The sequence below is a fragment of the Hypomesus nipponensis genome, chromosome 9, assembly GCF_054491055.1.
Source record: "Hypomesus nipponensis isolate SF chromosome 9, ASM5449105v1, whole genome shotgun sequence".
Taxonomy (NCBI): Eukaryota; Metazoa; Chordata; class Actinopteri; order Osmeriformes; family Osmeridae; genus Hypomesus; species Hypomesus nipponensis.
This window is the reverse complement of record NC_140369.1, coordinates 12,815,397-12,887,485: the sequence shown is the minus strand read 5'-3', so window position 1 is coordinate 12,887,485 and position 72,089 is coordinate 12,815,397. Positions and strand designations below refer to the sequence as shown.

At 43.6% G+C, this 72,089-nt stretch overlaps 2 protein-coding genes across 2 annotated transcripts; one reads left to right on the top strand and one right to left on the bottom strand.

Annotated features, from left to right (window-relative positions):
• The first annotated feature begins 11,436 nt into the window (after positions 1-11,436).
• Positions 11,437-16,005, top strand: camkvb (CaM kinase-like vesicle-associated b). The gene is made up of 10 exons (XM_084705645.1): positions 11,437-11,531; positions 11,738-11,869; positions 13,003-13,077; positions 13,672-13,810; positions 14,234-14,354; positions 14,535-14,610; positions 14,852-14,988; positions 15,173-15,251; positions 15,377-15,464; positions 15,637-16,005. The coding sequence occupies exons 1-10, from the start codon at positions 11,437-11,439 to the stop codon at positions 16,003-16,005; spliced, it is 1,311 nt and encodes a 436-aa protein (XP_084561771.1).
• Positions 16,006-21,733: 5,728 nt separating this feature from the next.
• On the bottom strand, positions 21,734-71,122 carry LOC146272988 (semaphorin-3F-like). Its single transcript, XM_084704832.1, has 19 exons — positions 70,764-71,122; positions 68,686-68,838; positions 40,482-40,642; positions 40,034-40,096; positions 39,354-39,473; positions 37,751-37,840; positions 35,838-35,931; positions 34,255-34,374; positions 33,838-33,977; positions 32,355-32,469; positions 28,300-28,369; positions 28,044-28,188; positions 27,606-27,828; positions 26,436-26,524; positions 26,267-26,308; positions 25,484-25,641; positions 25,175-25,242; positions 24,785-24,918; positions 21,734-23,990 (listed from the first exon to the last, which is right to left on the bottom strand). The coding sequence occupies exons 2-19, from the start codon at positions 68,795-68,797 to the stop codon at positions 23,526-23,528; spliced, it is 2,409 nt and encodes an 802-aa protein (XP_084560958.1). The 5' UTR covers positions 68,798-68,838; positions 70,764-71,122; the 3' UTR covers positions 21,734-23,525.
• Positions 71,123-72,089: the final 967 nt, after the last annotated feature.

The window sequence follows — 72,089 nt, the reverse complement described above, 5'->3', positions numbered from 1 at the left end:
CATTTAATCTAGCCTCTGTATGAGGTGCAGGCTGTTCTGTACTGTCACTGCAAGTATTGCAGGTGAGGAACGGGAACATCAATTTTGATTAAATTTACATGATGGAGCCTGCAGACACACATGATTTGCATGACAGGTTAGGATTTGCTCTTAAGAAAGAGCCTCTCTTTAAATTAGCCAGGTCTGTGACAGAAGGCAGAGATGTGGGCTGAACTGACCCTGGACCAGTGGTTGAGTCTGCCCTTGTGTCCTCCTGGTGTGGAAGGACACCTTTAACTCAGCTCATTAGTCTTCCTAATCATCTCTTAGGTACAGTGGATACATTGCTATGGACTGTTTGAGCCGGATGTTGAAGGGATCTCATCTTCTCCCTAACTCACTCTGGGAACTTTGAAACCTAGGTTTGCATATAGGATTAGAGTACTGTGTATTTATCCCTCTCAGTAGACTTCCTCCTGTACTTGGTGAGATGTCTAGTTGTGTGGTCAAACACTGGGCAGATGAGATAACATACATGGCCTTTTGGAAGGAAGAGGTTTAGAGTAGGTATGACAGACTGAAATGGTATTTCTACATAGATATTATTCAGTGGGACGGAATTAGAGGCAACATACCGGTGTCTCCTGGCACAGAGAATAGGATTGCTCTCTACTGTAATATTTAAAGCAGTTGTTATTATTCTGCTTTTGTGCTGTAAGCTCCAATGTAAAAATGTGATAAAGCATGAATTATTTATTCCTTCTGTCTGAAAAGCAAACCCTCTGATTCTAAGAGAGGACAGCAAGAGTGAGCTATGCCTAATTTTAGCTCCATGAAGCACAACATACATCCCCCTCTCTAAACCAAATGATGGTGCTCTGTGCATTCAGTGGGAACTCTACTGTACTATAATGCCATTGAAGGACTTTGTAACCAAGGCAACACACAACAGGCACAGATAACGGTCAGATTATTGGTTGAAGTGTGAAGAGGAAGCTTTTCAAAGTAAATTTTAAACCAAAGGCTATATATTATTCCTGACTTGATTCATTCACAATAGCTTCACTTATGTTGCCTAAGTGAATACTGATTACGAAAAGTAAATCAGTCAATATAAACAGCAACAGTGATTTATTTTAACAGTGCAGCATTTAACCACGTACTGTAAGCCAAATGCTATTTTAGAATGTATGGTACCAGGTGCGTTTTGCTGTGTTATGGAATCTCAGTCAGTCTATATAATAATCGAGAACCGGAGATGATCACAGTGCTGAGAGGCAGTTGGGGGTGGATGCCTCCCTCCATTAACAGCAAGGATTCACACCTCAGTCATTCATCTCACCACCTCCCACCACACTGACCCCTGTCACATGTTCTGAATCCCCTTTCTCCATTTGCTCTGCCTGCTTCCTGCATGTGTTACATGAGTGCATCAGCACTGAGCACCATGAGGGCTGATTAAATGTATTACTGCTTAGACTGTAACAAACAGAGGAATGGACGATTATATTTAGATTCAGACTGTTACTATTGACTGGAGTGAGGCCCTTAGAGGTGGGCTTTGTCATCAGTGTGGGAGGAAGGAAGCATCGGCTCATCTTTGTGGTGGATAGTAGCTTCTGTAGAGCACCGAGTCTGCTCTCCCAGGCCCATTAACATACATTGCAAAGGGCATCTGTGTTGGCTCAGAACACTGACCCCACGGGTCTTCACAGCTGTGGCCTTAATTCTCTCAACTCACACATTGGTCCTTCTATCCTTTGATTTAGGTTTTAAATGAGTCTGACTCATTGTTGTTGTGCCGCTGTTATTGTGCCAGCACTGCCTTCAATAATCTTCACATAGTTATAAGCCAAAGTAGGAGATATGAAACGAAGGATTGGGCAGTGGTATGAGGAGGCTATTTGTCATTTGCTAGTTCTTCATGAATGTTATTGAAAGCATCATAGGATATGGGGAGGTCTGCTACTATTTTATGGAAGTCTACATGGTTCGGAATGACTTCTGTTTAATACAGCCCCCTCCCAAAATAATCCAGTAGCCTTGCACAGTCCTGTGGGTTCATGATATAATGATCTTGTCTTTGATCCCCTGTAGATTACCCCTTATCAGAAAACACATCTAATTTTCAAGATGAAGACATACTTAGCTTTCTCTATTTTAATGCTCAAAAGAAGAACTTTACAGTTTGACATTAAATAGTTTTTAGAGCATAGATTAACTCACTTTAGCAAGTCTCTCTTTGCTAAGAATTGCAGATTGGCTCACATGACTCAGTGGAACACAGGGCCATGCAGGGGCTGGCGGTCACCTTGCCTGTCCCCCTGGCTGTCCCCCTGGTGGTCCCCATGCCTTTCGCTTGTAGCAAGACAAAAGTGATCACACTGTGTGTGAGACACGCCTCAATGCCCAGAATGATGTCAGCAGTGTGCAGGAAATATGCTCAACATGGGGACAGAGTTTAGTTGGCTCTAAAGGGGAGCAGGTGGTCTGCAAAACACTGGTGGGCAGGTGCTGAAATCATTCCTCCATGACTTAGGGCCATATGCAGAGCAGCTGATGACCCCTCCCACTGTCTGCTCCTGCTCCATGTCTTAACAAATAAGATACGCCCCTGTTGCTTTGTCTTTAATAAATGCTCTGGTCAGTAAACAACTACTGTAAGCATGATTTATTACAATGCATGTTAAATGTTGCCCATGCTATACTTTGGCTTCATAGTTAACTATGCAGTCATTACTTTGACAGAGTTCCAGTTTTTGTCAATCAATGTAATTGAGGTGTGATGTTGGGGTCATACTTTTAAAAGCTTGCTGTCTTTGGTCTGTTTTATTGATCCTGTGGGTTGTCCCTTATAAAGAAATAAAAAAAACTTGAATGTCACACCATCAGCATTTTAACCTTCTGGCATGACTTGCACCTGCAATCATTTGGGTATAAAATGTTTAAAAGCCCCTGTCACTCCAATATATTTATATATTTGGCTTTCTTAGCACTTGGCAGTGGTTTTCCATGCTGTGCCTGGTTTAATTAAGGTGTCTCCAACAGTTTAGTGATGGATCATTTGCTCAAGGGCTATTTAGAGGAAATGGTCATTTGAGGAGACTGCTGGGCTGGCACTTATCTGCCCACCAATTTAATACAATGTTTATTCAGTATCAGGTATTTATTTCAATATCACTGGACTGCAAAGTGTTTTTGCCGGCTGTACATGCTAAGCAAAATTGCTGGCACTATAGTGGTCATGTGAGGATCTATTCTCCATGGGTGGTCAGGGTCACTTAGAAAATACATCAACATGAGACTTATCTCTAATACTGTAATACTGATTGAAACCAGTTCTTGAATTATTTTTTGTGTGTTGCAAAGAGTATTTGAAAATAAATCATAGAATTTGCTCTCTAACTACACACCAAAAGATTTGGATTCGTCTGTGTGTCTATTTGTCCTCCTAATTCAAATCGTCACACATTTAATGAGCTCTTCTGGTGTCTTGAATGTTGTAAAAAATAACTGATCTCCTCAACTAGATGAAAATCTTAATGCATACTTGCAAGACTTTTAAGATTAAGTTATGGAAACTGACCAAATCAGTCTTTGATTTCCTTTTGATGAAGGAAGACTAACAACCACTTCATTAAGACCATTTCCACTCAAAGCTTGCAAGATGTCTGGATGTTAATGCCCATCAGGGGGAATCACTGGTTAACAACAAGGCTTTCTTTCATCAGGGGTGGTAGTCTCAATTCCCAGATTTTTAAAATATTTTATTATCAATTTTTCATCCATATATGCATCTTAGACCTGGAGCTGATTCTGGACTGTGGACAGGTAAGAGTATAAGTTTGAGAGTCTCAGTGCAGTAAGTTAAACATTTCACTGCGGTAGTCTGTTTTGCTTACTCAGTACTTTCCCCACATCCCATAAGCTACTACAGAAGACTCTTGACAGATCTGGACAGAGTATCCAGCAGATCTAAGGAAAGGAAACACTCAATCTCTTACATTACATTTACATTTATGAATTTAGCAGATGCTTTTATCCAAAGCGACTTCCAAGAGAGAGGTTTACAAACTGATCACTGATCATAACAACGAGGTAGTCCCAAACATTGCAAGCAGCCAAAACATGAAGCATACATTCATTCTAGTCCTTTAGCAGATGCTCTTATCCAGAGCGACTTACAGTAAGTAAAGGGACATTCCCCCCGAGGGAAGTAGGGTGAAGTGCCTTGCCCAAGGACACAACGTCATTTGGCACAGCAGGGAATTGATCCAGCAACCTTCCGATTGCTAGCCCGACTCCCTCACCGCTCAGCCATCTGACTCCCATACATTGTGAAAAAACTAAACAAGTGCCAAAGGGAAGACCCATAAGAGCATGCAGTTATACAAGTCACATATTAAAACAACTTGAACTCCAAAAAGTGCAAAACTGTACCTGTAGAAGAACAATCAACAGTAAAATATTTTACAGCGAGTACAAGAGTTCAAGAGTTAATGTCGTTACAACTAACCTATAAGAGCAACAAGTCTCTTATTGAAGAGTCATTGTGATCCTGGAGGAAACTAACATCAGGTCAAGCCAAGCCCCATGGTGATGCTTGTATCGCTGGAATCTGGGTTGATAAAGTGTAATTAGAGTTCAGTGGCAGATTATACCTTTGTTTATTTCATAGAGATCAATGGCATTAAAATTAATATACTACAGTTCTATCTGTACACATTATAAACATGATCACATAAGCACATTAATTTGAACACATCACAGAAAGGGACCAGACTGTCCGATGACACTGTCCTGAAATTCATCACACATTCAGAAATGTATTCATCACTATTTCATAATTTTTTGTCCAACAGACTTCAGACAAAACCCCACAGATTCTCCTTAATTTAAACATCAGAATGTGGGCTCAGTCCCCTCAACCCCCTCTGTCAAAGGCATCTTCACACTCTCAACTTCCTATTTCCAGCTCAGTGGAGGAATGATGTGAGAGGCTCCTTTCTCCCTGGTGTAGTATAGAGTTGTTCTAACAGAATGTGAGGGGGAAATGAAAGGGTAAGCGAGGCAGCAGAGTGTGCTGTGCAGAGGAGAGAGACAGAAGAATGATGAGAGCGTTAGTCCAACTCTATTTACTCCAAATAGAGGCAGGATAATACACAAGATTGAGAGAGGACTAGGAAATAGGGCCAAAAGATTTTGTTTTGTTGGAGAGTTGAGAAGACAACATAAGTGTATGCGTGCAGTGATATACACACGAGAGCTACATTTGTCTCCTCACCAGAGAAATGATGTCAATGACAGACAAACGGATTATTGTGTAAGCACTTTTTCCAGTAATGAGACCTCAGCGAGTAAAAAAAAAACTTAACTTTTTCATACAAATAAAACTTAAAAACTGTAATAATAATAGGCATAGAAAAGAAAAAAAGGAAAATTTTTATATAAGCATTTTTTCTCACATTAGTACTTCACACAATCTTTCAAGGCTTCATAAATGTTCTTTCTCAAATTTACAGCTCTTAATTTGCCTTTCTTTTGCACTTTCAACACTGTAGTCAGCGCTCTGAAAGGACTTAAATTAGTGTAGGGTGGACATTAAAACTGAGTCTGCTATTATTTATCTTAGGCATGAGAAGAAAATATTTCATGTAATGTCGATTTTATGTCCAGCAATTAAAGTACGTGGAGCTGAAGCAGCATGAAGGAATAGAAAACTAATGTGATTCGATGTGCACATGGCTCTCGTTATAGTGGAGGGAGAAGAGGGCTTGGCCCAGCGGATGCTATCTTCCCTCATAAACGAGAGACATATTTATCACTGCCCAGAGGAGCTCTTTCCATCATGTACAGGATGTTAGTGAGAGGAAATCTGATTAAATGTGTGAGACTATCATGTTGTAAACCTGAACATAAAACTATTACAGTTGGTCTTGCTGTTCATGGCATTGTTGTGGTTAAGGGTAGCCTAAGTGTAAAATGTTGCTAGTATGTTGTGAGTGTGTGGATCTGTGTGTACACTGTCCCTCCAGGATTGTCTGGCAGGCAGAGTCAAACTGCAGCCACAGGAGAGCAATTTTTGGAGAGTGTCAGATGCAAGTCTGCTGGGCCTAAGTTAACCCAGTCATGCTCGTTAATCGCTCAGCTTCCCAGGGCTAGCCTTCACCATGAATAATTTGCTCTGATGTTGATCTCCTCTGGAAGAGAGCTATGTTTTCAAATAATTAGCTGTCCAAAATGGGCTCCTATCACCTCACATAGAAATCTACTAAATACACCCACACATTCTCACCTCTCATCTGATTTAACTGTACTCTAGGTATAACAGGCAACCTTGACAGACACATAGGTTCATGATTGCAGACAAGAGGGACATTTGTGAAGCTAAAATTAGCTTGCCGTTACCTAGTCCATGCAAATCTAAAAGGACACATATAGTACATCTCTTCACTCTTTGCCAGCATGCACGCCAGGTAGTGAACTCTCACACACACAGGAGACACACTCCCTCAGGAGGGATTGTCTGGGTCTGTTTATTCAACACAGGTTTACATTTGTAGTATGGATGACAGAATGCTCTCTACATCTAGCAGTTCTCATATCTACACGAGATGAGTCACTTTAGTCTGCAGTGTTCTCTAGAAGATAGCCTTTGTTACATACATTTGATACATACAGCATACACTATGTCCTTTGCAATAGAAGCATCTCCATGAAACATATATTGGAAGGCTTGTATTAATATTTCAGATACGTTTGATGAACAGATTTCTCATGGAAATTAACGGTCAACAGTGCTTTACATTCATTCAGTTTCCGTGACACAATTACTAAGGCCATGCCATGTTAAAAGCAAAAGCTGGTGCAAGGGATATTTTTTTCTTTTGTACTCCAGCAGCTTACAAACTGTAGAACACTGAGCTGTGGGTGCAAATCTAAGGTTATCTCCTACAATCGTCTTCCATATAAAGAGAAACAGTGAGATTAACACTGTTGACAGGGGACAACAAGCCCTAAAGGGAGGTTCCTTCCTATGTTGCACAAGGGTTGGTAGGAGAAGAGAAAATGTCCTGAGGGGTCTGGAAATAATATTGGGACGGTGAAGCCGATGGGATGCAGTCGCCCCTCACCCGCTAGATTGGGCAGGGGGAGGGTGAGAGAGAGCGTGCGCTCATCTCGGCTCTAGGGAAGTGAGTGATGATGTCGTTGTGGCGGAGCTGTAAAAGGAGGAAGCGTGCGAGCTGAGGTAGCAGTTCCACAGGCTGCAGTGCTCTCATGCTCCAGGGATCTGTCAACTACATCTGAGAGGCTGCAATAATTGATAGAGAACACCTCCTATGTTATCCTCTCATTATTTCTCAACGTGGCTCGTTTTTCCCGCAACGACAGCAGTTATCTGTGGCCTGTACAAAGCTCCTCTATGCATGTACATGTACCTCCTAGTGCTCTGTTCCTTCTCTTTTGGAATGAAACTAGACTGTGTGGAAGGTTAGCCCAAGGTTTATTCACTGTTTATGATTAGTCATCGAGAATGAATCTCAAGAGGGCGGATGATTGCTGTGATCAAAAGGACATACGATTAGTTAAGGAATTGAGAAGGATACTATCAGGTGTTGCTTAGACTAGTGTAAGTTGTTCCTGGTCCAAGCAATAATACCAGCAAGTCACTGCAAGTTCAATTGCATGAGACCACAATAGTGGATGAGTTAATGGGAGTGAGAAATCTGGACGGAATAGCAACAACTGATCTCAACAGACAGAGAGAAGATGCTAGGGAAACCAACCTCTTAATATTCCCCATCATGGACCTTGAATCAGCCATATAATTCATTCTGGTGCTTTGCATAACTGTCAAGCTTAGATGATTGTTGACATGCGCTGTCTGGTAACCAAATGGGGGATGTAATGAATTCATTGGAGTCGGAGTGCCTGTGGCTGGAGGAAGGAACAGACAGGAGGTACGGGCCCTGGGGTGTGAGACTGGAGAGGGATGGGAATTATGACACAGGGAGAGCCAACTTCTGGAGCTCAAAGTCTACTGCTGAGTAGTAATGATACGGAACAACACTCTTGTTCCCAGTTTGAGCACAAGAAACATAACGACACAGGCCCAGAGTGGCTCAGACTGGAAACCGTGAAAAATGAAGCCTACAGTATTACGTCACCTCTTTCCATTTCTCAGACGTCGTTTTTATCCTCCGTCTCGCAGATAGGTGATTGATGCCTGTTCTCCTCGCCCGCCTATTTCCAATCCAGCCTTGTTATCCCTCTCCTCATTACAGACTTCACTTTCCACTCTCCAGTTTACTTCCTCACAAATGTAACCAATTATTGCACTAAAAGGCTTTTAAACAGTGCACACAATTGTATCCCTTCACAATTCCAAACAAGACATTTCCTCTTTAAGTCATAGTTTGAAAGTCATTCTTTTGAGGTGCGATGATGACGTGCTGTGACAATAGTACAGAATAGAGTAAATAACTCACAGCGATAGCACTTCTCCTTCCTTTACTACTTTGCATCCGTACTTCTTAGCTTTCCAAAGGATTGATTTAACAATAACATCATACTGCAAAAAATATTGTAACCTGGAAATCATTGCCAAGTATCTGTACACAGCGATTCAGGGACATTGAATACCCTTCCCTACCCCTGTTTACAGTAAATACTTTAATGCATAGGTCTTGAATTCCTTTGGCCCTCATTTGCTTCTTGTCATCCATAAAAGTTCAGAATTGCATTAATATTTTTGCTGTCACACAACACGGCTCAACTTATTTACATATTGGAATGGATTGTGTCTTATAACCTTCAGGGCAGAACAGCAGAGTGCAGTCATTCGCTTGTTTATTGCCTTTACCAAATATGATTTAGATCTCACGCACTCAATGTTGTGATCACATATCCTTGGCTCCTGTGCTTAGACATTGAGAAGAGTGCTGAGTTGGAAATCTACTGGTAGAACGACTCTCCGCTCTGAACCTTCCCTCACATTAAGATGTTGTAGGGCAGATGAATGGATGGGTTGCAGGTAGGTTAAATATGTTGTCCTGATCTGTCAACACTTTACTGTTACTGTGGCAGAGGAGACAGCAGTAGAGCCTATATAACAGGCACTGGATGAGAGGGGGTCATGGGCCATCCAGTGGAAACCACAAAGTTGTCTGGAAATGTCATATTTATTTGTTTACTTCTTCACAAATAGTCGGAACATTTAAAAGAGGTTGCCAGGGGCAACCTTTGACTGTGTCTGTTTTCCTTCTGACAGCAGTGACATTAAGCCCATACTTATAGCAGCTATTAGGCCTGGTCCTGTCTTCCAGTCTAAGTAAACTACAGCCAACTCTTCAGTCTGTCTCCACACTGGCAATTTTCCTGCAATTATCACTTGTTACTTGTTAATTTGGGAGCAAATCAAGACAATTCATGCACTCAGCGCTCTTCAATGTGCTGCAGCCAGTTTACACTGGATGTTTGTCCTCTTTCATTCTCTTCTGTACACCATGTTAAAAAACCTCCATGGCTGCCAATCTTTATTCACAAAGTTTATCTCTTGTACTTCAAGTCAGGCTTGCTGATTTTAAGAATTTCCATACTCTCTCAAAGCATAAAGAGATCACAGAGGTTGCATTAATGGATGTAATAAATAGTACTCATAGCCTGTCATTCTATGACTTCTATCCCCCGGAGTGGGAGACAGGCAAAGACAAACATTTGTGATAAGAGCAACCTTCTCTCAATGGTCTGTCCTAACCCTTCATGGTTGTCTCCCTGGACCCATGTTGTCATTATCATTTTCTCAGCTGATAGAAGAGAGTATTAGAGTCCTGAGCCTACGTAAGAGGTAGCTGCTCAAATGATAAAAATGAAAAACCCTTTTTTGTATATAACTTGATCTGCCTTTTCCCTACATACAGTATGTATGTAGGGAACATACTATACAGCATGTCCTTCCCCCGTCACGTCTTGTAACCATTTCCTGAATGAAATTCTCTGTCAGAGCGTCTGTTCCTCGCACATTACTGAAATATTTTCACACAATTCTTACCAAGCTTGTCTGCCAGACGAGCACCACATGACCATCATCAGTGAGATTTCCTCTGCTGCAGGTTCTCTCCTCTGCTGCAGGTTCTCTCCTCTGCTGCAGGTTCTCTCCTCTGCTGCAGGTTCTCTCTGCAGAGTTGAACTGAGCTGTGTGTTTAACGTACGCAGAGAGCGGGCAAAGGCCATCCCCTTGCTCTGGCCACACAACACACCTTCAACAGAACATTTCAGATGTGTTCGCCTGCCTCTGTCATGCACATTGAAGTTCTACTCCGTTCACAAGACTGTGTGGAACAGATTGCAGTCATGCAGATTTCTTCGTCGGGGCTGATTTATATGTGAACATCTCACAGACTGTCAACCCAGATGAATGGACTCATGCGTTGTCACATGCCACATCAGTGGTGTGGAACTTTCTGTACAATATACCAATGCCAATGATAAGTAGTGCCAATAATAGTCAGCTGTCCTCCCCTGTGTCCTTAAAGAAATCAAGTTCCTCCTTTTCTGTGAAATCCTTACATTACATTATTGGTAGCACTACAATATGGTACCACTAGCTTCCCTCATCAAAGCTGCAGAGAAGACTAGACACACATATCGTGGTACAGTGACATGAGAAAAGTGACTGAATTTAAAATATATCAATAAAAAGCTGAAAGAAGGAATGCACTGCGATGCCCTGTTATGCACCATCTGCCCCTGCAACAACTGATTCACCACACGCTTTGTAAACCTAATGAGGAAAAAACAAACTACCCTCACAAACATAACATTACAGCAATTAGGATGGTCATAAAATCTCAATTCTCAGCAGTTAAGTTGTATAGGTTGTTGGCTAATTTCACTCAGTGCTGATAGAGAGTAGCTCTGCAATTAGGTGCATAAGTGTGATGCAGAGCTCATAAAGTACTTTCATTTGCCTTAGTGTGCTTAGTGGCTTGGGCCATAATCGCTCTCTCTCCTGTTTCATTGGAAATGCTTCACTTGTTGCTTTGGCAGCCTTACTGGGTGAGAGTTATTTGACAGTCCTACCCAACACTGCAGCACTCCTCACCACAGCTCCTCTGGTTCTACATCCCCCAGCCATCCTGTTTGACATTCGATCTGGTTTTAACAATAAGTCTAGTGGCTATGCTCATATAACGGAACTGGGCTGTTGGACTGTGTTGTTTGTTAATGCAGGATTATGAAAGGCTTGTTGCTCCAGTGATACTGTATCGTTACTGTTGATATTGTATTACTGGGTGTTGAAAATAGTAATAGACTTTTGTATCAGGTCCATTTCAGAGTTTAAAGGACATAACCATACATAATGTAGTCTGGTAAAGGTGACCTCAGTGAAGGAATGAATTATTTTGATGGACAGCTCTCTCTTTTTCTCTCTCTTTTTCCAGGGTAGGAGTGGCCATGCCATTTGGCTGTTTAACAATCGGAGAAAAGAAGGATTACAGTAATCCTTCTGAGGTGACAGATAAATATGACCTGGGACAGATTGTTAAATCGTAAGTATGCTGCTGGCTGAAGCTCAATGTAGTCTCTGCCCTCTGGGCCCTCCATCTTACACGCTCACCAAGCTTGGTGTGACAGTGCGATAAGGTTTCTCAAGATTAATCTCACCAAAAAATACAGTGACACTATTATCATGGCCATAAGGATAGAGGGTAATAATAACTTAACTCACTGTGTGCGCTTTTGCCCTTCTCTTCAGAGAGGAGTTCTGTGAAATCTTCAGAGCCAAGGATAAGAACACACTGAAAATGTACACTTGCAAAAAGTTCCTGAAAAAGGATGGCAGAAAAGTTCGGAAGGCTGCAAAAAATGAGATCCTCATTTTGAAGATGTGAGTCGGTTTTTATCCTCTGCCTTTCTGCAAACCTGTCCACAAAGCTCCAGTGTATTATTTGTAAGGGGTTGTAAAGGTAAAAAACGGCTTTGTTTTGACTAATTTATTCTCTAAGATATGGTGTGGCTACTGTAAATTTCCATAGAAAAAGAAGAGATTTTTAAAATTATTTTTATTAAAAGGTAAATGCAATGGTAATTTTGCTTGATGATCACACAAGTAGCGTTTTCTAGAATACCCGTTGATCTCCGACATTTTCCTTCTGGTGAGATTTTTACTGATCAGCCTGCAGAATCTTTTTTTATCATTACCTTTCTCTTCAGAAGAATCTCTATTAGCATAACATGTTCCCTTTTAAACAGTTTGTTACACACATTAGCACCACAAAGACAAAGTGATAAGGAAAATAAGAGTGCAATGGAAGATGTACCTGACATTTCTGTAGGGGAATTACATAGCATATGCCTTCCTTCAGATGCCCTTGGTAGGGTCTTGCAAATAGATTTATGGCAGCTAGTGAGCACAAGTATTGAAAGAGACCACCCATGACAGCTACAGAAGCAATCTAGAAAAATAGAATAGAATAATAATAGAGAAGTCTATCCTGTCCTTCAAGTTTATGCTCTATGGCACTGACTCACAGCCTACAGTACAGTAGGACTGGATAACATGCTTGAATAATTTGACTGCCGTCTTGGAGTGACTTGACTGCTTGAGGTTTCTTAACTGGTTCAGTCACTGGTCGTGGTCATGGTCAGATGCTGTATACAGTGCTGATGTGTGGTTGTCCAGGCACACACATGCACTCATCAAAATATATACCACTTACACTCCTTATCTTTACATGGCTGGTTTCTCTGTTAACCCTGCCTTTACTGAACTTTAGTTAAGGCATTCATACTGTATCTCAGGTTTTTATGACAAACTGACTAGGTTATGTTTATTGATACAGTTATTTTCCCTGGCCTCATTTCATGATGACTTGCTTGACCATTGAAGTGTAAATTATTTATGAGCATTAATGCAGCAGTGTACCGTATCTGTGTATCTGTTTGAATGATTGCAGCCCCCTTTGATTCACCTTGTAATTCCCTTGACTGCCTTATACCCCTGTGGTCTGCTCTCTCCAGGGTGAAGCACCCAAATATTCTCCAGCTGGTGGACGTGTATGAGACCAGAAAAGAGTACTTTCTCTTCCTTGAACTGTGAGTTCAGACCTCTGATTGTAGACGATTGCACTCCTCCTGTGTTTGCGGCTGCAAAGGCCTATGTTGATTATGCACTCATGGGGAATGAGCTGCCGTACTGTAGCCTGAGGCCCTGTAGATATGAGAACAGCTCTGAACTCCCCTTTTGCAACCTTCATTTGGTATTCAGATAGGATTCATGGCTGACTGTTCCATATTCTCATCCATGTGTGTTCTTGGGGATTTGATGCATTCCAACGGATACGTTAAATGAAGGAAACTCATCTCAATGATTGCATTGGTCTATAGGTTTTGATATCGGGTATATGAAAATGATCAGAGATCAGAGGACAGACTTAGGAAATCATTTCATTATAACGCTTAAGTGGATTTGTAATTTTGTTTCATTCAGAAAGTCTTACCTCTTGACAAGGTTTTGATTGCATAGGAACAAATGCAAAGAATCTTCTTAAATATAAAAATGTGTCAAGGTATGTTCAAGGTGACATGCATGTCAAATAGGCTTTTGGAAAGAAATTATTAAAAAGGAGTAAAAGTAGATTGTTCAGAGAGCACCAGCGCCATACATGATGTCTGGAATCCTCCCCGTAGTGCAACTGGCCGAGAGGTTTTTGATTGGATCCTGGACCAGGGCTACTACTCAGAGCGCGACACCAGCAATGTGGTTCGCCAGGTCTTGGAAGCTGTGGCCTACCTGCACTCGCTGCACATTGTCCATAGGAACCTGAAGGTAACACACAGAGCAAAATGGGTCAAGGGGATACTGCTGTGTACTGCAGCAGCTACAACTGTTGTGTACCATGCAGAGACCAAGATCATGTTTCCATATTATGATTTTCATTTTGATATCCTTAAGACATAAACTGTAGACATGGGGTTCTTTTGAGCACATTTATTACAATGCAATTAACATAGTGGCTGATTCAGATTGACACAGCACCAATTCACTTTGTTTGGGTTGTTTTTTGACATCATTTTCTGACATTTTTGGGGAAGGACGTCAGAAGGATTTGACTGCTTCAATATTTATCTCAGTTATAAAATAACAAAGTCTTCTTCATGTTTTGATTAAATACATAATTCAGTTGTATTATTAAATACATGCTAAATGTACAGCAAAAAAGGAGCAAACTGTTGTTGCACATCTTCCCAGCTGGAGAACCTAGTGTACTTCAACCGCCTGAAGCACTCTAAAATAGTGATCAGTGACTTCCATCTCGCCAAGCTGGAGAATGGACTGATCAAAGACCCCTGTGGGACACCAGAATACCTGGGTAAGGAACATACTGAAGGAGAGAGAGCACAGCACAAGATGATCCTATTAACTAGAGTATCTGTGAAAGCCTTTTGGGTGTGGTGTGTTTGAGTGTTCAGGCGAGCTTTTTCTGGAGGTCCACTATAGCACACAAGCACCTGCAGAGTGTTATGTCTTGGCTGTGTTTCTTTCCTTCCAGCTCCAGAGGTGGTTGGTAGACAGAGATATGGCAGAGCTGTAGACTGCTGGGCCATGGGAGTCATCATGTATATACTGTAAGTGCTTTTATACACTGCTACATGTACAATATCCAAGGATTTAGGTTTTTGGGTGCAGGTAAAAAAAATTCAACCTCACAACAGACTTATTGCATAACCCTGAATAATTTTGCAAACTACCTAAATGCAATTTTAAATACCAGCGAAATGCATGTTTCATGAACACAAATAACAAATGAAATTGGGAACCCCTTGCCTTTTTCATGTGTTGCACCCTCTTTTAACTTGCGACTCCCAGGTTGTCAGGCAACCCTCCATTCTACGATGAAACTGATGATGATGATTTTGAGAACCATGACAAGAACCTGTTCAGGAAAATCCTGGCGGGGGATTATGAGTTTGACTCTCCATACTGGGATGACATCTCAGACTCAGGTACTTTTAAGATTAAATGAATACACAAGAGATAACGTTACAATATGGTGACAGCTCCCCGGGTAAACATTTCAGATGAGAGTATCTCCCCTGCAGCAGTTTAGTTAAGTTTTCTTGAAACAATTCATTTACATTTTCGTGTGGAAATAGAATAATATGTTTTCCTTGTTATTTTGTTCTTCAGCTAAGAGTCTAGTAGCCCGTCTGATGGAGGTGGATCAGGACCTCAGGCTCACTGCTCAAGAGGCCATCAATCATGAATGGTTTGTTCAATCTGTCTCAATCATATTCCATAATGATCTTTTTCATCACTAATATTGTTGTCAGTTTGAGAAATGTCTCATAGTGACTTGAAGTATGATGACAAATCACACTTTTTTTGTCTCAGGATTTCCGGAAATGCAGCTTCAGATAAAAACATTAAGGACAATGTCTGTGCACAAATAGAGAAAAACTTTGCTAAAGCTAAATGGAAGGTAAGCCAATTTTATCTGTGACTAATCATTTTTAGTGATTGTGAATGTGAAATGAGATACACACAATAAATGGTGCAAATAACTACACGAGTGTGGAAGCTGTTAGTCGACCATGCCGAGTCAATCACAGGAAGAGAGTGTGTCCTCAGACTCTCAACACCTCCTTCCACAGAAAGCTGTTCGTGTCACCACCATCATGAAGAGACTGCGAGCACCTGAGCAGAGCGACTCCGGGGCAGCAAGCCCCGCTGCAGCCGCCAGCCCTGCAGACGCAGCCCCCGCTCCCCCGCAGGCTGACCCCACCGAGACTCCGGCTGCAGCCACAGTCCCAGAGGGTGAGTCAGCTGCTGTCCCAGAGGCCCCTGCAGGTGTGGAGACCAGCCAGGCAACAGCCGATGCTGCAGCCCAAGTGTGTGTCCCAGCCACTGAGCCCGAGCAGGCGATCCCTGCCCCGGAGGAAGCTGACCCCTCATTGAGGTGTAATGGAGAGGCTCCTCCTCCTCTCCCACCGGCAGCTGAGGCTGGAGACGAGCAGAGCTAAGTGCTGGTCCTCTGTCCCTCCTTGTGACATCCACTGACCCTTGCACACTGTATATTAGCTGCTAGCATGGTGACACTGACTCTGCTTCTCTTTCACTTGCAGCATCTGTATTGTCTCACAGGGCCTGTGTGCTATCTTTCCTGAGTGTTGAATTGTATTGGCTTTCCTTTACCATGTCTTATTCCAAACAATCCTCCCGCTTTAATATGGCTTTTCATGTCTTGATACTAGCACATCTTCTTCCATATGTTCTAGAGAACCCGATTTACTATAGGCCTATAATATAGCTTAAAGCTAAAATGTTCTCTCTGAACTACACCCTTTACTGATTAAAGGGGTAAGACATCATTGTGCCAAAAGAGCTTAGATCTTTTTTAATGAGCCAAGTTTGTGAACTTTTTCCACAGTCCTACTCATACAGTATTTATTTACCATGGCAGTCAATACAGTAATGAACAGCTTTGCCCTTGTACTGTAATGTTGACTATCTACAGTATTACAGTAAAAACACATTAATCTTTTCCTTCCTTTTCATCAAAGTATTCTAAGGAAGATTAATGTATTTTTAATAGTAGTATATGTTGTGCAATTGTAGGCAGTTGTAGGGTTTCTGCTGATGCTAGTTATGGTTACTGGGGTATGCAAGCCCGGTGCTTGCGATAGGCAGCTTCCCACTCTTTGCTCCTTTGCCAGCTTTCTGCTCAGGAAAGAACCTCATGGCTATCAGTGTAAAGATTCTGTAAATAGAGACCTTTGTAGAAGTAGCTGAAACAGCATGCATTCTAAGGTTTTGCTGTTTATTTTGCATTTGTAAGCACTTGGTTGACAACGATCTTATATTGGCCTTTTGACAGGAGACCTAAAGGTATTTTTCTCCGCCAACCGATGTCTGTTGTGCGTAGTCCGTGCTCCATTGGTGAGCTGTTTTGAAGGCTCATTTTGACTTCAAACAGCCTTCACAGTTCCATATACGTTTTGTCATTCATACTTTATATACATCAGAGTGCCACTAATGTAAATGTAAGTGATATGAAACTAGTCATGACCTTGTTACATATTAGTTACTATGCATCAAATATTTATTTTGTAGCTCATTCCTATATTGATGTGTTTCTCACTCATATTTTTGTGTTATCTTAAACCTGAATGAGTACAATACTTAGTTCCAGTATATATAGAGCCTTATCTAGGCATATACTTACACTCACCACATACATATATACATATAAATATATATATATATATATATATATATATATATATATATATGTATATATATATATATATATATATATATATATATATATATATATATATATATATATATATATATATATATATATATATATATATATATATATATATATATATATATATATATATATATATATATATGTATGTATATATATGTATGTATATATATATATATATGTATATATATATATATATATATATATATATATATATATATATATAGCCTTCATGTCACATGGGGTACACTTGGATTGCGTAATCATAACTATTGCGAAAATAGTAAGCCATTCATGAGACATTGCTGTTTTTAAAACATCTAGAACTCTCATATATATGTATGTTTTTTATTTATTTTATTTATATTTTTTTGTTTATAACCAGAGTGCGAATTATACAAAGACAATCGGAGGGGTCAACTTGTATCGACCCCCCCATCCTGTTGTTTTTATCTCTTTTGGTGGGGGGTCCAAGTCTTAATTAGGGGGGTCAAACTCCCCCAAGCCCCCCCGTAATTCGAACCCTGTTTATAACTGATTGCATTCTATCCTAATAATAATAATCTACAGAATAATAACAAATTGTCCTATCTCTGTCACTTTATTGTCCCCTTTCATTTCAAAGGGGACAATATTTCTCTGTAATAACTCTAAATTAAGCAATATTCAATTTGCTGCTGAAACTGTGATTTATATACTGGTGTCCTGTGCACAGTGGACGTTTCTGTAATTGAAAGCCTTTGACTGTAGTCCTTGACAACCAATAATCCTCTGTCTAAATGGTCACTTAACAAACACACTGTCAAAGACAGAGCTTGGATCATAATGATCACGCTTGTGACCTGAGTTCTTTTGTGCTGCCCTAAGTGCACCTTATGTGCAGAAGGTAGCTCCTCTCATGTCATGGTAAAATGTCTGTCTGTTGACAGTTCCTGTAAGTGATGCACACAATAATTGGATAAATGTGGTTTATAAGTGCCATCATTGTCATTTTGTTTTATTATACCTAATTAGTCTTGGTTTTAAGATATTTCTTATATGTTTATGTGGGGGTATTATTTGATGTAATAAAATGTTGATCAAATAGGTTGTTTTGGTGTCCATTAATATGTATGACACCCATTCGAAATCTGATGTTCTATTGATATTTAAAATACATCTTTAATTTGTTTAAATGTGTTGATTTTTTACAGAGAACAATATTTATGTGAATAGACCATTTTGCGTGATTCATTGTCTAACTAAAGACCGTAAATAAAAACTGTTAAACAATGTTTAAGCAATGCTTTTCTCAGTGCATAGTTAGAAGGATATGTCTGTTGGTTTTGCCATGCATCTGATATATTTCTAAATGTGGTCACCAGGACCCATGGTCACCTGTAGGTCCTGTCTAATTTGTATGCTCTGTACTCTACTCCTTGACTGAGATAATGACTTTGATGGTAATAAAAATCGACTCACCTGTTTACTCGTGTCTCAGTCCTTGTGAACATACTGTTTGCCATTGTGTGTCAGTGTTCCAGGGGTTTAGGCAAGTGTACCCTATTGCACGACACCAAACACAGGTTGGTATTTCTTTGAGGTCTGGAAGGGCAGGGAATCACAGGCAGAAGGTAGGGTGGTGCTGGCAGCGAGCGGACCGGCAGATGTTAGAGGTTCCAGGGAAACCGGAGTGGAAATACTACTAGTTGATGAGCTGATGGACTGCAGGTGTGGAGGCTGATCAGGGGGGGACCGGGACTGGACCGTTCCCGGGGACTACGCCCATACACAACACACAGAGAGACCAACAGGAAACACAAGGGAGTTGAGAGAGAACACAAGGAAAGGCACTGAGGACTCTGGGATGTGACGTATCACATACTGTCATCAAACACTGTCAACTCTACCTTTCCATGTAATGGGTGTTTTGGCCTAATTTACCCTCCTCTTAATGATAATGTGCGAAGGTGCCACAATAGAGCGACCAGGTCAACTGCAGAGGATATTACTGCCTGCTACATTGGTTGCTACACTGGACAATTTTGATATTCCATAAAAAAGGTTTTAGGGATGAGACTTGAGACTTTAAGTTTCCAGTCCCTTCCAACCACTGCAACCAGTAACACCAAGATTGTAGCCTGGTGTTTTAAAACGTCCTCACAAAAATTTGAGGCTTTGCATGCGCTGTAAAACTCGGCTATAATTTATTGTCCAGAAGCTACTGTACTTTACAAGTCCTTAGAGTGAGGTGGACCAGCATGATGGATTCAGTTCAATTCAAGTGTCCTCCCCTCATAATACAAACTCAAACTTCCCATTTACTTCATAAATTGACATTTCTGCTTCCCATGAAATTGGAGTCCATCAGTCATCATTAACATGACAAGCCCCTTCCCAGAGGGACAGGCATTATGAAGATGAATGACTGCCTGCAGTTTGATTCATTGCTTTGTGAAAGGTGCAAAGTAAAACAAAACATGTCACAAATCTCTTTTCAACACAACAATCAATCGAGCCACCTGCTGGGTGAAATGATTAAGTGCATTAAGCACAATATTACTGTTTACAGCATGTACATTTACATTTTATTTTACAGTCCTACATATTTGAGCTTTAAATTATGTATTTTGAAAGAGAAGCACAATACCAAGGGAAAAGGGGGGAGAATCATCTTAATTTAAAGAACACTGCATAGTCAGGGGACATCAAACTGCAACACTCACTATAACCAGCAAGCGGCAGTGTTGCCCTCTCTTTGCAAGACAGAGTTTGGTAGTTCACCTCTGTAGTCCATGCTTACTTCCCACTAATTTAACTTTTTTAACACAACAGAGGCATTTGCTTTCTGTTCCAGGTTTGAGGACAAATGATCATATTCATGTAGTAGAGTGGGTGAGACTGGGAAAATGGTCAATGACTGAAGGTTTACCAATGGATGCCTGAGAACAATGGACCATGATGGTTCAGCTTCTATTTGTCCTTGTCCCAACAATGATGTTTGTGTCCAGAGACTGCTGTGAGCTGTGAGAGATGTGGAGGAGATTGTAAATAGTCACAGAATGTCCTGTCTGGCCACAACTGACCAGGGACCTTGATCAGACTGACTGATAGTGAGGAGCTGTATGTCAGACAAATTCCTCTAGTGTTAAGTCACTCGAACAAGGTCATGTAGTGTAGATTTAAGTCTAGTTGTCTTTGGTCGGTCTTGTTGCAACGGATAATATAATACATGCATACTGTATTTCTGATGTGGCACGCAAAACAACATCCATTTGTTGGAATTGACAAAATGTCAAAATGTGTCCCGAAATCAAAACCCTGAAATATTTTGTAGTAACAGACTTAGCTTGATGACCTTTACTGAGTCATTTGGGAGAGGCAGTTGCCTGATTGTGATCTTACATATCAAATTAACTCTCCCACTAGCAGGAAATCTGACCGTGGTTGTCAGTGTCTTACTATTCAAGATTGATGTCAGACCCAGCCACCCAGCCACCCCCCCTCCCCCCTCCCCCCTCCTCCCCCTCCCTTGGCTGCCCCCACTGCTCCCTGGCAGATATCAGATAAGCTGGGGGACAGAGCTCTGTCTATGGGCCAGGGTGGGCAGTGACAATAGAGTCCTCTAATGCCCAGATACCTCTGCAGTGTCTTTCCCACTCAACTTCATCACAGCCACGAGCTGAGAAAAAGGTTCTTACCACAGCACTCATAGCGCCTGTTGTGACTTCTGACTGACTAACAAGGGTTCAACTAATGAATGATGTCTGATTCTGAACACGATTGTATTGCGTTTACCTCTGTAGGTTTGCACTAAAACAGATGGGCCATGCTTTCCCTGATCCTCTGAGGAAGAAAATGTATGATCCAGTCTTCTTGGAAGCTTCTAAGGCATAGAAGAAAGGTGTCAAGGGGACTCCTCTCTATGCCGTTTCTCTCTCTCTGTGGGTTAGTACCTGACCTAGATGTACTGGTGACCAGGCTTATGGCTAGAGATCATTCTTATGCTCTACTGTCTAGGCTTCTACAGGGTGTAGACATCCTCCAGGACCTGATTTAAGCCTGCTATGTAGACCTGACCACATCCAAACATGCACACACGGCCCAAGAGACCACCTCCTCCACTGAGGCACAACCTCTGCTTCATTAGATTCAGCATGAACATGGCATACAGTACAGAGGAAAAATGGGAAACAGTATTTTGATTGGTGAAATGGTCAGATGGAATTACAAAAAGCGTACTCCTAACAAAAAGCATTGCATTCTCTCTGAGACTTGCATGTAGATCAGTCTTTCAACAGCCCAGCTTGAACTGCTAAAGTACAGTTTATGAACCTAGTTTAATATAATTTGCCCGCCTTGAAACTGACATCATTCTTGAGCACACCTAAACAGAACTTAAGGACTGTGATTAGAAACAGTCTCAATCCACACAGCCATGAGACATAATGACACGACAATTCTTCTATAGAGACACACATTATGTTCTTATACACATATACTGTATGACACAATATTTTATTCACATGATCCAGAAGAGTCTGGACAAAACATAGACACAGCAAACCAAACATCACAATGAGAGGGAGCATTCCATTTTTATAAAATATAGAGCTTTAATTTATTAGTTAGCAACACAATGGAAAGGGAAGGAAAAGTAATTTACACAAGTCATTACAATAACGTCACCTCTGTGCATTTAGTTTTTTTTTTCAGGAAGGATTGATAACTGAATGCAAAAAATGACAAAATACAAAAAAACTCAAAAACTAAAGACACATCTTAAAAACACCAACAAATTGTACAACCTTTTTTCATTGAGCTGTGAAACCCTGTTGTAACCTGGTGAAGAGGAACAGGGGTTGTCTGGTTTATTCTGGGAATGAATACTGTCCCATAGTTAGGAGTGGAGGAGAGAGCAGCATCATCATCATCCTGTTAAGGAGTTGTGCTCATCCATTATGTTTCTCGGCTGTGTTTCAGACCTGGAGTTGACATTGACCATACAGTACACTTCAAGAACAGGAGAACTACACATAGCTTTTAAGTTTTAGAATTACAGAACAAATACATTTATCCATGCACACAATGAAAAGCCAGCTTCCCAAGATTTTGGTTAGTGTCACAACATTGTTACAATGCTCTGTTGTGTAAGGACAATTCTTTTTTCACGTTAATATCAAAGGATCAAAATGTGTGAATGCATATAAAAAAGAAATGGCTGCCTTTACTCAGAACAAACAATGCTGCCCGGTCAAATCATCATCTGGTCATCTCGATCTCAAACTGAACTACTCTTAAAGATGTGTTCTCTTCTGGCCAGTGTTTCCAATATCTTACCTTCCCAAGATCCAGTTCAGTTTTTGAAAGAGAAAATAATGCCCGTAAACATGTAAAACCATAACCCTTTTTGCACCTCACACTTAATCTCCTGAGATGCGAAGCTGAATATATTTAATTATGATGGTTAATTTATCATCATCCGCCATTCTTTTACTTAGGATTCCTTTTTCATTTTAATACCACACGTAACAACAGTGGCTACCGAAAGGGGATGTCAATTTTTGTTTTATGTGTTAGTTAAGCTCTGGAAATTAGGCCTTTGACAAAGTTCCACTGGCAGTGACAGAAAACAATGCTACTTTAGTTACTATCAAGGTCTTAAAAGAGCTGATAAACAAAGCAAGTGTATCAAACTACTGGTATTTGACATTTGGGTTCACATGGAGGAGGGGCATATAGTTAGAGTTTCCTGTGTTACAGTCCACATGCAGCCGTGGTGAGTTTGTCAATGTAAGTCCTGGAGAACCCAGAATGAGCCCTGACATTACATCACAGCAAACAAGAAACAAGAAATATACTAATCCCATCAGCCCCATTCCCCAGTCAATTCCGTCTTTACAATGACTTGTAGAGACTTGTATTTTGCATGCCAGTTAACACATTCCAAACATTTCATAATGATGGAAGGATGAGAATTATGCAATGACAGCAACAACAATAAAATTAATAACAATAATAACAATAATATTTGCCCCAAAGGTACCTATACACAAAGAGCATTTTCTATAAGTACAAAGAATCCACAGAATGATACTATATACAACCTACAATAAATACTGTGTATCATATATCTTGTTGGTAAAGGGAGGTGTGGGGTTTGTTTGGATGCCTCTTGCTTCTCTTCAGTTCATTTTTTCTCACGTGTTTTTGATTTTCTTTCATGATGTCACTCTCAAATTGAGTCTCTCCCCGTTTCATGGGGTGGGGTAGGTAGGGATTATAGGTAGTTCAAGGTCTACTCATGTCTCCACCTTCTCCCCCCTCCTCCTGCTCCTCTTCCTCGCCCCCCTCGCCATGGTGCCGACGGTTGCGTGGCTTTTTCTGCTCCTTCAGCTCCTTCAGGTCTTTGGCCTTGATGGCTCCCATCATGGGGTCTCCTTGCTGCCAGTAGTCCTGGCAGTACTGGTTGATGAGGCCCATCTCAGGCTGGCTCAGGATGGTCAGCAGGTCCTTGTACTGGCCAGAGCTGGGGGTCCAGGAGCTGGCCCCGAGGGGAGATGGGGCCAGGCCTCCACCTTCCACCAGCACGTTGTTGACGGCCCGACTGGACAGCACGACCAGCTGCAGCTTGACCAAGGTGTGCTTGAAGTTCTTCTCTGTGCCCGAGCACTGGTACACGCCTGAGTCGGAGGGCTGGAGGGAGCGCAGCAGCAGGCCCTGCTCTGTCCTCATCACACGCCCGTCAGAGCGCATCTGGGAGAAAGAGAGAGAGAGAACAAAAGAAGACATTACAATGACATTTGCATAATAACATGAGAAGGATCCATCGTTTGAGATTTCTGCCATTTCCTACTCTCTGTAACAGTATGGGCATCAGAGCCACCATAGCAACGTCCTGACTGCCTTTATAGTCCTACACTAACATGACTCATGCACATTCAGATGTCCTGCTGTTAGATGAGACAATCACTTCCACTGCAAAGAGTAATGTTTCCATTACTGTTCTCTGCTTGTCACTGCATCCCAGTCCAAGGCTCTGATTAGCTGTTGACAGCTTTTACACTCAGATTCAGATGTGCTAGGCAGCATGGCCAAGTCCACCATGCCTACGGGAACACGCACCATCCAATAGAATACCCAATAAAAGACAAGAGAAACTATAGTCTCACAATAAAACTTTAACTGTAGCCTAAGGCTGAAAAACTGTGACTGGGTTTCTCCACTGGGGTTTGGGACAGTGTAAGGATTACTACTAAATATATTCAGGTATACACACCAAACATTTGGGACCCCTTCACCTTAGTCTCGGAACAGATGTACAGTAATGTGGAGAACACAATATCCTGGGAGGAATCTGGAAATCTGATAAAGATCTCTCTCTCTCTCTACACCTTAAGAATCAATTCTCCACTGCATGTGATCTCTTGTTCACAGTTCATAGAATAAGCAGAGATTACGGAGCCAAGCTTTGGTAGCGTACATGTTAAAACTAGACATACAGTCTAGTAATTCTGGATCTGTGTCAGTTACGCTACAAGGCTGCTTACTTCTTTCCTGCGGTCACTGTTGTCCCTTTGCAGGTGCCATTTGATGAGCGCATGCGGGGAGCGGGCTTGGCACTCCAAGAAGGTGCTGCTGCCCTCCACCCCGTACTGTACCATCTCCAGAGTGTTCTTATTGGCTGAAGGAGACATAGGGAGAGACATCACCAAGGCAACCAAGCACTCACCACACGGTCCAAACACAGAAAGAGTAATGCTTCAATTCAAAGTTGTATTTTTAGCTAGTGGGAGGAGGTGTAATGTGACTAGTTGCACTAAAGTTTCCCTTAATTTTACTGCCAGTATGTAATCAGCACTATATGTTGAGTTATACTAGCTATGGTGTATTTGTATTAGGAATGTATAGTATTCACCACCACAATAAGTAAGTCTTACTGTTGGAGTTGAAGCCTCTGCACTGGCGGATGGGATTCCCGTACTTTACGTCTTGCCTCCGGCTTCTTCTAAAGGGGTCAGACCAGTATTCCCAAATAAGAAGAAAAAATATTATAAAGCAACTGCAAGCGCCATACAAAGCCATTCAACAATACATGAGGCCATTCAATAGCCAAATAAACCACACATCAATCAGTTAGAAATCGGTAAGTACCAATCAGCAAAATAGAAGCTTTTGTGTTATTTGAGAAGCCATGCAGCTATCTAACAGCCACGTTAGTTCCTTTCCTGGCACATGCTTGTGCTCACCTCTTCTGGGAGGCCGAGTAGCGGGAGCAGGACTTGCCGTCCCAGGCGCAGTAGGGGTCTCTGGCCAGGCAGCAGTCAGCACAGGCCTCGCCGTACACGTCACAGCGGTGCAGGGCCAGGTGAGTCACTCCCATCCCTGAAGAGACATACAGCTGTTGCTGGTGGGGGACAATATACATGTTAGAACAAACCACAGAAGAACACGTCTTTGTCCAACTATACTGTCAGTGTTTAATTAAATAGGAAAGACGACACTGGAATAAATATTTTAAAGTTGACCGAGATGCCAACAGAGCCAGAACAATGTAATGTGATGATCTAACAACAGAAAAGAGATGAGCACTGTGTTAGCGTAACAATAGTCTACTCAGGAGAATTGAGCACACATTGGGAGAGATGCAGAGTTTGTAACTGTTTCACTGCCATTGTTCAAGGTACTGACAATGTACCTTTCAATGTTATAAAAAGCTGTTTCGAATTCATCATCGTGGCACACTGTATAATGACAACCTTCTGTCAGAGTGATGTCATGTCACGTGATGTCATGTAGCCTAGGCCAAGTATTTTAATCACGGTAAAAGACAACATTTCACCGTGATGCCTTTTCCATACTTCTTGTTTCATTGTCTTTCCCAGACTAAATATAATTTCTAAAGGCAAATATTGGTTCCACAGCTGTACGCACATCTTACATGGTTTTACTAAATCATTTCCTTCAGTTGCTGTCTCTATTTCAGCACAGATATATAGGTACATTAGGTAATTTGCTACAGATATGCTTACTCTTTTTGATGAGATCTTCATTGTCGTAATAGGAGTAGGAACCTGCAATAAAGAAAACGTGATGAGTACAGTATGACACCAGGAGAGGGAGAGAGACATAAGGACAGGGAGAGTGAGAGAAAGAGAGAGGAAACAGCGCAAGACAGAGGGAAAGAAAATGAAATGTCACCTTGAACACCTCAACCTCCTCCAGGACCAGCTCTTCAGTCTGCAAATCATCTCTGGGAAGGACGATCACCTTCTGCACTGTCCCCCTGTCTGTGGACCAGAAAACACACCTCACAGTTACATACTGTACCTCCAACGATGAGACCTTTGGACTGCTAGTCAATCCACCAGCCCCTGTATTCCTACCAACATAAAGCCACTTAGTGTGACGGCTAATCAGCTGGTGAGGTCTACATTCAAACCTGGTGCTATGAGCTCACTTTTCAACATGACAATCTATTTTCACTTGCTTGAGCGTACACACTGTCACTACCTCAACAACACTATTTCTCAGCCCCTCTTTCTTAGCTGTGACCCATTCTCCCGAAGGCCGGAGGTATTTCTCCTGGTCACGCCTTGCCCAAAAGCATGTTTGATTTCTGAAAAGAGGCATTCCTGAGCGCAGGATACCTGAGATTTATTATGACTGTTTAAATGTGCCCCAACGTGGCGCTGAATGCCTGCTCCTGACAGCAGCTGAAAGGACAGACATTCCTCTGACTTCAGGCACCGTGGGGCGCTCTGCGGTCACCACAAGACCCCATTAGTCTCTGCTATACATGCTGCAGAACAACGTCTTACACAAAGGAGAGAATGGGCTTCATGTTAGGGCTGCATGCGCTGGGGGAGTGATGTCACTTGGGGCTTTTAGAAGGTTCAAAGGAATGAGACAAATAGAAAATGTGTCTTGCCCTGGTGGGTGAGATTAAGGTGATGGATTTCCTGACTGTAACACGGCTCCTAGCCCTCCTCTTCTCGTCATTCTCCCTGCCCTCAAGGTACAGAGCTCAAAGCTTTTAAACTAAGTGAAAGATGCAAAGACCAGTGGCCTTTGATTGGTTCAACTTTCATCTCTACAGAAAGGCTACAAATGCTTTTCTTCTGGCGATAAATGATTGAAAGAAAGACTTTGGGTGCGTTTGGTTGGACAGCAGTAGACAACAGGGGCACAACACTCCTTTGTATCTCCGTTGTACACCCAACTGAGCCTGACTAAAAGGCTTTGCAAGGAACATCATAAGACTGAAACAATGCAGAAGCTGTGGGTCTTCTATTAAGACCAAGAAATAGCTCTTTATCTGGACATTGATGGCACAGTCAATGTAAATTGACCAAGATATACTGAACTTACCAGTCCCCAGGAAAAGCACTTCATAATTGCCATCCGCAGCTGCCACCTGGTCCACAGTGATGGTGGTGAACTCATAGTCCACGTTGGTGCGGACCACTAGGGGGCGCTTGTGCACTGGGTACACAGCATTGTACATGGTGGGGTGGTTCCTCATGAAGTTGATGACCTCGTCTGGGTAGTCTTTAGTAGACTTCATGTTAGGGGTGAACGTGCCTCCAGGACACTAGTGGAAAATGATTGAGAATAATTAGCTCACTGACAAACAACCAATTGTGGGTCTACTCTATATTGTTGTGATACACGGTATGTATGTGGAGAGTTTTGTAAGTGCATTGTGGGACAAACAGCTGGTTTCTATCTGAGGAGTAAGTCACTAAAGTGTGTATTAAGGTTGGAGGGCTGTGGGTGTGTGTGAGGTCATCCGGGGGGTAGGCTCACCGTCCCAGGGCGAGGGTAGGGGATCTTTCCAGTGTAGGCCACCCACTGGTAGTTAGGGCCTTCCTTGTGGGCGAAGGGTCCGTTGAAGACCTGCCGGATGTCAGCCATGGAGTAGACACACACCGCAGAGCCCTTGAACACCGAGCTGTGCATTAGGAGAGACAGTTATGTTGTATGTGTCAAAAGGCAAATGATTCACAGTAATAGTCTTTGTTCCAGTGAAGGAACAAAAATAGAAAACTGGTTGGAGACTCACCCAGAGACAGAAAATACTCCATAGATGACAGGGTTCTTGGTGTCTTGTGTCGGTTGTATGTAAACATTTCCTGTAACACACACAAACAAAATCCAGTCAGTGCAAAGAGAGCAGGCTAAAGAAACAAGTTCTACAGCAGGCTCATGATGGCTAATATTGACAGAGCTCAAGTCAATCCTGCCAGACATATTCAGAGAGGCACCCCTCAGCTTTTAAAAGAAGTACTGACGCACTAAAACCATTTTCTTTCCTCTCATCCCTCGGTGAATATCAGCCTGTGCTTGTATAGACAGGATGAACAAGGCCATCACCATGACCTTCCTATAGTCATGTGTCCCTTTCGTATCTCAAACACCTGTGTCTGCATCTACAAAATTCCAGTCAGAGGTTGATGTGTCAAGTTCTGTGTTGCTTACAGTAGTGTGACCAGAGCTTCGCTATGCTATGGGAAAGTTCACCCGTCGGGCTCTTGGAAAGGATAAGTTTGTGCAGAGGACGAGAGGCTAAACAAAGTTCAATGGAGGAGACGAAGAGTCCTCCTGGTGACATCTAAGCATCCTGCCAGGGGAAACAGAAGGCTCTGCTTGTCTCTTTCTCAGTGTAACAGGAAACTGCATTCTACACAGGAAGGGCATTGTTGAATATTTCTTCATAGACAGTATAAAAAGCACAATAGTATAGCTTTGGTGACCAGACCTTTAGGCAATCCGTCACTTAAGTCTCTAATTAAATTCGATCCACAATCCACCCGTAGATATAAACTCAATACAATGTAGCGTCCTTCATAAGAACAGAAGGAGACACATGCACATATGTACGGCACAACTATGCTAAAATCCACATACAGTGGCTGTGTCACCTGAAAGCACACTCCAGGAGTGATCCTGTAGCCAGTGATTTAGTGTGGGACACGTTCCCCCGTCTGGTGGGTGTGGTTTAAGCAGTGGAGTTTGGGTGTGAGGGCACTATCTGAGGCACTATCCTCGTCCTGGTGGACCCTCAGGGAGGCCTGATTTACATGTGCTCATCCTCCTGGAGATGGAGCAGAGAGGCCCAGAGGAAGAAATATAGAGGAACTAATCCTACTAGGGGTGCTTAGTCACTGACCTACTCTGCTCTCCCCATGATTCTCTCAATGACCTCCATGCTACCCTTAGGAGTGCCATATCCAGCTCTCATAATAATGCAGGCACCTCCAGCAAACATTGAAGAATATATTCACAAAACAAGACCAGCTAAGTGTACTATACAGTATTTTTATTGAAGACACTTAAACAAAGATGTATTATGCAGTGAATATCATTATACCGAAGGAATGAGAGTGACTGCAGGGGTGAAGATTGTCTTTGCATTATGCCTGTTGAGTCAAGTCATAGGTGTGTATTCACACAGACCCTGGGTGACAATCTGTAGTTTGTGTCTGAAGTTTCAGGATAACGAGGGGGAGAGAAACCATATGGTTGTAATTCCATCTCACCCACACACACACACACACACACACACACATGCACACCTTAAGCCAGGGAAGCAAAGCGGTCATGGGTTATCACTGACAGCGGGAGTGAGAGAGAGAGTCAAAGGGGCTATCAGAGGTACCATGCAACAGATGTGCCGTACCATGACACACTGCTGTTGCACGTCAATATGACTGAACTATACACACTCCTACTCCTATCCCAGACAGAGGTAGACAGAAAAAGGAGAATCTGATATTCATAAAATAGGAAACAGCTACTTGAGCCGTAGTAAAAGATATTTTGACAGGGTAGAGAAGAGTTCGCTGCAGGGGGTCTCTGTGCTTGCATGTTAATAACAGCTGTAAAAGCACCAAGACTCAAAACTGCCCTTTCCATTTCCTACTTCAGTGAGGCAATAAAACACATTATAATAAAACCTAAAATATTTTAGTTTTTAAATTTTAGATTTTGCCCAATCTTGTGCTATGTTGTCTTTGAATGTGTCTCTGATTGTACAAAATGTAACATGTATGCTCCTTTTCTGTATTTTACAGAAAATATGAGTTTAGGCCTTTACATTCTAAAACAGGCAGAGTACAAGCAGGAGTCTGGAAAGGAGCCACAACATTGTCTGGTTCAATTGACTGTGTGTCATGTGGGTACAGGTTCTCAGGTACAGCCAACTTTCTTAGACTTTCCAACTGTAAAAACTCCCTCAGTCTCTGGTGATCCTAGCCACAGGCACTCACACTTAATACTGCCACAATAGAGCTCCAGCTGGCCTGGAAGGTTCATCAAAGTTCTCAATAATGACCCCGGGGTCCTTTTACTACCGCACTAATATAGAGAGGAAAAATGTCTGTTCTTTTTCTTTCTCCATCCAGGCGTGGCTGCACTTTCCCAACTAGTCTCTTCTTGCGGTAAAGCTTTTCCAAAATCTAAGGTCATCCAAACACTTAGGTGCTGTGTAAATGTACAGTGCCTCTTAACAGTACCAGGATGTATATTTTGGACCTCTTTGCTGATCATCGATTGTGATTTACATGTTGAATGCTTTTGACTTTTTAAAATCCTACAATTTTGTTAACAAAAATATAGTTTTATTTGTTGTTGACAAGTCTGTCTGTCTGTCTGTTCCTCTGTCTCAGTATAGACTCCATATTTGGCCTGTGTCTATGTGGTTCTATACATACTGTTACAGTGATTAGACCTGATTAGCCCATGCCTGTTCAAAGTTACTGTTTTAATAAAGCAATATCCTGAAACCTGCATGGCAAACAGAGCCAACTCTCCACACTCCTCTGAACCCACTGTGAACAGCACGCCTGTGTCAACACTGACCCAACTAATAAAGACAGAAACTCGTTTACAAACCCAGAGCAAGCACGCTCATGGTTTGGAACTCTTTAAATGTCCCATACTGTAGGTAATGTGCTTGACCTGTACATAGAGGGCACAGTCAGACAAAAAGATCTTGCAGTGTAGGTTTTTTTGTTGTTGCAAGGACACGATTATTGTACACACTAGCAGAATCAATCATCCTTAACCTATACTGTTCACTAAAGCATAATGAGAAGTGTGTGCTGTTAAAACTAAATACGTTTTTACAGCCTAACCTATAATGAGATGTAAGCTCGAACCTAGTTAGCCAAAGAAAAGGACAAAGGGACTTTACTGGGGAGGATAAGAGTTAAACAGAAAGCCTGATTGGTGAGGTGAAGTCTGAATAAAACGTCAGACAGACACTTCAGCCCTTAATCATTATCACACCAAGGCTGAGATAGACAGAGACAAAGGGCAGGAGAGAGAAAGAGAGAACAAAAGAAATGGAGAAAAGGAAAGAGAAAGCAAATGAGAGAGAGATTGGAACAACAAAGAGAAAGAGAGAGAGAGAGAAAGAGAGATAGAGAGAGAGAGAAAGAGAGATAGAGAGAGAAAGAGAGAGAGAGAGAGAGAGAGAGAGAGAGAGAGAGAGAGAGAGAGAGAGAGAGAGAGAGAGAGAGAGAGAGAGAGAGAGAGAGAGAGAGAGAGAGAGAGAGAGAGAGAGAGAGAGAGAGAGAGAGAGAAGACGCTTCCTCTTGAGATGGTAATGGACTTGACATTCCTGCTTGGTGACCTGATCCATCTGCCACGAGACTTGGCCCGTCCATCCAGTCTATCTGAGGGGGAGTGCTTCCCAGACACCTCGTCCTTCAGAGCCCAGAGAAAGGAGCCTTTTGTTTGAGCCATCTTGAGAGAAAATAACAACTACAGTACTGGAGTGTGTGCTATTCTCATTACAGCAGGCAGTATGGGCCACTGGAGAGTTGAGGAGGGGGAGTGAAATGGAGGAGGCTTCCATATGGGCAGAGGACTGGGCTGTGTGACATGCTGTCAGACTAGGTAGGGACAGGTGGTGGTCTGCTGCTCCCAAGCTGCCTATAGATCAGGACTGACTGTGGCGCATGCATGATTAGAGAGGACACGGCACCAGTGTAAACAGCAAAACCACAAGACCTGCTGCAGGCTTTCCGCTTTCTCACTCCTAATTGAAAACGGAGGGCTTGTGGATGACGGGTGAAACCACAGAGTGTTAGAGGGGGATTAAGGAGGACTTACGGAGCTCGTCGAAGTGCGTCTCCATCCCGTCCGCCCCCGGCACGGAGCAGATGAGCCGGGCCTTCAGGAAGGTGCTCCACTTGTTGACCAGACAGCAGTGACCACCATCGTCATTCTGAGGGGTGGGGGTGTGGGGGACAGAACACAGCCTCCGTCACACACACACTCACATCCTCCATCCACCAAAAACAAACACAGGTGGAGCCGCCCACACACACTGTACATATAAAAAAAAAGCAGGCGAGTTTGGAGAGCGTGGAGAGAGTGTGGAGGGCTGCCTGGTTGTGAGGGGATGAGATGGTAAACACTGTCTCCTCTTATTTAGAGTCTCTCCCATCTGTCATGGAGCTGGGCCAAATTCCAACCCAGTGAGGGAGAGCCAAGTCCAGTAGATGTGATTTAGCGGCTTCCTCCTTAAACACCACACATTCTCCTTAAAGCATGCCTCACTTTGATGGGGAAAACACATCGCTGGGTCATATAGTTTGAGAAATATTGCCGGTGAAAAACGTTTTTTTGACTAATGTATCATTTTAATGTCCTCAAAGTAGTTTTAGGCCGTTGTATGCTTTGCAATATTTTTGGTTGACATCCAATGAATCCTTATCTTGGATTTACTTCAGTTTTAGAGTGATTATCCAGGACTGTTGTACATGTCATGGTGATGCGGTGTGTTCAAGGCTAGAAAAGGGCTTTGTCATCCTCCAGATGTGTGTGAAAGTGAGAATGACAGTGGTGTCCCAGGAGGTCCATGAAGACAGAACCAAGAGCAGGATGAGTGTTTGTGTGCAGGGTCACTGCTTGACCCTCTCAAATAAACACAGCGGTGAACAGCTGAGGAAGCACAGACAAACACATGCTAGCACACACACACATACACACACACAGACACACACAGACAAACATATTCATGTATACACATACTCTCGCATCCACGGATTCACCCACACACAGGTTGACCATCTAAACATCAAGCTCTCTGAGAATGTAAGCCCAGCTCAGAAAGATGCTCCAAGTTTACACAAGAGCAACAAACCGTGTCCCTGTTTATGTGTGCTGCTCTGTCACATTTTCAATCTGGTGAGGGAGGGCAGGTAGAAGCTTTCATTACAGTAAGACAGTGAGGTTAAATCATCACACACTGTGGATACACTGCAAGTAGAGACCAGCTGCTTCACCCGGTCTAGTTTCAAGGAACTGTCCTTCAGGATGCTTTGAACTGAATAGCAGCAAGTTCCAGTCATCTGCATTTGAGGACAACCATCTTCAGGAGGTGAAAAGATCACAAGGTCATGGGTCGGAATAGCATCTCATGGACATAAAGGTTAAACACACATGCAGATTCCTGCACGTCCGTGCTAGGCAAACACCAGCTCCACAGCAAGAAAAAGGGTTCTGTTTTTCCTTCTCAAGGAAACTGTCACAAGCTCATGACACTTTACAACAGGATGTGCTCAGAGGTGAATCATGATTTTGTACTGACCAGACAGATGCGTCCGATGCGGGCCTGGGTCACAGGACTCTGGCCCATCTCAGAGGACTTCTCCCGGAAGAAGAAGTACAGTTTGTCGTCGTTCCTCTCAGCGCTGTCGGGGATGAGTTGCACGTGGATGAACGAAGGGTCTGAGTTGATGACAGAGGGACATGTTTAGGGATGGTTTATAGAGACAAACAAGTTTCAAACTCTGATGTCCCTGTTTTGAATGAAAGAAAAAGGCATATTTATTTATGTATCTGAAAATGATTATTCAAGACACCCGTTGACAATTTAATTTGACATGCATATATATCTCACATTCCATACAAGCGCTACACTTAATCACAGGGTGGATCATAGACAGACAACTGATCTTGTTCTCATCAGATGTCAGTCATTTGGGTGCCAACAAAAGGAATGTACCATTCAACCATCTGGAGTTGTACTGGTCTGTACGCATGGCCGTCTGTTTGCCCATGGTACGGAAGATGGCTGAGTCTGTTCCCATGAAGTCAATGTAGACCCCCGCGTAGAGTTCACCATCTGAAACACGAGCACACAAGGACAAAGCAACAGATCACCATGCTGAGCCAAATCACCACCAAAGATATTGGCGCCATCTAGAATTCCAGGCACATCTGGGATAAAGTACTATGAATCTTTGAACATAGATTTGTGTAGAATCCCTTTCTGAGCCGCTGGTACGACTCAGAAGCCAACTCCTCGGAGCGTCCCATCCCTGTGACCAGCAGCGGAGCATCACAGTACTCTTCTCTATCTCTGGGTTTCAGATGAATTAAGAACTCAGAACTAAGAAGACTCTCAATAAATATTCAAAAATATACATCTAAAATATTCTCAAATAGACCATAAGATTCAGAACAAGGACAATACTTGCCTCGTAGTATCGCGGACAGACACACACACCTTCGTTAAGCAGGGAGGCTGGGTGTGTGTCTTCCTGCTGTTATCAAGGCTAAATATGAGGGCAGGTGCACCCACATGCACTGTGCAGAGGGCTGAGCATTCTCTGTGGTGGGATTAAGGCAGGCAAGGGAAGACAAAACTTCCTACTATTACTTTTTAACAAAACTCCAAATGCCATATGCTGGTACACATACTGTACGATATGTGGTATACACAGGTCTAGGCTTGAAGGCGTGCTGTTTCTGACACAGAGAGGGGGTGCCATCTCCTGTATACTGTCTGATCAGAGGTGAAACTGGTCAAAGTGGTCGGCACTTCCTGCCAATGAGCGGCCACAGCTGAGCTTGTTGTGGGTGGGAGGCTCCCTCTCGTTGGGCCTGCTACTGGTCCCACCCTGGTCAGCTGGCACAGTGCTAATGTGGGAAGCAGTGATGGTGATTTACACCATCCCACCCCATAGAGACAGGATCGACTTACACTTGTGGCAACTGTGAGGTCTGGCCTGGCCAGCTGACCTTGAAGGGAGAGGAGGACACTGCTGGAAGACTTCTCATTAAAGGCTCTCAATCCTACTTCAAACCTTTCCAGAAAACAAAGCTTAACACGATATCCATTGCTGCCCAGGACAATCCATTATACGTTTTCTCATTTACAAATAAGACAGGAGTCATATATTTATTCATTTAAATCACGGAGGACTCATGGAAACTGAGTCAACACACCAGCCTGTGCCCACATCTCCAACTCTAACAAGGCTGAATTCCTCATTTTTTATGATTGGTCAGCGATGAGCGTTCCTCTGTGAATAGCTCGTGGGAAACAAGCACAAATGGAAAAGACACTTGATCTTCCTGGTAAGAACTAGGCAATAAACTAATCCTTAACAAAGTAAGCCAAAAAACAAAGTGACCATTAAAATATAGTTCAAAAGGTCAGAGATTGAAGCTGATCCACAGGGGACATGACCACAGGGTCCCTCACCATCCCTGAGAGCCATTCAGGGGACCAGAGTTTGGCCAGACGCAACCCCTCCATCCAACCTCCGCCTGGTCGTGTGACTGAACCTAGCAGATACTCACTGATCAGCGCCGACACGCTGTTGAGCTTAGGGTCGTAGGAGCACTTTCCCTTCCCAGAATCCACTCTGCCTGGCTCCAAATGGAATATGTATTCCTGAAATGGAAAAATCATAAGAGACGGCAATAAATTCAGTGCTCCTCGTCATGTCATCCTGATTCCCTGGTGTGGAGGGAAAATGAGGCAGTGCATATGCTTCCAGAGACTCCCCTTGGGCCCATAAGCCATTATAGAGGATGAATCATGACAATAATGAGAGCGCCTTCACACAGAAAAATACATGCTTCGATAGAGCCCTTCCTAATCCCCCCTACACTGCAGAACACTAGGGGGAGAAAGTGACAGAAGAAGTTCTCTCAGCATAACAAGCCTAATGCCAAGTATCTCTCAGCCACTGTGGGCCCATGGCTGTGCAGCTCTGCTGTTGACACCTGTAATCCTGCATAGTGAAAACAAGCCTGGGATGGAGGCTGGATGACTGATGCTCAGTGCTCCTGGCATCTCGATATGCAGTACTGAAAGGTGATTGGCAGGTATTTGGATACACGGGTGGGAACAGCCAATGACATGCTATGACATGCCCCGAGGCCCTGCCATAAACCAGAACAGGTCCAATCCCAAAGCCTCTCTCCAATCAGGGATGGGGGTGAGGCAAAGACACCCGTGTCCTTGTCCATCAACACCAGAGCAGAATGGAGGAAAGCGCTTGCCAAAGTATTCTCTACTGGCTCGTACGTGCACACTTGTGAGATCCCTTCACCATTGATTAAAATCACCTGCAAATGTGAAGGTGTTGGCAGTTTCTAGTGTGTGCTAGGTCACAAGCGGTTACGTGTGCCAGGGGTGCTATCCAAACATAACTTGGGAAAAAGACCCTTTGAAGGTTTTCACCTTACGAAAAAAAACACTGCTGCATGGAAAACATTTACACATCATGCTGGAAAAAGTCCCCACACCCATCTAAGGGTTAATGGTTTCGTCCTGTACTGTGAATGGTGGGAGAGCAAGCTCAAACATCTGAGTAATGCTCAGCTATGTGGGTCTATTATTTCCTTTTCTGCTCTGGCAGTTAGACACAGACGGCTGATGTTTGCCCTGAACCAACAGGCCTTGTGTGTGGGTCACACTGGCACCCCCAGGGAGAGGCTGCCAGACCACATTCCTACATGGAGGGGTCGGGGGGCGGAAAAGTGACCGAAAAATGGAGCACTGTTTCCTAGACATGTTCAAAGGTGATAGGACACTGTCATGAGAGACGACCAAAGTACAGGAGCTGTAACAGACCTTTTACAATGAGGGTCAATAGGGTTAATACTGTTAACCTTTGTTGCAGTAAGTATTCTTCCCTTATTTAACATCTTAATTTGTATCATTAACAAGGACACAAGTGAAAGAGAATACACAAATCTAAAACCCCAATATGAAACACTTCACACAAGTTAAAAACAGTCAAATAGTCAATACAGCTAAAGAAAACACAGACAGAGAGAACATTTGCTGGGAAATGACACAGAAAATGACACAAAAAAATGGAACACAAACTAATGATGACAAAACCTACGAGAAAAATTCAATTTCGGTGGAACTTTGAGCAACACACACAAAACATTGATGGAGATAGACCAGAGAGCAAAAAATCCAAACTTTAAGGACATGGCGACAATAACCGTCCCAACGAGAGCTCTCTGGTTATGATGACAGACGTGCTAAGACACCAAGGATGAGCACAGACGCGGGTTAGAGACATGCACAGCCCTGGACAGTGGGACACAGAGAGACGGACACATGCTGCATGGTAGTGGCTCCTAGGGGTCAGCATCCTGACTCCCCAGGGCTTAAGAGGGGCAGGCAGGCAGACAGACAAACAGGTCCACCCAGCCTGAGGAAGGGCGCCTGACCCAAAGCCACGTCCCACCTTCAGTCCCAATGTCTCGGACACAGCGTGGGCTTCTGCCGCGCGGCTAGCCCTCCCTCCGCTCTGGGGCATCTGCAGGTGCAGGGCAGCCTAGAACAGGAGACAGTGACATATTCTGGATGTTATGCACCCGATGCAAGTCTGATGACGGTTGGTCTACGCCTTTGCAGAACAGGTGGCCAGGTAGATAGACTGTGGGGCTGCAAATAACTCCAAGCCAAGTGAGTTAGTGAGTTGGTCTAGGGCTGATTTGACAATAATACTGCTTCAAAGAACACTGTATTTTGGGGGTATGGAAGACAGTTGTAGAAAGGCTACCCCGTGTAGGGTCTGTCTGTGTAACACTATTGAACCAGATGTTGGAAAAGCAGCAATATTAGTTCTCTATCCTGTGGTTGAGTCAATAAAGTCTCTCACAGTATGCTATACGTATTCACTTGTGAGCAGCTGCCAAAAACTATCATTTGGCTTTTAGAGACCAAGGCTGCAATAAGTCATTGAATATGTGTTCACATAAATAAATAAATAAATCAATCACTTAAAGAACTGCCAAATTGAGAGAAATCCTGCATGCCATAAAGAGAAGGTTTGGGTGTTTTCAGTGTCCCCAAACTTTGTGTGTGTGTGTATCGCTGTGTTTACATCCACATGGAATGAAGTGCCCTTTTCTGGTTTCCTGTAAAGAAAATCAACATGTACAGTGTTGAGGCGTGTGGTTTCACATCTCTGTGGTACTTCATTCCAGCCAGTCCATCCCAGAGGACAGACGATGTGTGTTTGTGTGTGTGTGTTGGGGAAGGTGGGGGGGGGGGGGGGGGTCTCAGGATAGCTTTCAGAGTTGTCATATGGGGGGAGGCATGTCATTAATGCAGTACAATAACCACACTCCACTGACACCCTTTAATGGGAGCCCTTATGGCCAATTAACAAACTTCTCACATAGGAGAGGCATAGTGTACTTCTACAGCCACATAGGGAGCCTGAAGTTATGAGTGGATAGCTGGATGGATAGATCAGTTAATAGATACTGTAGATGGATGGATGGATGGATGGATGGCAGTAACTGCTACATGGAGTCATGTGAACTAACAAGGGTTTATGAGGAGGTTTTGTACAGGGACGAGCCAATAGGGGAACGTACTTTTTGCCATCCCATTTCAGAAATCCCAAGGTGACCATTGGAGAACAAGTGTTGTATTTAAATGTGAGGTGCTGGTGGTGTTGGCGGAGGGTCCTAAAAAAGGGAAGTGTGGTGAGTTGGTGATCCTTGGCTCAGCTGAGGAAACTCAAGAGCTCCAATTAAATGGTGAAACTAAACAGACTGGACTGTAACAGCCCCAGTAAGTGTGCACTGGGGACAACAGCTGTAGTGCTTGGTTCCACTAGCTGGGCTGGAGGCTGAAGATACAATGTAAGAAGAGGGAGGTTGAATGCAGGTGGGAACAATGTGAAACGAAAGGTAGAGAGAAAGAGTGAAAGCATTAAATGAACTGGTTAAGAAGCAGTATGGTGGTATGGTCAAAATTGTCAACCTCCCTCACCACACACCATACCCTCCTTCACACACAAACCCACAGACAGTGTAGGAAGGTATGGCACCAACCTGAGGTTTGCGTCCACGGTTGACATAGGTGCAGATCGGATTGTAGGCCCCAGTTCCACACACGTACAGGTGGGTCCTGTTCCAAGGCTCAATCAGACGGATGAAGTTCCCACACTCCCCCTGGACAGACAGAAAGTAAATACAGCATCATATTCAGGAGCTATTACTTTGAAAACATCAGCAGAAAGAACCAAGAAACTAGAACGGGACTTTTATGCTGCATTAGGGTCTTTATTGACCAGTGAATATGATGAAATTGATGGCAATTCTGCAAGATCCACATTCCATATCTTTAATATTGTTAGAAATACGACTATGTCCAACAGTGCTCCTGTTATTCCCCATCCTATGCTGGCAAAGAGGGGAGGGTGAGTCTGCCTGGCCTGCTGGGCTGACTGAGCTGGGCATCCTCTCTGGCCAGACAGAGGGAAACCAGCCTTTAACTGGGCCAAATGTATGACCCACACGTGGGTGCCTCTCATAGGTGCCTTGAGTCCACATTCATTAAAACTCTCGTCTTAAACTTTGAAATATAGGATCTCGACAAGTGCATTTTAGAACAAATGCATTGCTTGTTTGTAAAGTCACATTTCTGCTGGGGTGAAGGGTAAAATTAAACACCTGACCTGAAACAGAAATCCTGATGTGTTTGTGTGTAGGGAGACAACAGTCACACTTACATTGGTGTCCTTGCCACTCAGGATACACTCTGTCTTCCTCTGTTGGGACACTGGCCAGTGGAGCTGAGAGGGAAAAAGAGACATCATTTTATAGCACTAGCCCCACCCATCCCACAAGTGGTTCTACATCACTGGTGTTTATGGATTTCTGGGCTAAACCTGCCTTTGGGATATCCAACCAGGGTTCTATTAGCCCCACAGGATTTGTCATATCCAGCATTTGTTTTCACGGTCGTTTAATTGCCCCTCTCTCCATGAATGCATAGATCCAATTCAAGCTGAAGGTTGGCTAATGGGCATGACCAAGAGAGGCCAACAGGATGGGGCTTGTGACCCCGGGGGCCTGTTCTAGAAGCAGAGGGGCAGTAAAGGCTCCAGGTCTCAACCCTGGATTGGACTGCAGATCACCAGAGAGGACAGGGGAGGTGAGAGGAGGTGAGGGGCTCACTATGAGAGGCTCCTTGTTGATGTCGTGCAGGTCCAGAGACAGGATGTAGTCCTTGCTGCCCACGTACATGCGGTCGTGGTCCTCGTCCATACGCAGGATCCGGTAGTCCGATGTGTTGAGGAGGTAGGAGAAGTGATGGGCGGTGCCGGTGGACCTCAGCTCTGCAGAAAACAGAAGAGCCATGCATCCGTCAGGGACAGCTGCCGCAGACCTTCACGGTGCCTCACACACACACACACACGTTCCCCACGCATTCCACACACCCCTCTTTCATACCCCTGCAGAGATATCTGATGGTTTTTCACCAACACTGCTGAAACCTTATACAGCAGATCCACCACAAGTGCTACTAAGAATCTCACTGTGATGATGTCTTCACTACTGCCTATGAGAGGGCCCCTTTGAGAAAGTCTCTCGTCGTCTGTCCTCCATATCTCTGTCAAACAGCACCAGGGACAGCCACAAGGACATTCTCTAGACCATCCGAAGCTCTTGACACTGTGTGTCTTTGTGTGCATTAAGACAGAGTTGACAGATGTTCCTCCTGCCACGAGTAACATGATCCATGCTACTTCTCTGTGAAGGTAGAGTGTTTGTTTGATAGGTTTTTCCTAGGTTCAGTGAACATGTACAAAATCAGCCATGTTGCCTGAGAGGCCAGCATGTGTAAACTGCGAGGGCCCTCCACCATAGACAAACAACCCCCCCAGAACCTCCAGTACAAGGTAGGGCTTTAGGGCTCGTCACACACATGCAGTGGGACAAACAATGAGGTTTCATTCTGTACAAGTGCCTGTATACGTTGACTTTTATTTGACCTAACCACAGAATTATTTTAACACCTCAGATTATTAGTCCATCCCATCTTTTATGTTACTTCTGACTGTTTGGTTGCGTCAGAAGCAGATAAGTCACATGGGGGAGCTCCAGATGAATACACACGGGGGGATTGGAGCTTCAAAGTCAAACCCAACACAGCAACGTTTAAAATAGAGTACTTTCAACACTGCAGAACATGGTTAACAGTTTATTAATATCCATGTTTACACACAACCTGTTTCCAAACCGGTACCGCGACTGAGTAATCAGACTTGCCTTGGTGAACCCACAGCGGGCGTTTCCCAGTTTACGTTCAGACTTCTCTGCTTAAACATAGAAAAAGTGTGTCCATCTGTAACTGTCAGAACTGGTCTGAATAGCTATCCAGCCCCATCAACATGACCCCATCAAGCCTTAAAATAAACTGCATTGGCACACCATTCTGTAAGTACTCGGCATGGAATCTGATATCCCTTGTCTTCCATACTGGCTCTAAATATAACGCTGCGTTACGTCAATAACCAATGATTAATAGCATTACATATCCTATATTTGTGCAGTTTGATTCAATAAGTGTGTCTGCCGGGGTGTGTTTATAGGTCATCTAGATGACTGACAGCTGCTGGGTCCTGGTGCCTAAGAGCTGCGACATGTGGTCAAGTCCTGTGATTATTTGTGTTTGAGACTTGGGTTGAATGATGAGTCCCCATCCTCTCTGTCCCAGGCGTGTGCATATCACTGAAGTAGTGGGCTACTGGTTGGAAGGGCAAGATAGAGAACATGTGCATGTACACACGCACACACACACACTCACGCACACTCACACACACATTCCAGGGGCCAGTTCAAGCCCTTTCTGAAGCAGCTTGTCAGCAACTCCTCAGCCTGTTTGTTTTCAGAGAGTAGCTGGATGTGACCATCTGTTAGCTAAAGAGGGAATGAGAACACTGCATTGTAACAATAGACCCTATAGAGCTCTCCTTATCCAGCTGTGGTAATATGTGTTGGTGGTTCTCTCTTCCAAAACATATGTAATCCATAATCCAGACGCATAATGGGCAGATCATGTATTTACCAAAAAACATGACCAATAAAGCATTTCAAATCTCATTAATATGCATTGTATTTTCTTTCACCAAATCCCAGATTACAAATTGAAGAATTAAAAACAGCAATAATCAAAAGAAAGGTTATAGTGTGTTCTTCAGTTTACTGTATGTAGAAAATGTTTGCTGGTATAAGCACAGAACAGAGAGGCTGAACTGTCCCTGAAGGCTAAACTCCAAAAACACTTCCACACAAAAAGGCTAAAAGACCATATTTACTACCTATATGGCAGCATCGTCCTGAGGATTTAACCTTCAGTTCATTGTACATAATGCCACAAGGGCTTGTTTTAACAAAGCAATATAACTTCCTGGTGTCTTGTTGGTGGTAAATACACATGAAAAAAGGAAATCTGGAACTGAAACCATGCAGACGTGCCAGACATTGCACACTGCCCCCTTGCCTGTCCACTCTCTTTTTTTCTCTCCCTCTCTCTCTCTCTGTCTCTCTCCTCCTCTTTTCTCTACCCTTTCTCTTCCTTTCAACCTCCTTTCCCTCTCTCTCTTTATTCCCTCTCTCTTCCTTTCTCTGTCTCTCTTCTCCTCTTCTCTCTACTCTTCCTCTCTCCCCCTCTCAACCTCCTCTTCATCTCTCTCTCTCTCAACCTCTTCTTTCCCTCTCTCTCTCTCTCTCTCTCTCTCTCTCTCTCTCTCTCTCTCTCTCTCTCTCCTCTCTCCTCGCTCTCTCTCTCTCTCTCTCTCTCTCTCTCTCTCTCTCTCTCTCTCTCTCTCTCTCTCTCTCTTCTCTCTCTCCGGCTAAGCTGTCTCTCCTCACACCAAGGTATGTGGGAGTGTGCTTGTGTGAGATGTTGATCCAAGGCTCCTGATGGCAGCAGGCCGGGCTGTGTTGGCCTGCTCCAAAGGTCAGGCCACCTGTGGAAATAAGCCCAGAAGGCCTGCAGAGGGCTGGCTCAAAGACCCAGACACAACCCGCTAGGAAAGGAACACAAACGACAGAGGCGAGGAAGACTTGCTGTGTGTGTGATCAAGATGGATGGCGTATTAGACTGGGACTGCTCCAGGCTACTATTCAACGAATGAAAAAGAGAAGGCTTTTGGTGACCTAGCTAGTTTCAAGGCCTCTTTGCTACCATCTTATTCAAGGAGGTCCTGTTGGAGGCTGTCTGAAGCACAGGTGCTTGGTGTTTTGGCTGATGGTGGAGGGAGGCAGGCAGCGTGAACGAGAACTCAGGGGCTCCACAGTGCAGAAAGGGGCCCCCAGGCTGAACTCCTCAGAGTGCTGTTTGCCAGCTGCATTAGGGCATGACGGCATTTCCAGTACAGAGACCTAGCTTAGAGGTTTGGGGATCCAAAGCTGCGTACTGGCATGGCTATTAGAGCCAGATAAACTCTTAAAGTAGTCCATTACTGCGTGTTGGGTTTAAGCTCACTCTGGGGGGTCTGTAGGAACACAGAGGGGGTTTTGTGTGGGGAGGGGACTCATTCTCCTACTGGAATGGGAATGGCTCTATTAGTGGTGAAAGTGAGACTGCATCGCTGGTGAAGGAACCTGATACAGGCTCACTATTTCTCTTGCTACTTGTAAGTCCCTCTTACTCAACCATGTCGACAGAGACAAATGCAAAGACAGACAGACGGAGGGAGAGACTGACAGGTGACAGATACTGGATAGACTATTGCCTTACAGCAAGAGAGACAAACAGACAGACCCAGAAAGACACACACACTCAAACACACACTCCACACACACACTAGTAGTAATGTGTAGTGGAGCACAGAGAGGAAGGTGATCCCACAGTAGCTTAAACTCGAGGGTGAGTGGTGTTCCTGTCCACTCTCTCCAGTCTGCTAGGCACGGACAGTCCTCTCCTCTCTGCTGGTTGACACAGGCCAGTGGCAGTTCCCACAACTAAACACCCTATCCGGCCATCACACAGGCTTGTGCTGGTGGGTCAGACTGAGAGCCGTATGACATGAGCCTCAGACCCACCAGATCCTAATGGTATCACCTGGGCCTCAAACCAGACAGAGGCTCACCGTCAGCCAAGATTTATAGAGTGATACTTCATCATTTCCTCTAGTTCAGTGTCAGTTCCAGGGCCTGCTGGTTGACAGTTAGCAGCACAGGATCTGAGCCCACAGAGCAATGTTTCAACTGGAAACTGGAGGCAGCCAGAAACCCAAGTCGGATCTCCAAAGCTCCACAGGCAAACAGGCCCAGTCCCACTCCTCCTCCCGGGAGAATAGTTGGCTGCTGACGAGGATATCTCAGGGCTGCAGACACATGTTACAACATATCTCCACCCAACATCAATGCAATATTAGGGCCAGTTCAGTGACATGCACTATATTCTAGATATTTCCTAAGGCTGTGGAACCACTGTGGCTCCACACAGATCCTCTCAAGAGGGTGAGCAATTCTCAACTCATAGAAAACACCAAATGCATTATCGCAAGCTGGTTATTAAAATACATTTGGTGCACATGAAACACATGAAAACAAATACAAATTAGTGATTGTCCTCTAAGATGTGTTTCATACAATAATATCAATACATTCATGAAGGTGATATGAAGGTTTAGTAAGGCTTTATGAACACTTATAAAGACCCCTTTCAGGTTAAGTGTCACCTGAACCTAATTGCACAGTCATACCGTAAGAAATACAGTCTGGAATGTATGCATCATATCAAACTTTTATTGAATCCTGTTCAGGTCCTTTCTCTCATTAAGGACAGATTATTACATTCACCAGCGTCAGAGCACAGAGCTAACCTTAAGAATACACACACCACTTTCCTGGCAAATCTACAAGTGGCATACTGTAAGGCAGATGATGGAATCATGGAAAACTTTGGACTTGTATGTTTAAACATAACACACAGAACTGCTGGCACCCTACAGAGCAGATTGCATTAGCTACATGAGCCTGATGTGGGTGTTCCACCATGCTACATATTTCTCTGGTTTCAAATTAAGCTTCTAAAGTGTGAGTCCTGCCAAAAACAGACTGAAGCAAGTTTCTGCTTGAAACCTGCCTGTGTCCCCACCGAGGACAGGGTGGAGGGGGGTATGGGGGAAGATGGGCAGGGGGCTGAGTGGATATGGCAGTTTCATACTGATGGCACAGAAATATGGCCCCAACATAAGCTGTACACCATGGATCTCTTTTCTGAAATGGCTTCAAATGGACTGGCAGCTGACAGGCTTTCCACAGGGCGGCATTAAGGAATTTCAAGGCAATAATAGACAAAACAGTGCGGGTGTCCTACCCTGCCTATGAGATATTTATGGACTGACTAACAAAAGGGTTGAAATGTCGTCACTCACAAAAATGTGGGGTGACATGTCATAAACTGCAGAGACAAACATTCTATTAGCATGAAGGTAATGACAAAGAGACTGCACCACCTAAGCTGTGACCTGAGGCGGTTACCAACCCCTTCCAGAAAGGTGTGTGAGTTCACACAGTCCTGTGGCAGGAGTGATAATTAAGGTGTTTAAGAGGGTGCGGGAGGCAAGCTTGCTCACACACATGAAAGGGAGCGCTTGTCAGCCAACCTGACCTAATATTTTGAAAGCTGTCAAAAGACAAGAACCTTCAGTTAGAACACCCCTGGTTCCTGGCCATCTAAACAGCATTGACAGAATATGGTACATCATTAATTTATATTATACCATAACATCCGTGATTTGGGCTGATCGTTGTTACTCTATCAATTATGTCCTGTTGAAGTGCCGTCCTTGAGTCAAGCAGGCAGCAATGCCATATGTGGTATTTGTATGTACTATACCTTGTGGGAATTCTTTTAGTTTTTCTCCTTTCTTTGCTTAAAAAAACACAGTTCTCGGGGTCGTTGGTTGCATTCTTAAGAATAGTGTGCCAGGACTGATGGACCTGTAATGGACTTCCAGACTTCCGTTATCTAGAGATCAGCACTAACCTGTGTTCTTTTCATCTTTCTACTCTGTCCAAATTTTAACTAAATACATAAATACAGGACGTAGTAGGCTTCATACAACTGAACATGTTTTTCTTTAAACTCCCGTTGCCAACATGTCTGTAGTGCAGATAAATATGACAAACTAAAGTAATGTCTTGGTATGATTGTATCACACAGTGATAAATAGATCTAAATACTGTAGTAACATAAATCATGTGTGAAAAGTATTTCCAGCAAAGGTGGCATCAAGTGAAAGCTTGTGTTAAACTGTTTAAATGAAGTGTGGTATTTAGATGTTGGCTGCCAATTCATTTGCACCTCACCACCAAGCGTACAGACAAAGCAGAAAACAAAGACACATGGGCATAAACTAGGACAGCCACTTAAACTTCTCAATGTCACAGTTGAGAGCTTTATTAGAGTACGATTTAAACGGATGACCTGCTTAGTACCCTGCACCCTAGACCAGCTCTACGGTGAGTTCAGCAGAGAGATGGCACATCTCCAGATGCCTGCATATCTCCCCCCGGTTGTTGTGCTCTGCTCTGACAATCTAACACAACTTTCCCATGGTGACTTCCTGTAGCTGGAAGATAAAGATCTGACGGAGGGAGATAGCAGTCTGTGATGGTGGAACCGCCCCGGAGCCATCTGACAGGTGAGCCCGTGAAGGCTCCTCCCCACCTAAGTGGCCTGGAGCCCCCGTGATTAAAGCTAGCCCAGCTAGCTGTTGGATGCTCTAGATGTGTATCACTGTGGCAGGATGACTGGTCATCTCCCTCCCCTTGTCATGTCCTCAGTCCCCAGGTCTGCACATGAGACACTGCGGCCTCCTCTAATCACAGGCTTTCACAGCCCACATGGCCCTCCTTTGGTTTGAATTGAACAACTTCTTTCAACAAGTTATGTCCGTGTCAAACATTAACATGAGTTATTTGGGTTTGTGTTGGCCGCATGCTTCAAAGGCCAAGGAGAGGTGACACAATAGGAAAAGAATGCTTGTGTGATTGCAAGGGGCTGAGTGTGGTTAGCTGTGCCGCTAAATGAAATGGAGTGATAACAGCATGAAAACCCAGCAGCTGTCTTACTGCAGCTTAGTCACTCGGCACCATCGGAGCGCTGGAGCATAATGAATAGGGCGGGAGTCTCCGCGTCACATCAGATAGGACACATGAATCACTACAGAAAGATACAAGAGCAAGGCTTCTCTGTTGGAAAGATCTGATGTGTCTGATAAGATACTTCCAGGTGACACGCCAGAGACAACCGGAGAACAGCGGTGGTCTCTTGGTGACTATCTCTTTCTTGCGTGGTCACACATGCCTGCAAACATTATACATGTAATGCGAACTTGAGAGATATCTCAACTGCATGTTTTATTAATATTGGAACTAAATAATGCATGGAAACATCCATGTTTGCTGACTAATCTTCACCGACTTGCATTTAATACTGTTAACTTTCATCTCCAACACCTGCAATAACACTGAATACATGTATACTTACCTTATGAACCTCTTCATCCTGTGTATACAATCTTTCAACGTAAGAAACACAAGTGCAAAAGGGCCCCCCACAAGTTCTTAAAAGTGAACCTTCCCTATCTTGCCTGTCCACACACTCTCAACTTGTTTGACATTTGAATTGCATTGTGGCTCCGCATTGTGACTCCTAATGATAGAATACAGCAGGTGTGACACAAGGTGACACATAGTGAGTCTAACCACGGTGCATGTCCAGAAGCTGCCAAGAGGACATCATTAGGTTGTGCCATGATGTCCGCATCCTGCAGTCTGTGACAGCTCTCTGTTTACCAGCATTGCCACCTCATTACCATCACCTCTCTGACCCCAGGGCTTGTGCACTCTATAATTAGGGCCCAATGATGTCTGCCCCCCCCTCTCTCTCGCCCCAACAATCCACCACCACTAATGGAACCAATTTGTATTCACTGTCAGCTCCGATGGGCTCTCATGCGGAGAGATGTCCTTATCACCGGCCCTCTGGCTCCCATCACCTAAGCCCTCTCATGCCGCCTGCCAAGCCCAGCACTCTGATGGACACGGGGGTGTGGGGGGGAGCCAGCGAGAGCACAACAGGACGGGGGAAGTGAACAGGCTGGGGAGAGGGCAGACAGCCACGGGGGGAGATAGCGTAGTGTGGGCAGGCCATGCCGTACGTGTCTCCATCTTTCCAATCTAAGTGATTGTAGCAGCCGCAGACAGATTTGCCACAGTTCAGCAGCAGGTTAGCAGTGTCATGGAAAGGAGATGATCGATCTCCTAACAAGCAAAATCACGCATGGCGTGAAGCAGAGAGCCGTTTTGCAATGTTACAAAAAGTAACAAGTATCCCAAGATGTAACAAAACAATACAATTGAGCATAGTAAAACGCGCAGGAAATTGCGTTTGCGAGGCCTAAGTCCTCTGCTCCACCAGAGCTGTACACACAGCGGGAGAAACGCCAGAAAAAGAGGCTCTGAGCAGAGAGACAAGGAGAAGTATGGGAAGGGGATCTTCTCAGGGGAGGCCTGATCTAATCACACACATCTGCACAAACACAGCTCGCTGTCAGCAACCGTGTGTTTTATGAACCTCCCCGTCTCTACGGTGACAGACCTCAGCCTTCCTCTCCTCCCGTACCTCCTTGCCCCATGCCTCACAGCGCCTCCAGAGTGTGTGTACACACCTCCGTCTGCTGTAAATCAAGAGCATTCTGGGAGGAAGCCTCCCCGGTGTCACTGGAGACCCATACCTACTCCAGTAGTAGATGATGCATGTGTCCATAATTTGGGGGGGGGGGGGGGGGGGGGGGGGGCTCTTCAGCTTGTTGCTCCCTGTCTTGTGCGTCCCTGATGTGTTTTGGTTGTGGCTGGTGGTGCTGTGAATGTTGGTCAGCCAGGCTGACAATGCTCCAGGCTCAGCTCAGAGAGGTGGGGTGAAAGGTCATGCAACAGCAGAAGTGGCTTTCTGCTCCAGTTTAATCTGGGATTAGCTCAGGGTCAGGGTTATCTCCCAAAGGCCTGAGCGGAATCGGAAAACAGGGATTGCCTGAAGTGAAGTGGCAATACTGACAGCCTGTTCAGAATGGGAATAAGGCGGCGTTCACCAGCCTGCAGGCAGACACACAGGCAGGATGAAAACAGGGCAGAAACAGGGTCAGTTATCTTTCACTGAGCCCAGGGTTGTGACCGAGCAAGCACTCTCAAAAACTCCCCAGCCAACAGGCCCCTCTTAGAGGAGGATCATGTGAATCATGGTGGTGAATTACTGTGCCCTGTGAACCCATGAATCATATGCATATATGTCTAGATATATGATTGTGCATTCCTTTGGTTTCCTTGATACATCCATCTGACATTTGGAGTAGCTACCACAGAAGGGTAAACATGGCTACATAATCACTCTGTAGTAGAAGGGAAAGCTGAATGTCCCATACTGCTAGCAAAAACAAATACAAGTATTGTGATTAATGATAGACAATTATGAAAAAGTAAAGAGTCTTGAGAGAAATGATTAATGACAATTTCTCATCCTGGTTTGTCTCAGTAGCCAACCAGATTCCCTGCAGTCTGGACTCAGTAACCGTCTGTGGCTTTTACCAGGTGTTCTGGGGTCTACTGTCTCTGAGTCCTGGGCTCCAGAACACTCTAGTAGCACATGATGGATTGGATCCTAAAGGCCCATTCTAAAACTCTGTATTTACATCCGAAAGGGAAAGAAAATTAGACCTCACAAACAAGGCATGATTACATGCAGTACTTCAATTCATTTGATTAATATCTCATCTCAAAAATTAGCAGTGAACAATACATTTTAAAAATCTCTCTTAGATTGTGCACATTTTCACAGCATTATCTCATCGAAAATCCCCTCTGTAAAATAGAGGGATTTTCTTATTCTTAATGGATCGTGGACATGGACAGTAAATGAATACTATTACATGGTTATCCTTAGACTATATTACTGGAATTATCCATGGCATCTGATATGAAGCAGAGCAGTCAAATCAAAAACTCCCATAGTTCACACAAAGCTTAACTTCAATAGATGTAATGGACCATTGAGGCTTTTGATTGCTCTTCCTGCATCAGGAAGCTATGTATATGCTATAGATCATAACTTGCAGGACTGCCCAGTGTACTAGAACCTCAGACTGTATACATGACGACCATGGGATCCTTGCCACTGCTGAGAGATGAGATCACCTTTACTAAGTCTGAAAACACTGTGAATGTATATGAAATGTATATGAGAGTTGTTGAAATGTATATGAGAGTTGTTGAGGCAACAAGAAGGGATTATGTACCCAGCTCTATTGGATGATAGTACGTGCCTGCAGAAGATGCTCAAGCCATGAGACGGAGAATAGTGACCTGCTGGCCCGTGTGACTCCACAGATGTCCCTGAGACATGCATGTAGCTGGCTGATTTGTGACCCAGTGTGGGGTCTCAGAGTGGGAGGGCAATTGTCCCTTCTCTTCCCAGGAATGGCAGGGACATCCGACAGAATGTGACAGGGCCCATTGTGGCTGTGTTCCTGCTCACCCTCCTACACAGTCCTCCCTCTGCTGCTTCTCTCAAGGAAGGGGGGGGGGGCTGTGGCCAGAGTGCCACCTCAGCTTGTCTTCCTGGCCCGTGGGAGGTCCGGCCAGCCAGCGGAGGTCTTGGACCCTTTGTGTTAAGTGTTTCTGTTTTTAGGGGCGAAGGAATGAGGCCGGATACACTTGGTGCTTTATCAGCTCTATCAGAGTACACCCAGCGCCCGCCCCCCCCCCCCCCCCCTCCCTGACATGGGGGTCCAGATATCTGGGGAGTGACAGTGAGCGGCCCAGCGAGTCAATCCCACCATTGGCAGTTGGGCAGCGGGGGGAACAGTTGAGTCTCCAGGTGCCTCCGATTCCCAGGCCGGAAGGACAGGAAACAGGATTAACAGTCAAAGGTCCTTTCTGAATACTTATGCCAACAGGGTCAAGCCTTCTGCCTCATCATTTTCTTTCTATTTGGAGAAGGCAGTCATCTGAAATGAGGTGATTAGTCCTTTTAAAAACACCCTGGTGTTTTCATCCGCCTCACTGGGCCTCCACATACTACATCCACTCCACACGCTCCCATGGGCTTGGGGGTCGGGGGGGAGGTCGGAGGCGGGGGGACCCCATCACACAGACAGTGACATGACACCAGAAGTCACTGAGCTTATAACTCCATGGTTTTTGACTACAGTCTCATGTCCTTAAACTCTGCCAGTTTTAAAGGGCCCTTTAAGGCCCTTATCCTGGCCTCTTATCCTCTTCTCGAGCCTGAACGATATAATAGGCTTCCAAAAGATAACACCAGTCCATCTGGTGAGAGAGTCACACTGTCCGCAACTTTGTATCTTTTCCCTGTCTACCGTAACGCCCTGGGCAGTAGTGTACTGTAAGACTGTCTTTGGGACTGTTGCTCTCCCTTTCCTGCTTTTTCTGCTTTACTCTCACACTCCCTATCTGGAACTTTCTCTCTCACTCTTTCCCACTCACTTATTTCCTACTACTGTACTTTCTGCCCATAAGAGGTGGTGTTAAGGAGATACAGGATAAGGCGGATGGGATGGGGTCAGTGAGTTTGCCAAGCCGATTTAGCCATCCCTGTTAGTCACTGGTAATCTCCCTGCAGCGAACAGGCTGATAACCACAGGCCCATAACGACAGGATGGAGAAGGGTTCAGGCTGATGGCATGCCTTCTCTAGTTTCAACTCTCTTGAAGTACACACAAACACATACACACACACACACAAGCATGATCGCATGCCTATTAGCACCTCATGGAGTTAAGCTGGTTTGACATGTACTATAAAAAAAGCCATAATGGATAATTATCAGTGACAACATAGACAGTCACATACAAGTAGGAAAGAAATGGTTGGAAATAGAAGGCGTGACCCAAATACAGAGCAGAGTGAAGAGCGAGAGAAAGTAAGAAGCGTGTGAACATGCGTATCAGCCATCAGCAACATTCCCCTGCGACAGAGGTGTTTGCTTTGGCAGAGTGGACCCGCACCTCAGGTCCTGAGAGAGACGCAGCCACAGCATCCCTGTTCCCTTGCCTCAAACACCCCATCACGGCCTCCTCTCGCCTCACCACACACCTGATCCCAGCCCAGCCTCTGACCTAAGAAATGTGCTTTTTGGATAAAAGACCCCACACCCCAGCCTAGAGTGAGACTAGAACTGAGCTGAACCAAACAAGCTCCGCCAAGTCTCTCTCCAGATGTAGGAGTGACAGGGATATTATTTTAAATACGGAGGTTATTACCGTAGTGTATGGCAAGACAGAAGATTGTCTTGTCGAGGGACCATATTAATTTCCTTATTCTACAATATAGAGTGCAATGGCAAAACATACTCAATAGTTGAGATATTAAGTTTATGTGATAAACATACTACAACAGCTGCTTAGAAATGCCCTAACTGGTTATATAAGTATAGAACCATAAGTATAGAATCAGTATATAAAAAAAACAGTATATACCTTACACTGATCAAGCAACTGAAACTAACATTTACACAGTTCATCTATCCCACTGCTGAACTGCATGGCAGCAGAACTATACCGTATTTGTGGGGAGCAGACTGCACTTTCATTGATTGAGAGCATACCCCACTTTTCTAGCTCCCACTGGTACTGGACAATCTGAAGAGACCAACCACTTCTAGCTTTTCACTCATCACATGATTTCCCTCCAGCCCGAGGAGGGTACACTTTTTAATATGACTCCGATGAAGGAAAACTAACTGTCAGTCATTGATGCCAGACCTTTTTACACTTTCACTTAAGGGATTCTCTTTCAGCACTGATCAATATCAGCCGAACCTCAGTTAGACCAACATAGGAGAGCCTATTAAGAGAACTTTGAGCCTTGAGGGAAATGAAGCCATTTTGAGCTGGCAGAGAGTGTGAAGGGAGAGTGTTTGAGTCAATATGAAGCAAAATAAGAAGAAGAACAAGTTGTGCATTACCAAGAAACAACTGAGGTAAAGCATTCCCAGTCCATTTATATAAAGTCAGTTTATCAGGCATTTGATTTATCACAACATCCATTCAAATATATGGGGTCAGATATACTGTCAGAATCAGTGGAATGGCTTGATGTGTACAGATTTAATCTCTTATGGGATTGCTGCCACACTAGATGTTGTGACACTCTAATGTAAAGTTCATGACCGCTATAGGACAGGATAGAAAAGCTTCTTAATATCTGAGAAAACAAGTGCTCTCTGGTCATAAAACAAACACACTCCCTCATTATCACTGGCTTCACACGACAGACCCTGCCGAAACAGCTTAGCGCCCTTTGCTACATCATCCCTGTAACAACAACCAGCATGAGACGAGAGTCCCTGTGTTAGGCTTTTTTTTTATTTTGCTAAGAAGCTAAGCCCGTTTCCCTGGGGACCCAAACCTGTACCCAGCAGAAAGTATTGCTTGGAAGCAGAACATTCCACACAAAACCCCTGATCCATAAATTCCAATCAAATCAATTTAGCCTAAGTTCCAGAGCTCTGATGCTCCAACCTGGAGAGTTTCAGGTAAAAACATGATACCCTTTCCCATAATTCCTGAAGAGTATATTTGACATGGACTTTGGTAAATCCCAGAGAAATCCTGCTGTGTTTTTGGACCACAGATCTCTGACCTCAGTTTGGCCAGAATTGGCTGAAGGTCTGCGGGCCTGTGGTGGCAGCTAAGCCAGGCCATAGCATCTGTTTACATCCCCCTCTGGCTCAGGCTGCTGCTAGAGACATTATGACTCATTGATCTGAGCTTCTCAATCCTTACCCAGCTTATTTAAACTAATGGGACAACCTCAGGATTGGTCACGAAGTGCAATCTCTCCATAAGGCCGAGTGCACTTAGAGTTCAGCGATGTATTCTTTCCGGAAGTGTAGCATTTACGTAGACTGGGTGCAGAAGAGAAACTCCATCCATCTTGGGGAATGTTCCCCACTGATTACAGAGGGTTCTTTCTTCTTTCATCAATCCATTTTCTTTCAGTGGAAAAGGATCTCTTAGACTTAGACTTTATCATCTCAAAAAACAATGTAAAGCTCTACATACTTTGACATCCGTATTTCCACACCATCTGATAGCCTTGCTTTGACCCCAAACTCTCAAGGGGACTACCATCAGCATGCCCATAACAGCATTGCAAAACTACATTCATAAATAACTTGGGGGTTGGCATGACAACATAACACAGCATGTGTGGGAGGGGACAGGGTAGTTGTGAAAGGAGTAAGTAGTAGTGAGCTCAGGCTGACTTCCTTTCATTTGGCCAACCACCAAGAAACACAGGAGACAGGTCTAATGGACATATTTCACTATGAATTAATGAATGTTCAATTCTTTCATGTATTCGTTGATGTGAAGTGAGGCGATACACTTTCCTTGGTCTTTAGTGAGGACCTGAAGAAAAAGTACACAATGTAAGATTCTACCTTGTTTCCTTCCTCTAGGTTTCACTCTGGGTCTCACGTTGGTCTCTCTAAATCCCCGGATGCTCTCCCAGTTGGGAGAGAGACAGTCTGCTAATAGAATCCAACTCTGTGCTCTGCTGTCGGCCAGCAGCCCTGACATTAATCTCACAAGTCCCGAGAGCAGGGCTGAGCTAGAGGCCGCAGAGTGTTTGGAGACACAAAGCTTTTATAATAGAGGAGCTGTCCATATCTCACCCACACCTCAGCCATCCATCTTCATCCCCCACCTGGAACACTCCATCCCAGTGCATTATCATCCCTGCGTGTTACCCCTGTAGACCTGGGGAGACATGTGTGCACTCAAAGGCTCACATGCAGACTGGCAGCTTTGGGAAGACAGAGTAGCAGTGAATACTGCTTTTTGGATTGGGAGAGCTACTTAGTCTCTGCTCTGGATCAACATTTTCAATTTTTAGGTAAGGTCACACAAGCTGTCATATGTCACAACCTTGTGGTCATTTTTGAAGATGTTAGTTTCAACTGTGGGTAATTAACAGCGGGCTGGATCAGATGTGTGGAACCAGTCCCAGAGGACAAGACAGGAATCCAAAACAAGAACCGAGAGCAAAGACTATCTCAATAAATCGGCTGCTTTTGTCACTCAAAGACACAGATGAGAGCCTGCACAGCTGGTATACACGAGAGGGTTTGCTGGTGTATGAATGGGGAAACACAAGACAAAAAAGATAAAGATGTGTGGAATAGAGAATGGCAAATGAACAGGCTCCACTGAGAGCCAGCTACAACTTCTTTTGGTGTGTCTATAATTGGGGTTATCTATGCGGTTCCTCCTCCTCTGAGGAACGGTCATGCATTGATGCCCCCTAATGCTGCCCTTTGGAGCTGGGAGATCCTTCCCTGCGTGGCCCTTATCAAAAGACCCAGCACGCTCCACAACAGAGGGAACTCCTTCGTTCTCACACTCTTTTGTGGGCCTCTGCAATTAACTATCAACTGGGCATGAAACACAGGATGGAGAGATTTCCCCTTTTTTGAATGGAGAGATTAATAGAGTCCTCACTCTGTGCCAAACAGAACAGAACCCAACCCCAGTGTGTAAGCAATTAATACAGCATGTTATCCTTGGCATTAACTAGGAAGGGAAATCCAGATGAGAGCAGCTTTGGTAATGGGTCACATCATTCGCAGAGCTCCAGAGTCATGTATCAGATTGCTCTACTGTACATTTAGGATGTTAATGACTGAAAAATCAAGCATTAATTCAAAAAATAAGGTAAGACAAATTTCAAAGAGTGTTTGGGCTGAAAAGGACAAATATGACCCTCCCTTACCCTCCACATTCATATGATGCAAAACAAGCCATCCCTCACTGAAATCTTATAAACATTTGATATATAAATCCGATCTGGGTGGAGACCACTGAAAAGACCACACATTTGGCAGATTGTCATTTCTTGCCAGTTTCTCTCTCGCAGCTGTGAACGAATACCCTTCCGCAATCCCAACCTCATGTTTCTGAAAAACATTTTAATTGCCACAGCAATTAAGCAAGACAAGTCAAAACGGAGTTCCTTTGGAGAGTCTTTGTGAGAAGAGAGAGCGTAATCTGCCTCCCCAGGCATGTTTCACTCTCCCAAAATGCTCTGAGAAAATGCTGAATATCTGTTGGCGATATATGTCTTGAACCCAGTCCAGTAAGAGTACTATACACCGAAGGGAAAATATTTAGGTTCGGCAATGATGTGATTTTAACAGCAGTACATCAACAGCTAGCATGTTCTACAAGCATTTTGAGGGTTGAATTATGCAGCAACCCGACATGGTCCCAAAAATGTGGGTTAGCTTTTATGAATAGAGAGAAATACAAAAACCTGGCAGCCTTCATGCACTTTCCATAAGTGGGGTTTTTATTAATGTAACTTGTACAGAATTGTATTTATTTTTTTCAATGGAGAAGTTGTTATAATTTAGAAAGACCTAGAAAGGTCTGGATTGTCCGTCCACTCTACTCCCAGATTGTGTTGACATTGATACATTTCCTGAAATAGACATGGCCACATTTCTACAGATGATGAATGCCACAATCAACCTACTTACTGTTCCTATTTCCTAACAAGCTTATGAGGGATGAAGTGGGAAATAAGTAGTTAAGTCTCAAGTTCTTTTACTAAACTGGGAACCTTGCACTTCCATTCATTAGATTTAGATGTACTCCCCCACGGTTAGTCCCATTACAGAAATGACTGGTACATAAAGGGAATAGCATGTTAAGAACCTGTGGGAGGAGTGTCACAACATCTTGTTAAAGAGATTATGGGGCAAACTTACGTATTCAATCAGATAGGATTGCTCAGGTGGATCTTCAGAGGAATGCCAGCCTCCAAGGACAAAGGAGCAAAGGGGCCAGTCATGCCTTCAGGGCATCAACAAGCTCTTAATAATACCATATAGGAAAGCATCCATCACAACGTGTTGGCAATTACTGTCTTAGTGAGAAACAGGAAAGTTAAGTCAACTACGAAATGAAACCCAACGACAGGAAACGGATCAAGTGTGCTGGAGGATTGTTTGAGGTCACCACAGCTCTTTTCACAGGTGTAGCTACGCTTCCCCTCAGACTATCTGATGAAAGGAAAGCTGTCCATCTCAGGTGGCCTCCACTGGCAAGTAACACAACCGTGTTGCTAAGAGGGACTGCAGGAGTTTAGAGACAAAACCTTAACTGTGAAAAGACTCAACATGGAATTCAACACCAATTGGTTTTTAATATTCGTTAAAACACTTAAGGGGTTGAAACAACGTTGGCAGATGAGAAAAATGAAAGAAGAAAAGAAAGAATTTTTGTTGCACCACAACAATGCACCAAGTCAAAATATTTTTGTCCTCTGCTTAAATCAACATCATTGCCTTGTTAAAATATTTGAGCATTACAACATGGTAATTCTATATAAGCCTAAAACTATTAGAGTAAAGCCCAAGTTTAGATTGCGCTTCTACCAGAAGACACTTCCTCAAAGAGGCCACAAAAATCATAGCAAATGCAACCACATTAGTCACTTGGAGTTGTTTTGGAAAACACGATTCATTCCAGCCTTCTATTCTCATAGGCCAGTTCCTTTGTCCAGTTCTAACACTGAAGCAGACCTTTTCCTCCCTACCAGTGGTATGGTAAAGGCTGGCAGAGAGAGAGGGAGACTGTATGGAGAGGGCTGCCTGGGAGGGAGAGGGACTGGCGTGGTGCATTAGCGTAGCAGGTGAGCGTGACATCCACACACCCTCTCTTCATAGCAACAACATCCCTGTGTGCTGCTGATTACTGCTAGCAGCGGGAGCCTGCTTGAGTGTATATAGAGAGCGTGTCACACCTAGGCCAGCCAACAGGTGTCTTCAAGGTCACTGCTGCTGCTGTTGCTGCCTGGGGGAGGACAGACAGGCCTAAGTTTTTCTTCCATGAACGTACCGTACCTCCCACCCAAATACAGACGACAAATATGAGGTGTTGCACGAATTACGTTTTTTTAAAGAAATCCTCCACTTCCTTTTGAAAAAGGTTTTTTACTCGTGTCAAAACTAGTAATATAACTGGAACATTCTGCCAATTCAGCAATACCAGCTCTTTCCGTACAGACTACAGCTAATCCCTTACTGCTTTGGTGTTCATTTTACTTTTACACAAACACGCTTACACTCTGTTGAGCTTTAACTTGTTCATGCAGCCACATCTGAGATTTGAAGAGTTAACTCGTACACAGTGCATCTCATCCCCTAGTGTGTCATTAAAACAACTGCATCTCCAATCATCATCATTTATCTCTGCATCACTAATTAGTTACGATCAATTACCTTTTCTCAGTGCTGCTTTCATGTTTAGGAAAACAGGAAGAGGTGCTTATTTGCCATTGCTCTTTTGCCTCTCTTCTCAAATATCTCCCTGGGTTGTGTACCCTAGTTTGGCCTTGTATCTGATGAGAGTGCCCCATTATAAAGCCATTGATCACTCTGGGGTCCAGGGCCCGACAGAAGCTCAGGAACCTCCAGTACCTCCCCCTAGTCACGCTCCTCATCCTCCCTGACAAAAAGAAAGGTACCCTCATTTGGCTGAAAGACTTTCTGTACAGTATGTGTGCCATTTTTTCAAGTCGGTGAAAAAAAAACATTACAAAGGAGATGTTAAACAATATTTTGGTGAAAAAGAGTTACATGTCACCTTGAGTAGTTTGCTCATGCTGGCAAGGAAGGCAGTCAAAATAAAAGCTCACTGGTGAAAAGCGCATGGATGACTGTCTGATTACACACCAGAAGAGCAGGAGTCAGGGGACGTGACAGCACACAGACGCTGCTGTTAGTGTACAGTTACAGGGGCTGAAGTCAAGCTCTGTACTAGCTTTGGGCCAGATCTTATTCACTTAATCTTCCCCTACATTTGTCTCCACTTTCTCTCTATCCTCCGTACTCCTTTTCTGATGCCCAAACAGACCCAGTATAAACATGTCAAAACAGGGAAAGTGGAAGAGAACGGTTAAAAACTGCTCTCCACTGAAGCCCATGAGAGAAGCAATGTGCCAACCAGCCTCAGAGTAGCATAAAAGAGTAATCTCTCTCTCTCTCTCTCTCTCTCTCTCTCTCTCTCTCTCTCTCTCTCTCTCTCTCTCTCTCTGTCTCTCTCTCTCTCTCTCTCTCTCTCTCTCTCTCTCTCTCTCTCTCTCTCTCTCTCTCTCACTCTCGCTCTGTCTCTCTCTCTCTCTCTGTCTCCCTCTCTGTCTCTCTCTCTCTCCCCCTCTCTCTCTCTCTCTCTCTCTCCCTCTCTCTCTGTCTCTCTCTGGAAGTGATAGGTTCTTCTCTGATTCTGGGCCCGTTTGTCTTCCCATAGAAAGGAAATGCAAAAGAGGCTGTCCTGATACTCTGGGAAACGCCACAGGACATCTCTGGGGGAGAATTAAATACGGTCACTGAGATACACACAGTGAAGTGGCAATAAAGTATTCATTAACCCCCATTCAAAGGGTAAGCAGGGAAACAAGAATCTCAAGTAAGAAGTCAAACAAGGACTTAACATTCTTAATAAACCCCCTCCACTGTCTACTACAGTAGTTTTCCAAACAACCAGGAGCCTCTTGATGTGCTTAGATCTGCACGAGTATCTCTGTTGGAAGGATACAACACAGAAAAAAAACTGTGGTAAAGGTGCTATATTGCACCACAGCATTCCAAACACTTTGAAAATAATTTCCCATCATTATGAATCCACTGATGTCAAACTGAAAAACACAGCTGTATGTGTTGGCAGTGATCCAGCTAGTGGAGAGTGTTAATTGTTCTTCCAGCTCATCTGATCCCCGAGCACCCCATGTCTATCCAGCGACCTCATTTTTCACCTACATTCCACACTGCTGTCCAGCCTTTGCATCTCCAAAGCTGTGCTGTATGGGCCCAGGCTGAGGAATGCATAGGCAGCACAGAGCAAGGTCCGTGGGGTGCTGTGCAGGGTATTCACTGACAGAAAAGGCCTGATGCCAGTTTGACACCCACCCCCAGGTCTCCCAGAATGTGAATGAACTTCTTTGAATGGGAGGCAAACCTACACAAACGCCACAGGAGCTATAGTGGGCTGCAGGACCTTCACAGGGGGAAGAGTGTGTGGGCGAGACCAAACAACAACAACAACAAGGGGAATGCTTGCCGGGGTCCCACCATTCACTGCCTGGCCAATGGAAGGGACACTCCACTGCAGGGGGGTATTTGAAAAGATGGGCCATCAACAAAACCGAGTGGGGAGTGGGGTGGGGGGTGCAGAGCTGGCCCTGACCTGGTCTCAATAGATGTGGAGCAGTGTAACTCCACACATAACAATCAACACCTACTCCACCAACATGCAAGAGGAAAACTCCAAATCAGCATTTCAAAAGCGTTACATCACAAAGGCATCAAAGCGCACACATGGTATAATGCCTTGAGTGCTCTTGTGGTCCGCACTAAACACATTGTGTCTCCCCGAGAGATTCATTTATTATTTCCCCTTTCACAGGAGCACAGCTGACCAGCTGAAGAGGTGGAGTAGAGAAGCCTGACAGGTAGAAGAGACACAGACAGGAAGTGTGGGATAATTGCTGACTGCCATATGATCTATCTGGGAAAAGGCCTAGCTGAAGCACTGGCCTACTTTGTTAAATGATACAATAAGATGTTTTCTCTATAGTATTTTAGATGTCTACACTTACTCAAACTAAGTTGACATATTTCCATATTTAAGTCAAACACCAGGATGCATGACTCAGCAAAGATGTATCCTAGCTAAATCTGAGTTGTTACCCAGACACGCCAGTAATACAATATTTCAGGGACAGGAGGAGTGATGGAGGCAGGTTAATCCCTGAGGAAAGAGCACCTCTGAACTCACCGGTCCTGCCCGCCTGCTTGACCTCACTGCCTACCAGCCACATGGCTGACCACTCGAAAGAAAGGACCTGTGTTAGCAGCTTCTTTCTTTACATTTACATTTTGTCATTTAGCAGACACTCTTATCAAGAGCAAGTTACAGTAACGACAGGGACATTCTCCCCAAGGCAAATAGGGTGAAGTGCTTTGCCTTGCCCTAGGACGCAACGTCATTTTGCACGATTCCCTAACTGCTTTACCGCTCATCCATCTGACCCTATCTCTTTGTCTGTAAGTGTAATGTTGCCCAAGCTACACAGCACAATGCTGAAGAATCCACAAACCATGATATTCTGACATTCTGAGGACAGCCACTGAATATGTTGACTGTTGCTCCTTGCCCCAGTGATAAAAAAGAGACACAACATATTGTTTGGCAAACTAATTACTAAAGAATTAGCCAGCTGTAAGAGCCAAGAGTAATATACAGCCCTTCTCTTCTCATCCTGGGATAAGCCCAGAAAAGGTTTCTCTGAACTACCAGAGGTCAAATTATATTCACCAAAACCAATACCAGATGATTATGGGTCTCTGGTGTCTTTAACTTAGCAACCACATGTGGTCAGGTTCTTCTGCTACTGAGTGCCTGAGCAGCACTGTAGCCAATTCCCAAGACAAAGGGTCACTGGTCATAGTTCAGTCCAGCTGCACTTGACCACTGTCTAGGTCACTGGATTCACACGCAGTCCTTCCATCTCTGTCTACCTGCCACATTTGAGCATTCCTCTAGGATTTGCAGTCAGAATTGTAGGATGATATCCCTTGGAACCTTGGATAATAAGGATTAAAGTGAATGAAAAATACATAATTTATTTTATGTGACGTCAAATCAGGTTTTACTGATCGCTGGCATGGATACATAAATAACTAATTGCAGCTGTGATAAACGAAATTCTATTATGAGACAAATACATTCTGTTAGGCCTTCCCTGAACCTCCAGCATTCTAAAACAGTGATGATATAATTCACTGTTGGCCAAGCAGCACTTGGACCCCAGCTCAGGTTTAAGGTGAGTGAGCCCACACACACGTCACCTATTATCAGCACATAATCTGTCTGGACAACGACTCCACCTGACACCTTAATCTGCCACAGGAACAACACAGCATCTAAGAATACCCAGTGTTCAGCTCTTTGGGCTGTGTGGAGACCAGGACAAAGCCAGTCTGGTTCCTCGACCCGTTTATCCAGTCAGCACTAATGCTCGGTTTTCACTGGAGAGCAAAGCTTCCAAATCCCACAGGAAGTCCAAAGGATGCCACCTAGAAACAAGCGATCTAATAGGGTGAAACCATGGCTCCGGTTCGACCTGACCAGCCTGTTAGGAGGGAGAGTGAAGGCATTGTCAGAGACATGCTCAGTCATCACCTGGAACATTTGTTGAAGAAATACAGAACAATCATTTCAGACCTGACATAATCCCTCTGCATACACCGCTGGGTACCTACATAAACAGATCTCTAACCAACGAGGGTGTGAAATGAGCTGCAGCTTTCTGAGGAAGAATGCTGTCACTAGCAAAGCACTATGAAAGGAAACAAAAATAGCATTGTATTATTGAATTTAAGTTGCAACATATGTCATCCTTTAGCCCTTACAAAGTCTGTATCTAACATACAGTATTCTCTGTGTCAAAGGCTTCCATTCATTCAAGTCTGATTTAATTGCTGGTCTGGTTCTGTTTTACTATTAGTTTTAGAACGCAGGATTCAGAGAAAGAATTAATAGCAAAAAACAAATGGGTCCAGGCTTTGCTGCTGGGGAAAAAGTGATTCATGCCATCTACATGATTCGCCTGGCATTTTCCAGTATGGCGAGAAGCAACAGATGCAACAACATGGCCCTGAAACAGGAGACACACAACACTGGGACAGTCTCTTTGGCAAGGGTCTCCGTTTCAATCGAGGCGAGGCTCTGACAGAAGCAGTAACCAAACCCAGGCGGATGTTCACAGGTGAAAGTCTGACCACCAAGGGAACACCACACACTCTTAACAGCTCTTTTCCTGCGGACGCTAAAAAAGAGCAGCACTGCCATCCCAGGAATGCCAAACACTCTGCTCCTTTTGCATTTCCTGCCGTTCCCTTGTCAATGGAGGAGAGGCGAGGAGAGGCGAGGGAAGACGGGGCGGCGCACCAGGAAACTGAGAGCCAGAGACTGGGATGTCTATATTTAGATGATACACGGTCACCTACAGTTTCCCTCCCCAGAATAGTCCTCACTGTAGAAATTGGGCCCTTCAGAGCACACTGAGGATTGAACCTATCCTCTATTCTGCACACACACACAAACAAATGCACACACACACAACCATGTGTAACGCACGGACAATAAGCCTACAACAAGCATGAGATTAGGATGGATTATAGAATAGAAGGAGATCTGTGTCTGTATACCATCACTCAGGGCAGTGTGTGATATAGCCCAATGTATGAGTAATGAACGTTCAGTCCAACAGCAACAGATCTGCAAAGGAAGCCCACCCAAGAGCAGTGTGCTACAGGTTTATGCTAGCCTTAATGCAACATGACAAAAGACACATGTAGCTGAGTGTTTATTTAGAGAAAGGAAGTGGCAATGTCAGACCTGGATACCAGATTATAGCTGTGTTTGGGACAGCATGTTTAAAAAAACCTACATGTGTGTGTGTGTGTGACCTGGCAGAGATCACACAGGCCTTGATTTAAATAGCAGGGGTAGGGTCGGGGTAGGATTCTCCATCTCTAATCCTGTCCTACACAAGACGCTGGCCTGGCCTTGCCCTAACATCCTGTCCAGCAAATATACAGATACTTTGGGTTCATTACTAAACTATGAGGCTAATGTTGGTATGCCTCCAGAACTGTCTGAAAGAGGACTACAGGCCACGTGTTCCCTCGCTACCCACGTCTTGGTGGGGGGACGTAGACCACAGTGGAGGTTTATAGTGTTTCTGCAGTACTGGGCCTCAAAACTAGTCCTCAAACATCCCCCAACACTGTACAAAAATGATTTAGACACACCAGGACTTTATTGACAAAATTACACTTTTAAAAGGAAGGTCACACTTCCAAAACCACAGCCCTTAGCCACCCCCTCTGCTGCTGGTGCTCCATGGTTAACCACTGCATTACAAATGAGGGCTGTGTGCCTGTTAGCGGAGAACAGGGTTTCACACTAAGTATAGCTGCTGTAGAGAAACTGAGGTCTGGGTCATGGCCAAGGTAATGGTTTTCAATGCTTTGTCAGTCATTACCTTCCCACCACATGTATAAAAACTGCACTGTGTGCAGCCATTAGGGAATATAGTTCAACATGTGCATCTGTGCCAGAGTATTTGGGTAGCGGTTTCATGGGTTTAACATTAAGTGGTCCAATAGAGATCTATGAGCCAGACAGTTTTAGTCAGTGTAAGGGTGTGGCATGTTGCTGGAGGTGTCAGGCAGATCAGATCAGAGACAGGGTTGCGGAGAGAAACAGGGAACACAGAAATGTTCTAGAAACTAACCAGTGAGCTAATTGTGAAAAATCTAAGACTAAAGTAGATCAATATCTCATTCTCAGCCAGCTGGGCCAGTTTAATGGTCTGGCACCAGTGACAGAAGTGATCTCTTCTTGTTGTGCAGTAACACGCTGTCAAGTACAATCAGGTCAGTAGTGATAACAGGAGGTCAAGATGAACCGAGGCTGTCCTGGTATGTTTCCCCTTTTAGCAGACAATAATGTGAACACAGCATATATGAGGTTTAAACATTTACCAGGGGAGTGAGAGAACTACAGGGGTGGATCAGAGTCAAGATGACATCGTACTTTAGAGCACAGAAAGAATAACAACCATTAGCAGCAGCATGGATAAACCATGCTATAAGCTGCTTTTTGTATCACATTTTTTTCTCTAATCTCCTGTTGTTGTTCCAATTCCCGGGTGTCAAAGCAGAAATACATACAGTACAGTAGGCCAATAACATTTGAAGCATGTTACTACTGTACTACGAGGGCCACAGGAATCCCTGAGTTCAGGGCCTTTAACCCTGGAGGGGAGGGTCTTACCAACCACTCAAAATAGACAAAGGCTTGGCTGGAGTATATAAATAGGGCCTTGCTGCTAGTTCTTACAGCAAGGCTGCAGATGAGAGGTGTGAATGCAAGAGGGGCAAGGGTAGCCATCTACACTGTCAGTGGTGTACTTCGGTGTGGTGGTGACACCAACCCACAAGCTTGCTCCTTTCTATGGTCTTGGTCTTAAATACTAGAAGAGGAGTAATCCTTGTGATGTCATGGCAATTAAGGAGGGCTTTCCTCAGCCTTCCCATGATGCTCCATGCTGCCATGCATTCCACTGGAGAGCAACCATAACCATGTCTTTAGGCCCGTTAGGGACAACATGGATGGCAGACAGTCTGTCAAATAGCACAGCATTGAAACTACTGTCCTCTCATGCACTGTAACGTCAACCTTAGACAGCCTTGGTCTTGGTCAGGAATTAAATCACCATTCTAAAGAATGTTTACCCTGTCCCTTTGTTTAGTCTCAACTCATGTTGATTTTCAGCAGACCTAGGTAAATAACTAATGTTTACAGACCTCAGTACAAGTAGCACTGGCTTCAATTTATCACTCACAATTTCTTAGTGAACAACAATGTATGTGTTGCTTTTTAAAGATGCTTTGTACATTGTTCTGTTGTTTCACTTGAAAAAAAGATATTAGAAAGGAGAGCAAGGAAACTAGAAATCTACTATAATGCAGTAGAATATTCCAGAGAGAATATGGGCCAACATCAACAAAGCTACAGTTAGTTATGATTCATGACAATACGATATAAAAACAAACTGGCAAACACCCCCTGGAGCATTGCCTAATAGTGCATTAGTTCCTTCAAACGATTTGTCATTCTCCATCGATGAGTACTTCCACGTTGCAATGCAGAAAGGGTGATATGAAAAACTACAGATAAAGATGTTCTCTCTAAATGGTTTACAAAGGGCTCTGCATCTAAACAGTTACTTAGTGGTGTCACGTGGGAGCCTGTATTTTCTCCCACATTCCCTCTGCATGGTAATTCATTGCTTCCAAGTCAGGGGTGGAGAGACGTTTCTCAAGTGTTGGCGCAGTTTCAGGTCTGAAATTAGAGCACACGATTCCAGAGAAATAGAACTATGTCCATGGGCCAGTTTCAACACGTAATAATATTGTATATAATGTGACAAATTAGTGTTTTAAATGGTAGGTTTTCTCCAGAATATGACAGCTAGTTCCATTGTTTTCTGATACTGGGGAGATTTTAACCTACTGTATGCAGGGAAGTAGAGAGTCAATATATGCCTCTTACGGGTTGTTGACAACAGCGTCTTTTCAGAACCAACCACAAAGAGTGTGATTGATTATCTATGCCCCTTTCTATGGCCAGTCAGGTCAGTTTAGGGTCACCAGGTATTGATTACACGGACACCTATTAGTTCCTCTATCTAAAGCGACTTAGATATCTGAGTGGATCCTTCCAATGAGTTCAAAGACGAAGGTGATAAGCCTGACCAAAGTCTGACTCTCAGGTCTTACCTCATACTTATAATAAACACAAAGTTCTTTCCTTCATCTTTTCAATGCTATACATATCTAGCTTAATTTGAATCGCCTTTAAACATGCCTTTTCATAGAGTATGTTACTACTCTATGAAAAGGCATGTACTCTATGACGAGTATACTAAATGTTTACTTGTCTCTGCATTATGCACATTAAGGCGCTTATTACAAGCAAAAGACAATGTGTTCTTAATTATTCACTCTGTAAATGCAAAACCCTCCATCAGAGTTAATACAGGGTATCAAAGTGGTAGCCTAAAAGCGACATTCTAGATTTCAAAGTTGAATACAGAAGCAGGATAGTTGCTAATTAACTTAAATGTCCTCTACTGGCACCTCTGTGCTGGTTCAGATCAGATAGACCATGGTTATGTTGCTGGTCAAGTATATCCCTGTGGTGCAAATTAAGAATTGAAACATTATGTTGAGTGCAGCTGGTTGGCCAATGTTCACAAGGCCTAACAAAAAACAATTAAGACGAAGAATCATAATATTGAAGGGGGAAAAGGTTGACTCTAGAGCTTTTGAAAAAGCAGAGTCAGTAGACTGTGAAATTCATGAAAACAAACAGGTAAGCAAGAGATCCAGCTTTTCACCCCAGCTGTCAGCTAAACACTACTGCACAGTATGCTAGTCTAAACACTACTGCACAGTATGCTAGTCTAAACACTGTTTTAACCAATTCAACCCCAATTTGTGCTACGCAACTCTTGAATGGAAATTGTCTCCCTGAAAAGCCAGTAATTCAAAAAGAATACCCTCAGTTTTTTGACAGTGTAAAATGAAATATAGGTCAAGGTCTTATTGTGAAGAACTGAGTAAATGATGGAAATACGTATGAAAGAAATGCTGAGCTCTGGATGTGTGCTCAGTGATGTGTTAAATCCAACTTGATTAAAGAGGGGGAAAACCTTTAACAGTGAACTGTGCCAGGCCACTTAATTAAGTCAACGTGGTCTGTGGAGCGCTGGGAAATAGGAAGCAAAGCAAACAGGGGAATTGCTTAGTCCCTTTGCTTTTCTCCGTCTGTTAATCGCAGGCTTGATCTCAGCGCGGGGCAGACCTTGGGGACAACGCTGTGCTTCACTGATCCTAGCAATTTGTTCTTGGTAATACTCTTTCTCCCTTCAACAAACACAACGCCCCGCTCTATCTCATCTACATGACCAGTGAAGTGCACAAACAAAAGCCACTACAGTAGATCTGTCCATCCGCAACAGGATCCAAATTTGACAATAACCATGACTGTTTTATTACACCCATCCCTGCAGGTGATTGCATTTTTTAAGGCATCGATTTGATTTGTGAAGTCGTATTCTCAACCCTTTTAATTTCAACCATGTTCAAACAGACTCTCAAAAAATACACTGGAGTCTTTGTTAACTTCCATTTGTGTTTATTTCCTCCGGCTTTGTTTATGTTTTTAATTATTCTTATAATGTACCCGAGTGGAAGCAGCTGCTTGGAGTTAGCATGCCCCAATCAGGAGGAGGCAAATTAGAATCACATGATTTGTTGGTGGTCTGTTGAACGGATGTGCGGTGTAATATGAGAGCCTGACGATGTTGTCAATTCTTCCTCTCTGAAACCTACTAGCACTTATCAAAGCCACATTCATCCCAATTATCTAATCATCAGTCAGACAAAGGAAGGCTGCACACAAACACAAACAGAGAGAAACAGATGAGGTGGACATCCGGAAGGAAACTTATCATACTGTATGGACCTTCATTCTCAAACCATGATGCAAACACGTGGGAACAGAAGAGATCAAGTGAAATGATCAATCAAACGGCGCACACGTACACACACACGCACGCACACACACACACACACACACACACATCAATCCTGTTATACACCTTTATCTCAAGCCATGTTGAAGGACTCTTACAGTACCTTTGAAGGAGATGAAGACCCGGGGTGCAGCATGGGGGTCGTTGGTGATGCCCAGGGCTCTGACAGACAGCACCAGGAGGGTGTGGAGCGTCCACAGACTGGCCAGCAGCATGGTGAACCAGTCTCCAGTCACTCACACAGGATCACAGAATTCTAGAGGTAGACACAATGGATTGGCAGTGAGGAACAATGCGCTAATTCTACAACACACGTAATAAGCGCCTTATTGTGCATAATGCAGAGACAAATAAACATTTAGTATACTCGTCATAGAGTACATGCCTTTTCATAGAGCGTTTTCATGTGTTCTGTAACTTTATGAAACATAATACTGATGTTTAGAGATTACACACAATTTTGAAAGCAGCAGAAAAACATAACAACTGTAAAGTGGCTTTCATCCAACTTTTTGCTTTGTAAATCATTCCATTATGCAAAAGTAATTTTTGACAATAATGTGTGACAAATGGGATGATCCCGTTTGCTCCCTCTAAAGTTATTTAGTGCAGCAAGGCTTTGTTTTCTAGACAAGCCTAATACATTCCTTCTTCATGACCGCCAACTAATGAGTGTTGGTATATAATTATATAATTATGTAAGCTCAGGTAAAACCTTTTTTTCACACCATCCAATCAGAGGAAAATAAATATGACTTATGTAATATCAAATACAGATAAATACAGTCCTCTGTTGGGTTAATGGCACACTCAAATATGTTGTTTGATCAAATTAAGACAGGGGAACCCAAAATGAAACCCAAATGTGGGTGGTGAACACATTTGGCATTTTGAAATACGATTGAATTATTCTTCATAGTTCAGAAGTCAGAAAGGTTCGGCAACTACACCAACATTTAACTGTATTTATAGATACTCGTTGAGCGTTGACTCGTCATATACATGTTTTACATCCACTTAGTTCTTGGCTTGTCCTCAATGCTTTCCCAGAGAGTTATGGAGTTATGTGCTAATAAGTCACTTCAAATTTGATTGGTCTCATGAATGGACAAGACTGCCACCCACAGTGGTAACAGTCAGAGGTGTCTATGTATTCCTACAGTCCAGGGTGCAAAATCTTTCTCAAACAATTCTTGTTTTGAAGAGGGAACCCATATTTTCTCAGACCAGACTGGACACTGACAGTATGATATTTCCTTGACAGGTAAGGTAAGGGGGCTCCTGGAAAACCAAAATCAGAGTCGTCAAAGTGGATCTCAAACTAAGTGGTTGGTTAGGGGGGTTGATGAGTAAAACCAGCTGTTCAAACTTGGCCTATTTGTTAGCAACGTGTTCTCATGTCCCATTGTTTATTCTGAGTATGGGCCTATTCCTAGTAATAAAATGAAATTATAATTTACAGTCAAATGTATACACCTTAATGAACACATGAGCATGTTTAAAACAAAAAAGGATAAGCGAAAAAGCATTGACCTACGCTTGATATCAGTCCCCGATAATCTTATCTGTAAAGATTGTTACTTGTTCTTCGTCGCGATGAACAATTAAAATACTACGACACCAAGACTCCTGCTCCTGCTTGAATCAGCTTGGTCCCTGCTAGTACATTCAGCGAGCTCTACGGGGTCGTACTCCATAGCAAATGTAACCGTGCGCCACCGCCTTTCATATTTGAGGAGAGATACGTTTATTTGGGACAGATATAGGCTATAGAAATGCAATATATTTTCCTGAAACGGGCGCCAGTTACAGTTGAAATAAAAAACTTTTAGTAACAATTTCGTCACCATTTCGCCAGTTTACAATAAATCTACAGCTGCTTTTACTACATTGTGAGATTAACAGGCGGACTGAACTATGACAGACAATGAAGCACTAGTGACAACATATAAAACAATAATAAAGCATAGAGAAAACACATGTAGGCTATGAAAGCAATGAAGTATTTTATCATAAAATTGAAAAAAGACAAATGTTATTAAAATATTTGTCACCAATCAAGGCCCCCAATCAAGTTTAGTTGATGAGCAAAATAAGGAAAGCTAAGAGCGAGAGAGAGAGAACAAATGCATACAGTAGAATAATCGACATTTCCAAATAATTTCTAACTCATTTAATTACCTGATCGTTACAACTCTCCAAAAATAACTTTGAGTCCAGCCTTATAAGTCATCGAATAAGTCAACAAATTCCGAGAAATTATTCGACTCCGTCTCCAGTTGAAAGTGTTTAAGTTCCCTGTGCGAACGGTCCTTGGAACACCTGAGGACCGTACGCTGACCGTGTTCATGAAATTCAGCCTAAAGGAAATTCTTTCCGCTGGGATAAAAAAGGATAGGTAAATGTGGCTCAGTAGGCTAGGTCCTTAAAATATGTACAACGTGTAGTCCTCGTTCTCAAAAAGTGGTCTAATCCAGTACCCAAAGTCAGCGGTGAAAGTTAAACGTTCCTGACTGTTCGGAGAAAGGCGCAAGCAGGTGGATGCCATGGCCCTATTTGCCTTAAACACACCCACGGGGCGGGATGTACCTTTTTATCCCGCCTCTACTGTGTCAATACATTACTGTAGAAGTCACTGACTGAATCTATTTGGAGCGATGACAGAGGTGCAATATTAAAGTCAACTTTTCGAGTCAAGATTAACAGACAATTTGTTATAGATGTATAAATATCAGACGTAGGCTACTCATAAAATACCCATAGGCTAAATGTTGAATAAGAATGAACACACTTCGAAGGACTCTTAATTAATCATTCATCTTCTCTCCTCAAGAAGGCGTCGTCATCAGCAACCTGTCAATGTACAATAATGACAACAATTGATTCTTGCATTACATGTTAGCTCACTTATGTTGTCTTTCTCTAATTGAATGTCTCTATCACTTCCCAAAGGACGTATCACTGTTTTATTATGTTGTTGACTAGGCTACTTATTAACGTCTTCGATTTCTCTCATGTCTCTACTTGCAAGCCACAATCTCAGACATTAGCTGTGAAAGGAAAATGCTTCACAAGATTTGAGAAAGTTGTCCAAACATACTACATACTAAACATTCTACTTGCTTAAAGTTGAATTTGGAGACATGACACATTCAGTAGGCCTATGTCACACAACTGTACTCCCTCCAGCTGAACTGTTCATTATATTCATTTTTATTGTGAATATGGAAATATAGAACAATGTGTGACCCTATTAAGTCACACATTAGATTCAAGGAAACGATCAAGTTTTGTCTTTGTATTTTACTTAATTCTCAGATTCACACAATGTGTCAGCATGATGGACATGTTTTTTAAAGTTCAAAAAATGGCCATTAAAATGACTAATTTACCTCTTCATTCAAACAGACTGACTAGGTTCATTCAGTTAAATCAGAAAATGTAACGTTTTTACATTTTAATTCCTTTCATTCATTCCTTTCAATCCTTCATTATCTGCTTCTCATT

Excerpts from the sequence above, each read along its gene's own strand:
- LOC146272988 (XM_084704832.1), bottom strand. The coding sequence starts at position 68,797 with ATGCTGCTGGCCAGTCTGTGGACGCTCCACACCCTCCTGGTGCTGTCT. Across the intron at positions 33,978-34,254 it reads CAACTCCAGATGGTTGAATG|ACCCTTCGTTCATCCACGTG; the intron begins GTACATTCCTTT and ends TCATCAACTCAG. Across the intron at positions 27,829-28,043 it reads CCTACCCTCGCCCTGGGACG|TGTCCTGGAGGCACGTTCAC; the intron begins GTGAGCCTACCC and ends ATTTTCCACTAG.
- camkvb (XM_084705645.1), top strand. The coding sequence starts at position 11,437 with ATGCCATTTGGCTGTTTAACAATCGGAGAAAAGAAGGATTACAGTAAT. Across the intron at positions 14,355-14,534 it reads TGGGACACCAGAATACCTGG|CTCCAGAGGTGGTTGGTAGA; the intron begins GTAAGGAACATA and ends CTTTCCTTCCAG. Across the intron at positions 14,611-14,851 it reads GGAGTCATCATGTATATACT|GTTGTCAGGCAACCCTCCAT; the intron begins GTAAGTGCTTTT and ends TGCGACTCCCAG.